Source organism: Cyprinus carpio, chromosome A7, assembly GCF_018340385.1.
Source record: "Cyprinus carpio isolate SPL01 chromosome A7, ASM1834038v1, whole genome shotgun sequence".
NCBI classification, from domain to species: domain Eukaryota; kingdom Metazoa; phylum Chordata; class Actinopteri; order Cypriniformes; family Cyprinidae; genus Cyprinus; species Cyprinus carpio.
Window position 1 is genome coordinate 41,108,503 of NC_056578.1, and position 60,971 is coordinate 41,169,473.

General features: G+C 37.0%; 2 protein-coding genes across 2 annotated transcripts; one reads left to right on the plus strand and one right to left on the minus strand.

The window, feature by feature from the left end:
• The first annotated feature begins 8,873 nt into the window (after positions 1–8,873).
• On the plus strand, positions 8,874–12,185 carry LOC109073504 (mucin-2-like). The gene is made up of 5 exons (XM_042761201.1): positions 8,874–9,502; positions 10,034–10,247; positions 10,695–10,819; positions 11,775–11,892; positions 12,064–12,185. The coding sequence occupies exons 1-5, from the start codon at positions 9,437–9,439 to the stop codon at positions 12,123–12,125; spliced, it is 585 nt and encodes a 194-aa protein (XP_042617135.1). The 5' UTR covers positions 8,874–9,436; the 3' UTR covers positions 12,126–12,185.
• A 31,277-nt stretch (positions 12,186–43,462) lies between these two features.
• On the minus strand, positions 43,463–60,585 carry LOC109073510 (mucin-5AC-like). Its single transcript, XM_042761397.1, has 31 exons — positions 60,308–60,585; positions 60,102–60,216; positions 59,939–60,029; positions 59,583–59,683; positions 58,104–58,320; positions 57,890–58,018; positions 57,684–57,801; positions 57,369–57,507; positions 56,682–56,792; positions 56,494–56,563; positions 56,242–56,379; positions 55,812–55,976; positions 55,608–55,702; positions 55,406–55,532; positions 54,064–54,319; positions 52,846–52,898; positions 50,487–50,587; positions 50,234–50,385; positions 49,679–49,817; positions 49,309–49,425; positions 49,060–49,230; positions 48,678–48,916; positions 48,439–48,596; positions 48,212–48,340; positions 47,251–47,401; positions 47,125–47,168; positions 46,816–47,016; positions 46,385–46,430; positions 44,304–44,707; positions 43,686–43,995; positions 43,463–43,592 (listed from the first exon to the last, which is right to left on the minus strand). Exons 1-31 carry the CDS (start codon positions 60,583–60,585, stop codon positions 43,463–43,465), a joined length of 4,695 nt encoding a protein of 1,564 aa, XP_042617331.1.
• Between the last annotated feature and the right edge of the window lie 386 nt (positions 60,586–60,971).

The window sequence follows — 60,971 nt, forward strand, 5'->3', positions numbered from 1 at the left end:
GTCACTTCCTTCTTGGCTGTTGTTATTTCTTGACAGCACGAGCATGAGTGCACAAGAGCGTTCGCTTCTGCAGAGTATCTGTTTCAACACACAATGAAGAGAAAGTTTGGTACAATTTGCGGCTACATATATTTAGAAATGAAGGTCTCTAAATTGTGATTTTGGTACTCACATTGATGAGGTCTCACACAAGCCTGAGCAAGAGGTTATTTCCACAGGTGTGCTGCTTATACAGCCATTGCTGACCAAGAAGGTGCTGTTCTTCTGGACATTACATTTGTTGTCTAGTGTACCTACGGGAAATGAAAAACATTACGTAGGTGTTAGAAAATATACTTCCTTTTTTTTTTTGGCAAGTTCAGGAGCAGTGCTGGGTCGTAACCCATTACCTGTAATCTGAATTACATAAATTAAGTACTTGTAATTAGATTATATTACATTTAAAAAAAAATTTAATTTAATTTTTTTATTGATTACATGATTAGATTACATGCAGGTAAACAGGTATAATATTTATTTTCTATTTTATTGTAATTTTATAATATATAAATTGTACATTTTATAATTTCATTTATTATTAGCTTTTCATTTAACTCACAAACCCCTTGCAGTTTCTTCACAAACCCCAGTTTGGGAAACTTTGACGTAATGTAATGTTTAATGCACTTCATGGTGTTAATAACAACAAATGGAATATATTTTCTTTGTTTTTGTGTATATATATATATATATATATATATATATATATATATTTTTTTTTTTTTTTTTTTTTTTTTTTTTTTTCCTTCAATGTGGTACATGATTATCCTATTTAAATCAATGAGATAAAAAAGTTAGGTCAAAAGTAATCTAAAAGTAGTCTGATTATATTACCTGAAAAGTGTAATGTAGTGGATTATGTTACAACTACAATTTATTATTATTATTTTGCTTCAAGAAATGGTGTTCAGATAGTGGCGTCGGATGTAAATCTGAGTGGCACCACCCATCATTTTCACAAAACACAAATCATTTTCTAAGAATAACATTTAACTCTCATTAACATATTTTGCAATTTTTGACTAAAGTTTTTTTTTTTTTTTTTTCAGACTCACAGGTTTGACAGCAGCCATCTGCATCTATTGTCTCTGTTCCCTGTAGAAAATTAAAAAAAGCATTAACCATTGATTTAAATTTAACATTAAGTTGTCCAAAATAATATCTCTTTTAAGCCACTTACTGTCAGACACAGACGAGGACACAGAGGATTCAGTGCAATAGTGTTTATTGTGAATCAGAGGTTTCAGACACAGGTGAATCTTGACACGCAGATGACACAGTGATAACACAACTTTCCTTTGGGTGATGGTGATACAGATGGCGACTCAGACGAAGACGATGGGAACAGGAATACAGATGAGGATGAAGAGGGTTTAGCAGATCAGGTAGGTTAGACGAAAGGCGTTCAGGTAAGTGAGGAGATCGGTGCAAGACCAGACAATGGGTGATGGTGACGGAGGGCTTTATATGTGGCACTGGTGATGATGCACAGGTGTTCAGAATTCTAGTGATTGGGAACGAGTGGGCGTGGCGTAAGTGTCCGATTCAGGGAGTGTAGATGGTGTGGCTGTGACACTTACAGGGATACAGTTCTCAGGACTGAAGGCAGGGCAAGTGGTCTTAATCTCAACTGTCATTGAGTTACCATCGACTCTCTCACTTGTATTTCACACATTTGTCATTAGATGGTTGCCATATCTGGTCAACCTGTTAGTTGCAAACATTAAAAATTTCATTAATTTGATGATATGAAATGCACTTTGCAATGCAATTGTTAAAATGCTAAAATAAATGTTATGTCAGAACTGAAACGGTAACTGATGTTGTCATGCATAACCACACAATCAGTGCCAACACACTTATAGTGAGAGGAATAAGTATAGATTTTGATATCTTGTAAGCCTGATATACTGTGGTATTATGGACACAGACTTCCATGGGTGCTGTAAAGAATAGGGAATGAATGAGTGCACACCTGTGAAGGATGGTAAAAGCCCAGTGGACATTGTATTGTGGGAATAGGGCACAGGTTCACATCGCAACCTATAGAATAATATTAAACATTTTTGTTCAGCATTTTATTGTAAATGTACAGACATTTCTACAATAAATTTTTAGACCACGAATGTGCGTTGTTATGGTAAAATATGGAATCATAATTTCCTTAGTACCTCCTCATTTTTGAAAGCCATCCGTTGAAAACCACAATTAAATATGACTGAATAACTAAAAAATAGTAAATATATGAAATAAATAGTATTTTAATCTGCCATCCATTTTAAAATGTTTGGTTGTGTCCCCAATGTTCTCTTCTTTTCAGATGACTTTGTAAGGGAAACAGATCAATTTAGCTCAAAGGGAATCATTTAAGATTTTAAAGGGAATTTGAACAGAATCACTGTTTCACGGCTGATCACTGAAACGGCCAGCGATTCACTGAACGAGCCGTTTTTAACATCAAATCTGCGCTGGATATTAATATCAAAAGTATAGTGAAAACACTATTAATTAGCACAGTAACAAGATCGGCAGTTTAAGACATTAACTTGTAAGCACAAAAAACAAGATACTTCTCTTTTCAATATAAATAAGGCTTTTATTAGATAAATGTAAGACATATAAACTAATCTAACACATAAGCACACACGCAATTTACACATTCACACAAGTTGCAAGAGGATAGAAAGTTAGGAAAGAATGAGTTTAAGAGAATGAAAATGTGAAATCCCAAGTTTACAGCAATACGTGAAACTGCATAGACATGAACAACCATCAGTCACTTAATTAACCCTCGTTAGTTCCTCAATGAGGTTAAAATTATATTAGATAACACCAGTACAGATGTGAGTCTGGAGGTTACTTGCGTTGCCTGTTTAACGGGGTTCCCTTTGTTGTCGCTGAAAAGGGGGTTTCCCAAGGTTGCTGATTGGCTGGAAGTTCAGTAGTCGTTGAAGTGATGTCTTGGGAAGCCCGTGATTGGGCGTTGGCTGACGATGCGGAGTTGTGGTCTGGTTGAAGTTTAGACGGGCACGCGAGGTCAGACTCGGAGACACGGCGTTACAAAACTTAACTCAGAACATGAAACTCTCAAACGGAAAAAAAAAGAAACTAAAGTAAAAGAATAGAATTAAAGTTTGACGAGACTAGGTGGTGTTTCTTCTCATCGTGGCTAAGTAGCAGCAGGCGTGCAGGCCGAAGCACGCTGGAACCGCGCTCAAAGAACGCTAAAAGTGATGACAAAGCATGACTAAAAGCAGGCTAAAAGCCGGCATGACTGATAGCAAAAGCTAAACGAAAGCTAAAAGCAAAGCAAAGGCTAAAAGCGAAATTTGATGGTGTCCTGAGTATTTAAACTGGCCTTTTGGCCACACCTCAAATGTTGTCTTGACCAGTTAGATATTGTCTTTTCTCGGGGTGTTGCATTGTTTGTCCCACCCATTCATAAATCATATGTTATCTTATCAAGCACGTGGTCCGAGTTTTCCCGCTCTTGCAGGGTATAATTTGGACATGATTCCTATAACAAGACAAATAACTGATGGTCAGAAACGTTTCAAGCAAGAAGATTCGAACACACACATACTAAACATGAATATGATCCCTTAAGCTATTCAAGGAGTTATTTAAAAAGACATACACAATAAGTGATTAGAAACATTATAATCAAATGTGTGGGTTACATATATGATATGGAGTTAAGCAATGGACTGATATCCATTTAGAAGTCTTTTTTGAGTTCATTTTGGTGCATATATGCATGGGAAGGCATTCTCTGTGCCATTCTGGGGAGTGGGTATGTGTCCTGTGAAGACCAGAGGGGTTAACAGGTCTCCTTAGGAATTTCAGTCTGGTTCTGCTAGGTGGGGGGAAGTCAATCCAACGATCTTGTTTACTCTCATGGCTTTACATGTGAGGGTCAAACTGTCCATCTCTTCGATTACTTGCCCCAAATTAGACAATCTCTTCTTCGAATTGAAATTGTCAAATAATTGTTCTAATGGTGTTAATGTTGAAAGCTTGTTCTGTGAAAGAGCTGGTTGGTTATCTAGCTTCAGACTGTGGTGCTAGGAGTTGATTTACAGCATCCTGTTGCCTTTCCGAGGAATTCGGGTTCTCTTGTTTCAACCATGCTCACGATCGAATCTTTAATTTGTCTGGTTCAGGCCTCATACGCTACAACTTACTGCAACTTACTGCATTCATAGATCTCACAGCAGTCAGTTGTTGTGTTCACAAGCACTTGTCCAGGCTTATCGCAAGTAACAGGTGGTGAAACAGGACAAGTTACCGGCTGGCAACGGACAGTCAAGTGTTTCACGCTCACACATTTGACATCCACTTTGTCAAGTATCATTGGGCTGCAAAAAAAAAAAAAATTAGAAAATCTTGTCAGGTACATCACGTTTCCATATATGGGAAGCTGAAATGGTTCACTGAATTCTGTTTACTAGATTCTGCAATTGACACATTGTTATTACAATTACCCTGCTTGATTTAAAGATCTGTTATTCCTGAATACATGAGACTCCATTCAAATCTTAATTAACTGTCCAATCATTTTTCCGTGATGTGCAAATCCACTATGCATATTCAAGAGTCTGCTTTATATCTGTTTCTGTTAGTTTACTAACTTGTTATTATTAAATGTACAAATGATCCAAAATTCAGTTTTTAAGACTGACAAGTTGGCATTTGAGAAAGTATAGCCTAAATTTGTCTATATATTACTAGTGACCAAATTGTCACTATAGTTACAATAGTTTTTTTTTTTTTTAGAAATAATTATGAATCAAAAGCAAAATCTGATAAAATCATGACCGATTATCAGTTTTCACCAAACACCATGATCAGAAGGTAAATTGAATCATTGTGAGAACAAATATTAACACCCTTAAGTAAACTGAGTGAAATGTAAGTTACTTTAAATAAAACATCTGCCAGATGCAAACATGTAACATTTAGTTTTGATATTCTTTTGTTCCCACTGACATTTAACATATGCAAAAAAGATAGGCCATGGCCCTACTGATTCCATAACCTATGAAACAAAAGACTGTATTATTTGAAGATGTACCTGTCTTGGTGGATCAAGTGCATCACACTTAGGCCCAAAGGTTGTAGCTGTTACTTCTGTGTCTGTATTAGATGTGGCAGGCTGTGTTGTTTTTTGGGAACTTGTGGTTGTTGATGAACTGGAATATGTGGTTGTTGCAGGAGGAATGGATGGTGATGGAGAGGTTTCACAAGATGTTGAAATCTTCACAATATGACAAGTTGGATTACAGTATGCAGTGAAGCGCCAACCAAAGCCATCAGTAACACTGTAAATGATATCACCTGGGGGGGGGGGGACTGTTACAAATTTCAGCTTTTCTCATGATTATTAAATAATAATAATAAAAAAAATAATAAAGTAAAATGTGAATTTGGTAACTGATGGAAAATATGTGCCATTCACAAAGCAACATACAACTGAAGTGGTTGAGAATAAAGAGGATTTTGTAGTCACTGGAAAGGAGTTAGTAAAATATGGTAATGTTTGTGTAATGGGGGCAATCGATGTCTCCATGGATGTGGATGAGTAGAAAATATTTTGAGAGGAAATGGTGAAACGGTTGGAATATATACTGTTTTAGTTGTTTCAAAAGTTGTTTCCACTTCTAAAGTTGTTGTTGTAGTTGCAGTTGTAGGTTGGCGTGATACACCAGTCGTCACCACCTTTGGTGACCTAGTGGTTGGACAAATGCGTGTGAGCTGTGGTCAATTCATTCTCAGTTACAGTCTCAGTTGTTGTTGGTTGTCCAGTTGTTTGAGTTGCTGTAGAATATTTTGTAGTTGTGGAGACAACGCTTGCAGCTGTTGATTCTGTAGATGGTTGGGCAGTGGTGCTTCCTTCCTTGACAATGACAGTAGTGGATGGGACGGCTGGTGTGGTGGTTGAAAGAGTTGTTTCAGCTTTGATTGGTTTTGTTGTTGAAGAAAGATCTTGAGTGGTAAGCTCAGACCCAGTGTAAGATTCTACACTCACTGTTGTGTACACAAGGGTAGTGACTGGTACAGTAGTTGTCGTTGTTAATGTTGTTGGCTGTGTGGCTGTAACGACTGGTAATGAAGTTTGTGTGACTGGCAGGGCTGTGCTTGTAGATTTTTGGGATACAGTTGATGTGCCTGTTACCTCTTCTAAAGTGGTTGTTGCTGTAGTCGTTGGTTGGCTTGTTAGACCAGTTGTCACCACCTTTGGTGGCCTGGTGGTGGACAAAGGAATCTGAGCTGTGGTCAATTCATTCTCAGTTACAGTCTCAGTTGTTGTTAGTTTTCCAGTTGTTTGAGTAGCTGTAGAATATTTTGAAGTTGTGGACACTACACTCGGAGCAGATGATTCTGTAGATGGTTGGGCAGTGGTGCTTCCTTTCTCGACAATGACAGTAGTGGATGAGATGGCTGGTGTGGTGGTTGAAAGAGTTGTTTCAGCTTTAATTGGTTTTGTTGTTGAGGAAATACCTTGAGTGGTAACTTCAGACCCAGTGGAAGATTCTACACTCACTGTTGTATATACATGGGTAGTGACTGCCACAGCAGTTGTCTTTGTTAGTGTTGTTGGCTGTGTGGATGTTTGTGTTACTGGTAGGGTTGTGCTTGTAGATGTTGATGTTTCAGATGATGTACCTGTTACCTCTTCAAAAATAGTTGTTGCTGTAGTAGTTGGTTGGCTTGTTAGACCAGTCGTCTCCACCTTTAATGCCTTTGTGGATGTGGACAAAGGTATTTGAGATGTGATAAATTCAAACTCAGTGGTTTGTTCACCAGTAGTTTGAAGTGTTGTCCACGCTTTACCAGTGACTGTTGCAAGGGTTTTTGTAATCGGTGTGATTGAGGTTTCTGATGTTGTTGTCAACCTGCTTGTACTTTGTGCCTCTGTAGAGATTTTAGCTTCTGTTGTGGATAAGGACAGTGTTGATGTTTCAACTGATTATGTTGAAGACACTGATGTTACTGATATCAGTTTTTCAGTTGAATATAAAATTTTTGTAGTAGAAGCAGTTAGAATAACTTCAGTTGTTTGTTGACTTAAATGTCCACTTGTCAGTTGTTCTGGCTTGCTGGATGTGGATAAAACTTTGTGAGCTGTGGTTGTTTCTTTTTCAATTTCAGTTGAAGTATTTTCTGTGGACAAGGTAAATACAAAATAAAATGTAAAGAGTTACAAAAATAAACGTATCATTCAAAGAGCAAATAAACTAATAATTTGGTTTTTAAAAATATATGTTTAGTGTTTAAATAAAAAAAAATCAACTACATTGTGCAGAGAAGTTGTGACCTAATTTTTAATTAATGAAAATAAATAATGTTTATTACAACAAGCTTACTACAATTCTTCTTGGTATAGGTAATCCATAAGCTTTTATTTGCAATGCATGATACTTAAATAATCTTTTGTAGCAGTATAAACGATCAGAAATAAGTGTGTACCCCAGAAATGAAAAGGTACCTGGGGTGCTGAAGACAAAAACTGTTGTTGGGGTTGATGTTAATGTCTGTGTTGTGGTCACGGTGGATGTGGTTGTTGGGACAGTAGTCATTTCACAAGGTATAAAAGTCCTCTCAATAGTTCCATTGACTGAACATCTGCCTGTGATACAACCTCCCAGTCCATCCGTTGTGTGATAAATAATGTCTCCAAAGTTGTACTCCATATTGTTGTATTGGCATGTACACGCTGTAAATAGAGACAGGTATATAGAAAATGTATAACGTGTAATGAAAGAATATGATGAAAGTAGATTGTGCTTGTACAATATTCAAAATAATCTGTTACTGAAATGTATAACAAAGTCACAGATAACACCAAATGATGAACAATAACTGTATGAGGAAAAAAAATAGGTTGGCTTAAATACATTTCAAAACTGTTAGTGACTTATATGAAACATGGATATGGGTAGAAAATGTATAGACATACCACAACTGACAGTTCTCTGTGGTCGGCAACTGCTGGCCAACCTGATAATGTAACATTTCAACAAAACAGCCACAATCTTCCTGTCACACACTTCATGTTATCCTCATCAAAAATAGGCTGCTCGGGAGGGCATTTAGGATAGCAACCTAAAAAGGTTAAATATATAAATTTGATTATTTATTATTTTTTTAATCCACCTTGATGAGGATGTGTGAAGTTCAAATTAAGTTTGTTTGATTTTAGTGTTTTGATTTTTGTGGTTAATTTATTTTTTTAATCCACCTTGATGAGGATGTGTGAAGTTCAAATTAAGTTCAATAGATTTTAGTGTTAATGATTCAAAGCCAATGTGATATAAGTTTGAGTGATATTATGATCAATATACATTTCCATGAATACTTGACCAAAATCCTTTTGAATCACTTTGAAGCTAAAATGTTAAAAAGCCTGAAGCAAAAATCTCCTCTTCTAGTTATCTGATATGTGGTCTACATTACTGATACCAATAAAATTGTTATTGTAATCATTTTGTCACATGTATTATTCATGTAGATGATAACTGGATTTAATTATGAGTTCTCACCTTCAAGTGCTGGTATCTGACTAGAGCAGTTTCCAGAGGGGTTTCTGCATGTCTACATGCAAGGTGCTCCACAAGGGTTTGTAATGCCACTCACATTCACCGAGGGGTGTATTAACTGTTGTGACAAATCACAATAATATTAACTGTTGTGACAAATGGTTTTAATCAATAATCACAAAACAGTGCTGCAATGATATAGACAACTTTTAGAAGCACATGCATCTCTCACACAAGCATCATAGAAAGGAGATGGGTCCACCTTTAAAGCAATATTCCAATGTTGCAGTTACCAAAAATGCATTTGATGTTTTACACAAAATAATAAATATACTTACTGTATATGGCTATTTAAGCTGCCTCAAGAGCAGTTTGTTGTACTGTAAGTACCTGTGAATGACAGTTTGAGAAGACACTGTTGGTAATGATGCTGCACTGCCTCTGGGCCCATGCCTCCCTATAAGGATTATGGACACAAGGATCTTGGATGAGGGTTGCATCTAGAGAACATCCAGCTGTTTACAAAATCCAGGGATTCGACAGCAATTGCTTGACTGCGCGTAGTGAAGTCATTGTGTGCGTTTCCATCATAGTTTCCACACAGACCACAAACGCAGCCCTGTCAAAATAAATGGAAAACTGTTAATATATCAAATAAATCTGTAATTTGCAATTAATAAATTGAGTTGACAAGGGTGGAGTTTATGAAAGCTCAATGCTCAATGCTCTGAAATATAATGGCATAATTGTAATGTTTAATCCTCACTAATTTAGGGTTTGATATGACAATAAAGAATCATTAATCTCCTGTTCTAAGGGTTACGCAGTCCCTGTCTGATTATGGGAACCTCTGGAAGATGGACGGTCCAGTGGAAGTCTGTAAGGAAGACACAGTACCTCTTGAAGAAAACTGTGGAGATGAGGTAAGAAATGAAATTGTTCTTATTCTCTGTCTACACAAGCAATTAAGTCACTTCATGTGAAAAAACTAGGGTAATAATAATTAAGCATTTAAGGTAAAAATACAATGGTTTCAGTTAAAATGTCAATTATGGGTGACCAAGGAAATTGGGAGTGGGTGGCGAATTTAGGTTTGGCACATTTATTGTGGTAATGTGGTAAATAAATAAAGCATTTTAGTATAAGGTGGCAACATAACAAAATGTAAAAACTATGCTATGTTATTGTGCTTGTTTTGGGGCCCCATACAGCTTGAGTTAATATTATGAATCACATATTATATGTAGGATATCCAGGGTTCAAGTCACTGGTAGATATACTTTGTGTTTAGTAAAGCAATTTACATAAAAATGAATGGGTTTATATCAGAAGCAGGGAGCCTTTGGAATTGTCATTATTAGTTGCTTCATCATTTGTAGCTGTTTTAGTAATTATTTTACTCATTTGTTGGTTATAATTTTATGTGACTCCATATGACTTCTCATTCCCCACAGAATGTCTGCCGTGATATCTTCTCCAGTTCAGTGTTCAGTGATTGCAGAGGTCGGGTGTCCATTGATTCATGTGTCCAAGTTTGCATGAAAGACCTGTGCCATTGCAACAGCACCTCTGGATCCTTCTGCCTATGCAAATCCATCGCCGAATATTCAAGGCAGTGTGCACATGCAGGGGGAAAGCCTGAAGAATGGAGATCAGAGTATTTTTGCCGTAAGTATGCAAACTTCTCTAAGTGCATAATTTTTTAGTCCTTTGCAAATGTTTGTCTTGCCATTAGACTATATCTAGGTCAAGGACTATGTTTGGTTGCTATAGTCTCTTCTTAGGGAAGTTGTGGCCTAATGGTTAGAGAGTTTAAGATCTAACCCTAAGGTTGTGGGTTTGAGTCTTGGGCCGGCAATACCATGACTGAGGTGCCATTGAGCAATGCACCAAACCCCCAACTGCTCCCCTTGTTGGAGTTGTGTGTTCACTGCTGTGTGTGTGCACTTTGGATGGGTTATATGCAGAGCACGAATTCTGAATATGGGTTACCATACTTGGCTGTATGTCACTTCACTTTCACTTTTTTACTTTCACTTTTTTCTTGTAGATTTGAATTCTTTTTCTTAATTGATGTTCTCTGAATAGTATGTCCTCTTCTCTTGTATGTTGCAGCACATCCGTGCCCAGAAAGTATGGTCCACCAAGAGTGTGGAAATCCCTGTACGGAAACCTGCACAAATCCTGAAATAGGACAAGTGTGTGAGCACCACTGCATTGATGGATGCTTCTGCCCCCCGGTACAGTACATTTATCTGATCTTTAATCTGATACTATTTTCTTTTACCCCTTTTAGCCGTCTTCAGTCATTTTAGAATGCAAATTGTAACATTTAAACATCGCTTTTGCAATGTTACGCAACTTGATTTTTGTGGCGCTTGCTTCATGAACACACACACACACACACACACACACACACACACACACACACACACACACAAGTTATATGAATATGATTAGAAAACAATAATTGGTGGTTTTTAAATATTGTCACTTTTGTGATTTTTGGAGAAAAAAAGAGTGTGATATAGAATTTAGAGGCAGTACAAAAAAAATGAAAATACAGAGCATTTTTATGAGTACTACAGTATCTACAACTCAACTACAGTGAAGTAATCTTTGACGATGTCTAAATATATATCCAAATACAAAAACTAATAAAATAAATTATTATGGCTGAACATACTCTTATAAACAAGTAGGGAATAGACAACATTTAGCTATTACATTGCATTACATATAATTTTCTTATTTCTTCCTCCAGATGTCGTCAATCTGCCTTAACTGCACTGGATATTAATTCATTTGCTATATTCAACTTAAACCTTACTTAAATTTATATGACACATGACATGACAAATTAGCACCATAGGTGCTGTAGCCCCTATTGTATCTGTTGGTTTTCTTTTTTTTTATAGACATAAATGCTGCAGAATTTAGAGGTGTATGTTGTCTAGTGCCATGAAACCTCAAAATACAAAATATTAAAGAATACATATTGTGGGGAAAAAAAAAATATATTAATTTTGGCCTGTTTTGACCATTAGGGATCATAAGTCTGACCCCTAAGCAAGGAATACCAAATGGTTAAACAACAATAATTGGTAGATTTCTTAGTAAACTTCTTATTGGTGTTCTAAACACGTCCATTCTGTCCTGAGCAATAACCCATTTTCCTTTTTCTCTTTCTTCCAGGCACTGTTTTTGTTGATATACACATTACTGGCTGTATCCCGCACAGTGAATGCTCCTGTGTCCTTGGAGGTAAAATATCTGCCTCTGGGGAGAATTACACAAGCAGCTGCAGAGACTGGTAAGCCTCCATCATTTGGCATTCACATTAACTGAATTTGCTTTTATAGTTGGCATAAAAATTATTCATATATTAGACAACATTTTGTTTTATGTTTTAATATTAAATTCTATTCTATACTGAGTGTTTTGAAAATATATGTTTAAAATTACATTATTATTTCCTATTTAGCACCTGTGAACAGGAACAGTGGAACTGTATCCAGAAGGACTGCCCACATTCATGCTCAGTAGAGGGTGGATCCCATATTACCACTTATGATGGAAAAGCCTACACCTTTCATGGAGACTGCACTTACGTCCTATCCATAGTATGTACTTCCTTGTTCTTAAAGGCAGTTTATAGGACAACTTTACAGGATATTACTTATAAGCTGTTGCTGCACTAATTAAAAGTATAAAATAGTGACTGGTTTTTAAAGCATTGTGGTAAACAATGTCATGACTTCTATCACATAAAACAAACTGACAATCTAACCATGTCCATTTTTCTTTCTTTTTCAAAACCAATGCTCAGGCACAGAATTCACAGTTCAAGGAGACCTGGTGAAATGTGGTGTGACTGAAACTGAAACCTGTTTGAAGTCAGTAACTCAGGCATTGTTAGATGGAACTGTACTAAAAAGGACTGAAAAAAAATTAAACAGTTAATGCTTTCAAAAACAGCCTTTTATCATAACTTGATGGAACCGCTCCTCACTCTTAATGTCACCGCCATTTATATTAAATCAAATTCAAATTCAAATTCAAATTTCTGAATGATTCATTGATTTTTACCTGAAACCATTTCTATTGTGGCAGTTGGAATCATGTTCGTTGTAGTAAAAACTGGAGGATTTAGAGAAAAAGTCAGAATTAATATATAAAATGGTTGTTTGAAACGAACTACATTTTTCAGTTCCACTAACTAAATTGGATCTAATAGATATCTGATAGTTATCTTCCTCTTTTAATTACTGAAATATTTTCTGACATTAATTATGATTATATACATTCTTAACTAATTCCACAATAAAAAATTATTAACATCCTATCATTACATGTAATTATATAATTGTTGTATTAGTAAATTCCACTATATAAAGATAAATTATTTCATTGTTAGTTCAGTGTTAACACAGTAAACTGTAAAGTGTTACTGAGATTAAATACATTTTACAATCAATGTAAATGAAATAAAAGGCTTAAAGCCAGTATTTAGAAGCACTTATTGTAGAATAGTTTTACTGGTTTGTGTTGCAGCAAGTCCAATAGTCAGTGTCACCCATATCAGCGCTCCTATAGACATGATCTTTATCCTCCCCAAGGTGTGTGTGGAGCGTCAAGCTCTCCACAGGTTCAATGATAAAAACACAATCCTAGACACAGAGTTTTATAGCACTTGTCCCTCAGAAGGGACGTAAGATTGAACTAAAGGTGGGGCCATGTGTTTATTTTGCATGACAGCATAATGTAACATTTAGCTGATAGATTTCCATACCTGTATTTAGATTCCATGAATAACACAGGCTCATATTAGAAACTAAATATATTAAATGGGGAAATCCCACAATACAAAAATTGAATATTATAATATTTTATAGTGTAATTTTGATTAAAATAAAATAAAATAAAATAAAATAAAATAAAATAAAATAAAATAAAATAATTCAGTGGAAGTATGAAGCCACTTCAATAAATTTTCAATCAATGATATCAATGTTACTTTTAAATTCTTTCAACCGCACATCCCTTTGTTCATGACATCTTTATTAATCTTTATAGTTATACACTGAAAAAAGAAAAAAAAAAATACATAGAAAAGGCAAGTAACAGACTTTTCAAAGATAAAATTCTGAAGTAGAAAAACTGAAAGAGCCTTTTCTTGTAAAATGTACTCCAATAAACTTATATACGTACTTCAATAAAATCATTTCTTTATAGTATCTTTTTCACAGTTTTTTAGGTTTTGGAAAATACATTTAAATAAAAAGTCTGTTATTATGATACTTAGTTTTATTTAGCAATTATGACTATAATTAGAAACTACATTTCAGCTATACCATCTACTGTATATGAAACAACACCATGATAGCCCATGGAAAAGTAAACTTGATTCAGTTTGAGCTCATTTTAGTTTATTTGTTAACATGTTTCTGGTACTTTCTGGTATTTAGCATCTTGTACTCCAACATGCTGAAAACCGGCTAGAATAAAATAGCAGACATATTTGAAATAAAGCAACAGCTGGAAATATCATTATATGTGTAATTGTTTGTGGTTTTGGTGTGCCTTTTCTGTAATGCAAGTGAAAGGCTTTCAACAATGCATGGGGTGGGGAACTATATAAATATTGAGTCTTTAATTCTTAAAAGTGACGCAGCACTGTGAACACCTTAACAAAACTTTAGGCCCTGTGTTACTTTTAGCGCAAGGACATGTTTTAGCATAATATCAATTATTGCTTGTAACCAATAGGGTGAATCATAAGATTTGTCCAGGATCTGCATCCTGATTAGAGAAAGCATAAAAAGTATATATAAACAGCAGAATGTAAATAATAAATCATTTGTATTTTAAAAACCAATTATGTTTCATTAAAAAAATTATATATAAAAATATATATTATATTAATTAAGCATATTCAGGATTTATCAGCTGAATCCAAAGCTGAAACTTTTGAATTTGTTTTATTTGATTATTGTTATTGTAGTTTTCATTAAAAATGAGGTGATCCTCTCCCCGAAACCTTCCATGCCATCACAACCTCTGGTTTATGTCTTGTCAAACGATGTGTCCATGGCCACCAAGCCTATGACAACTGTTTGTTGAAACTGGGATCTGGCATGTTTTCACATGCTCTTCGTCATACTTTGCTATGCTGTATTATCTCACAAGAACAAAGCAAACAGATTGGAGCTTAATATGATTTTTTTGCGTAAACTGTATTCAGGATTCAGAAATTAACTCAATGGCTCAACAGCGTAATTCAAACACACATTATCATGAATGGTGTTCTGCTGTGGCATGGTATATGCAACTGAAGATTAAACTGAGGTAATTTAAAGCCTTTATGTAAAGGTTCCTTTCACTATGACTGAATAAACATACTTGAGGGGAACCAGAAAAACTTAAAGTTATATGATTTAGATATGGCTTGTTAGTTGTAACAACAGAGAAGCAAAGGGGTGTGATTTATGCTACAAATGCCATAAAACACAAATCCAAAAATAGTTGGTTCTTGTGAAAAATTGCTTGTGATGTTCTTTATTTCTAAGCCCTTTCAGAAACCAGTATCTGCTAAATGAATAATATGTGACTTATAAATCTGTCACATAATATTGCAAAGCAATTCATACACTAAAAAAGTAAAAATGACCGTGACATTTATTTAAAGTCAATTTTTCTAAGGTTTCTGGTTTAAACCTGTTTCAGTCAGTTTGGCTAAAAGCAAATTACACTCCCCAATGAAAAAAAAGAAAAGAAACAATTTTGTTTAAATAGTATTGCTTGAAACCAGAGTTTTGATGTGCAAAACAAATACTGGTTGCTGGTTGAAATTGTTATAAAATGCCCCAAAATATTTTGATAAATAGATTTTTATATTGTATTATTATACTCATTTAGATTAACATTTGACCTGTCTAAAGAAAATATATTGGTCTTTATAAGAATCTTTTTACTTTGTGTCAATGTTTGTATAAGTATTAATGAACCAAACCATTTACATTTAATCATTTAGCAGACACTTTTATCCAAAGCAACTTACAAATGAGAACAATAGAAACAATCAGATCAACAAGAGAAGAACAACGGTATAAAAGTGCTATGACAAGTCTCATTTAATCTAGTACAGAACACGTAGCCAGGTTTTTTTTTTATTTTAAGAATATGATCGACAAGAAAAGAAAAGTAAGTACTAGTATTAGTTGGTTAAGTGCTGGCGAAAAAGATGAGTCTTAAGATGTTTTTTGAAATTGAGTAAAGACTCGGCTGTTTGAGTTGAGATCGGGAGGTCATTCCACCAGCTGGGCGCAGTCCAGGAAAAGGTCAGTGAGAGTGATTTTGAACCTCTTTGGGATGGCACCACAAGGCGTCGTTCACTTGCAGAACGCAAATTTCTGGAGGGCGCATAAGATTGAACTAATGAGCTTAGGTATGTTGGTGCCGTGCTAGTGGTCGTCTTGTAGGCAAGCATCAGTACCTTGAATTTGACCATATATGTAATCTAAAAAAAAAACTTTTTTTTTAAATTGTTCAACTATATATATATATATATATATATATATATATATATATATATATATATATATATATATATATATATATATATATATACATAGTTTATTCATCCCTTTTAATATACTTAATATATAAATATATTTATTATATTATTTTTGCTGTTTATTTGTATGTTGTGTGCTGTTTTGTCTTTACAGTAAAGCTACAGATACAAGAATGTCCCTATCTAGGTTTTTAATGTTACAGAACAATGTTGTGAATCAGTTATTTTCCATTGTCTTTGACTGGTAACAATTCTACTTAAAATTTGGGTTGCTCAGATGAAGTCCTACTAAACTTTGAGAAAGATTATTCAGTTCAAACAGTTCACCATGACTTCAGAAACCACCAGGTGGATCTAAAAGTAGAAACAGACATCTGTAACATTTGCTGTAGTTTTTGATCAGTTTAAGGATAAAGTTATCAACTTCATACAAAAGATAATTTTATAGTTACCTGACTGATACTTTGTAGAGTAATGTATATAAATATATAATAATTCTCTCTTTTACACTGTTTGTGTTCTAGCTACATCATCTGCATGAGTATTTAATTTGTGAAATTGAATTAGACTTGATCAGGTTAATAGATCTAGAGATTAATATGCAAATATATTTAAAAATCTGTGATATATATACTACTGAATAAGATTTATTTTTATGATGCTTTTATGAAACAAGCAAAACTGAACTAAACCACTTTTATATGGCTGTTTTTGCACTAATCAAGCTTTCAAATAGTTAGGATGTCACAGTCAAAATGACTAGCAAGCAAACTGCATATATTTATTGAAACAATTACAACAAGATATAAAGAGAATGCATTCAGACATAATTTGTGTAATTAATTTAATACGCATTAATAAATACAATTTATTATATAGAGACTTTTCTTATCTTTGGACTGAAAGTAACCCATGTTGTGTTGCTTTGCAGCCCCAGATGGGTCAGATTACCTACATTTAAACTCATTTAACATACATTTTCAGAAAAAAAAGATAAAAGAAAACAATATATATATTTAAAAGTAACATTCAATGTAATCCCTGTTATCCCTTTTCCATTGAAATAGTGTTGGTTCTTGTGCTGGAATGTGGCTGAAATCTGAGGCAGTGCTGTGCTGATGTTCACCAGAGGAACTATGAACTTCAGAACGCTGCCCCGTGTTCCTGAGAGCCGAGGATTTCTGAGAACAAAGTAAAGAAATTATAGATTAAATAAAACCTATACAAATATAAACCAATTTGGCATCGCTGAGATGAGGTGAATGCAACGTTACTTGACATGAGACATAACATTAGCTTTATTTAACTGATTTAAAATGATGAATAGTGTTTTTTGTTTGTTTGTTTGTTTTTTAAAAATAAACAGTAATAGAAAAGGACCCTCTCCAACATATTACAACAAAGTTGTAAACAGAATTCTATAGAATGTCATTGTTGTCACAGGAGACATTATCAGCTACGACACTGATATTATACTTAGGATCAATTTCTTGCACAAGCTCATAAGTGAGGTTTCCTTTAAAAGGCTAATATATTGCATCAAATGTAATGTAATATTGGTTGTGAAAGCCATTGCAGATACCTGAAACAACATTTACAGGTCATTTTCAGTGCAACAATACATTATGAGACAGTAACTGATTAATTAAATAGAACAACAGATATGCATCTTAACTCACCTAGGCACTCATATTTAAAACAGCATCCAGATTTGTCAGCAACTTTCAGCGGTGGAAAATTGTTCTTACAAACAGGATACTGGACAGGATCACAGTGTACTGCTTTACGCTCCATTGTACCATTTATGCATGTGTCTATAGAGCAATTTCCCACATTAATAGATTCACCATTCTAAAAAAAAAATTAAATAAAAAAATTATTCAGCAGTGTTGTAGTACATTTTATGTTATTCAAGTAGCATGTTGCCTTTCTAAAATTATTATTATTATTATTATTATTATTATTATTATTATTATTATTATTATTATTATTATTATATGTTTTCTGGCTCCTTTGTTAACATTTATGATTTTATGAGGACTTTTACTACAATTAAAAGGGTGTCCAATAATAAAAATAATGATAATAATAATATATTTGACAAAGATATTCCCAATAGGAATTTACTCAAAGAAAACAAAATCTAGATGAAGACACCGAAAATCTATAATATGATCCTCAATTATGAAAGTTCTTACTTTAAGAGGAGGCATATGTTTATCACAGTTGCCTGTCAATGGCATGGAGGCTGTGGGCAACACTGTTGTTAAACAGGGTACTGATAATGTTATCACGTCACACTTCTTATCTTTTATTTTGACACATTTTGCAGTGTAACACCATCCATCACCATCAGTTTTATTGTAAATTTCCGATTCTGTGGAATGAAAAATGCCATCATTTACAAGAGGTTAAGAGAAAATAAAGAGATGTTTAATTCATTATGACAAAAACAGAATAATTAATGCATGTATACATAAAAAGTAACAATAAATATATTCAAAATCTTTAGAAAGGTAGAGAAATAGAGAAGACATAATTACCTGGCTTAAATGTATTGCCATTAATTTCACAGACACAATCGTGATTTGCAGTGATGTGACCTCCTGTTGAACCTGTGATAATTCTAGTGGTGATAATTGTGCTGTTTGAAAAATTTGATTGTGTGATTCTGGACGATTTTACACACAATCCATGACATTGTAATATTTTAATCTCATAATCAAAACACTGTTTTGTAACACCTTGGTTCTTGTTTAAACAAACTAGCCCATCCACAGAATTGCATGTAACTACCTGGCCCAGTTGTGAAAGAGGTAGTCCAGGGTAAAGTTTTGCATGGCATTCAACCTCAGTTGGAGCAGAGCTAATCTGAAAATAGGTGTTCGTTATTGAGTTTATAGGTATAATTTCACCACCTTCAGGCCCTGTTGTTGGGCTGCCAAAGTCCATCCAGTCTGACCACAGGCAAATACATTCAGAAGATTTTTTTGAAATGGTTGTAGTCTTTGCTCTTGTTGGGGGTACAGTGGTTGTGCTCACACTTGTGGAGGAATTTAATAAAGCTATAGTCAATGCTGCTGGTAAAGTTGCGCTAACACAATCTCGATGACAACACAACAATCTGATCTCATAGTCAAAGCATTGCTGGGTAATACTTTGTTTTTTATTTAGGCAAACAAGTCCATCTTTAAGATTGCACTTCACTACCTGGCCAAGCTGTGATACAGGAAGTCTGGGATAAAGTTTTGCACGGCATTCAATTCCCTGTGGTATTGAGCAGGTGGTTGGATAGGTGTCAGTGATGAATTTGACTGGTATATGTTTACCTCCTTCAGGTCCTGTTGTTGGGCTGCCAAAGTCTATCCAGTCTGACCATTGGCAAATACATTTAGAAGGAGATGTTTTTAAAATGGTTGTAGTCATAGCTCTTGTTGGGGTTATAGTGGATGTGCTGACACTTGTGGAGGAATTGTACAAAGCTAGAGTCAATGCTGCTGGTAAAGTTGCGCTAACACAATCCCGATGACAACACAGCAATCTCATCTCATAGTCAAAGCATTGCTGGGTAATATTTTGTTTTTTATTTAGGCAAACAAGTCCATCTTTAAGATTACACTTCACTACCTGGCCAAGCCGTGATACAGGAAGTCGGGGATAAAGTTTTGCACGGCATTCAATTCCCTGTGGTATTGAGCAGGTGGTTGGATAGGTGTCAGTGATGAATTTGACTGGTATATGTTTACCGCCTTCAGGTCCGTTTGTTGGGCTGCCAAAGTCCATCCAGTCTGACCACTGGCAAATACATTTAGAAGATGTTTTTGAAATGGTTGTAGTCATAGCTCTTGTTGGGGTTATAGTGGATGTGCTTACACTGGTGGAGGAATTGTACAAAGCTAGAGTCAATGCTGCTGGTAAAGTTGCGCTAACACAATCCCGATGACAACACAGCAATCTCATCTCATAGTCAAAGCATTGCTGGGTAATATTTTGTTTTTTATTTAGGCAAACAAGTCCATCTTTAAGATTACACTTCACTACCTGGCCAAGCTGTGATACAGGAAGTCGGGGAAAAAGTTTTGCACGGCATTCAATTCCCTGCGGTATTGAGCAGGTGGTTGGATAGGTGTCAGTGATGAATTTGGCTGGTATATGTTTACCTCCTTCAGGTCCTGTTGTTGGGCTGCCAAAGTCCATCCAGTCTGACCACTTGCAAATACATTTAGAAGATGTTTTTGAAATGGTGGTAGTCATAGCTCTTGTTGGGGTTGTAGTGGATGTGCTTGCACTTGTGGAGGAATTGAACAAAGCTAGAGTCAATGCTGCTGTTAAAGTTGCGCTAACACAATCCCGATGACAACACAGCAATCTCATCTCATAGTCAAAGCATTGCTGGGTAATATTTTGTTTTTTATTTAGGCAAACAAGTCCATCTTTAAGATCACACTTCACTACCTGGCCAAGGTGTGATACAGGAAGTCGGGGATAAAGTTTTGCACGGCATTCAATTCCCTGTGGTATTGAGCAGGTGGTTGGATAGGTGTCAGTGATGAATTTGGCTGGTATATGTTTACCTCCTTCAGGTCCTGTTGTTGGGCTGCCAAAGTCCATCCAGTCTGACCACTGGCAAATACATTTAGAAGGAGATGTTTTTGAAATGGATGTAGTCATATCTCTTTTTGGGGGTATAGTGGTTGTGCTTGCACTTGTGGAGGAATTGTACAAAGCTAGAGTCAATGCTGCTGGTAAAGTTGCGCTAACACAATCCCGATGACAACACAGCAATCTCATCTCATAGTCAAAGCATTGCTGGGTAATATTTTGTTTTTTATTTAGGCAAACAAGTCCATCTTTAAGATTACACTTCACTATCTGGCCAAGCTGTGATACAGGAAGTCGGGGATAAAGTTTTGCACGGCATTCAATTCCCTGTGGTATTGAGCAGGTGGTTGGATAGGTGTCAGTGATGAATTTGACTGGTATATGTTTACCACCTTCAGGACCTGTTGTTGGTCTACCAAAATTCAACCATTTTGACCACTGACAAATGCATAGCGGGTTAGGAGTAAGTGGGGATGGTTTTGATGTCTTGGAAGGTGTAGAAGTTGGTGAAGGTATACTTGAAAGTGTGGTTGTTGTTAAACCTGACAACCTAGAAGGGGTTGTTGGTGTCTGGGTGGAGTTGTCACATTTTCCATAGCAGCATAATACCCTGATATTATAATCAAAGCATTGTTGTGTGATATCTTGATTTTTGTTCAAACACAGGAGCCCGTCTTTTGCATTACAAATAACAACCTGTCCAAGCTGCAAAAGAGAATGCTGAGGATAATGTTTTGCATGGCATTCCACCTTCTTTGGGGCTGAACATAGGGACGGATAGGTATCTGTTATTTTTTTGATTGTTACTTTTTCACCGCCTTCAGGTCCTACAGTCGGGCCACCAAAGTCCAACAATTCTGACCAATGACAAATACATTCAGGGGTAGAAGTAACTGGTTTTGATGTTTTGAAAGGTGGTATCTGTTGTATAGTAGTTGCACCTGAAGAAGCTGTTGATGGTGTGGTTGTTCTTGAAAGTGACAACATTGCAGAGGTTGTTGCTGCCTGTGTGGAGCTGCTACATTGTCCATGACAACATAATACTCTGATTTCATAATCAAAGCATTGGTGGGTAATATCTTGATTTTTGTTCAAACACATGAGACCATCTTTTGAATTACATATAACAACCTGGCCAAGCTGTGAAAGAGAAAGTTCAGGGTAAAGTTTTGCACGGCATTCTAATTCTTTCGGTGCTGAGCAGATGGTAGGATAGGTGCCAGTTATTCTTTTGATGGAAATTATTTCACCGCCTTTAAGTCCAATTGTTGGGCTACCAAAGTCCATCCAGTCTGACCTCTGGCAAATACATCCTAGGGTCGGAGTAAGCAAAGGGATTCTTTGTGTTGGTGCTGTGCTACTACCACAATTTCCATCACAGCAGGATACTCTGATCTCATAGTCAAAGCACTGATGTGTAATGTCTTGGTATTTGTTCAAGCACACAAGGCCATCTTTGGCATTACATTTCACAACCTGGTTAAGCTGGGAAAGAGACAATCTGGGATAATTTTTTGCACGACATTCAACTTTCTTTGGTGCAGAGCAGACTGCAGGATATTTGTCCAAAATTCTTTTGATTGATATCCTTTCACCACCTTCAGGACCTGTTGTTGGACCCCCAAGGTCCAACCATTCTGACCAATGACAAATGCAGGTAGGGTTAGGAGTATGTGTGGCTGATTTGGACAATGGAGAAGTTGTTGAAGCAGTTGACAGAAATAATGAAGTTACTGGAGTTGTGTACATGCTAGTACCACTGGAGGAACTTTGGACTGTTGACATCGTAGTTGATCGTATAGCCAAACTTGTTGATGACATTCTAGAAGCAGCTGGAATCGGTTTTGTTGAGAAATTGCCACAGTTTCTGTCACAACAGAATACTCTAATTTCATAGTCAAAGCATTGCTGTGCATGGTCTTGGTTTTTGTTCGAGCAGACCAGTCCATGTTTTACATTACATTCTACAACCTGACCAAGCTGTGAAAGAGGAACATCAGGGTATAGTTTTGCACGGCATTCCACTTCTTTTATTGCTGAGCAGATGGTAGAAAAGGTAGAAATAGGTATTAGTTCACCATCTTTAACACCTTTTGTTGGGCCACTCCAGTCTGACCAACGGCAAATACATAGAGGTGTATGAGTATAGGTCGTTGTTTTTAATGTTGTGAAAGTTGGAGAAGTTATTGAAGGAGTTGTAGATGATGTTGATGTAATTGGAGATGGAGACATACTTGTTACATTGTAGGAGATGCCAGCCAAAAAGGTTGTTGAAGGTAAAGCAGTAGAAATTGCTGGTAGAGTTGTGGATACTCTTTTAGTAGTGGGGGAATTCTGGACTGTTGCTTTCGTTACCTGTTGTGTGAAAGTGTTTATGGAAGTTGAAGGTGTAGCAGTCCACTTTGTTATATTGGAACTCAATATGCTTTTACTGGTGGAGTAAATAAGCTTTCTTGATGTTGAAGTCAGTGGTGTAGTTATGTCAGGTGAAAATGATAGTGAAGGTGTACCAGTAGAGAATGTTGGAGTTATGGATATGCTTTTACCAGTGGGGGATGTCTGAACTGTTGGTGTTGTAATTTGTTGTGTAAACCTGCTTGTAGAAGAAACTGAAGGTGTAACAGAAACCTTTGTTGAAGTTTTTGCTGCAATTGTTGATTTGCTCACACTAGTAGAGGAACTATGGACTGTTGTATGCGTTGTTAATGCTGTAGGCATTCTGGTTAAATAAGTTAGTGAAGGTGTAGTAGTAGAAGTCATTTTAGATGGATTTGTGTATATGCTTGTAACAGTGTATGAATTTTGGACTATCGTTGTTAAAGATGGTAGTAAAGTGCTGCTTATTGATGACATCCTTGTTGCTGCCGTAGTTAAGGATTGTGTTGTTATGCATGTAGTATTGGAGGAATTCTGGAATGTTGTTGATTCAGTTGTTGATATATTCATGCCAGTTGAAAACAATGGTGAAGGTGTACCAGTAGAGATTGTTGTTGAAGTTGTGGATATGCTTTTATCAGTGGGGGAAGTCTGGACTGTTGGTGTTGTAACTTGTGTAAACCTGCTTATTGAAGAAACTGAAGTTATAGAAGAAAAAAGTGTGGAAGTTTTTGCTGTAGTTCCCAATATGTTTTTACTTGTGGAGGAAATAAGGATTGATGCCGTAGTTGGTGGTGTAGTAGTTATGCCAGGTGAAATTGATGATGATGGTGTACCTGTAAAGATTTTTGTTGGAGTTGTGGATATGTTTTTACCAGTGGGGAAACTCTGGACACTTGGGCTTGTAACTTTTTGTGTAAACCTTCTTGTTGAATAAATTGATGGTGTAGCAGAAAACTTTGTTGAAGTTGTAGCTGTAGTTGATTTGCTTATTCTAGTGGAGGAACTAAAGCCTGTTGAATGTGTTGTTGGTGCTGAAGGCACAGTGATTGAATATGCTGGTGAAGGTGTACCAGTAGAAGTTATGTTTGATGAATTTGTGTATATGTTTGTAATGATGGAAGAATTTTGAACTTTTATTGTTGAAGTTGGTAGTATAGTGCTGCTTGTTGATGACATCCTTGTAGCTGCTGTAGTTAAGGATTGTGTTGTTAAGTTAGTATTACTGGAGGAATTATGGACTGTAGGTGTTTTAGTCAGTGGTGCATTCATACCAGTTGAAAACAATAGTGTTGGAGTTGTAGGTATGCTTTTACCAGTTGAGGAACTCTGGACTGTTCGTTTTGTAATTTCCTGTGAAAAGGCGCTTGTTGAAGAAACTGAAGGTGTAGCATTCATCTTTGTTGAAGCTGTTGTTGTAGATGTCGATAAGCTTTTCCTTGTAGAGGAAGCAATGCTTGTTGATGAGGTAGTTGATGCTGTTGACATGTTGGTTGAAATAGTTGGCAAAGCCATACCAGTAGAAAATTTTGCTGATGGACCTGTAGTTAGGCTTGCAATGGAGGAAGAACTATGTTGTAGTGTCGTAGTTAGTGGTATACGCACACTTGTTGACGACATCCTGGTAGCTGTTGTAGTTAAAGATTGTGTTGTCATGCTTGTAGTATTGAAGGAATTCTGGACTGAAGTTGATTTTCTGTGTGGTGTAATCATGCCAGGTGAAAATGATGGTGAAGATGTACCAGTAGAAATTGTTGTTGATGTACCTGAAGATATGCTTGTAATGGTGGAGAAACTATGTACTCTTAAAGTTGAAGTTAGTGGTATATGCACGCTTGTTGAGGACATCCTTGTAGCTGTCGTAGTTAAAGATTCCGTTGTCATACTTGTAGTATTGGATGAATTCTGGACTGTTGGTGTTTTAGTCGATTGCATATTCATGCCAGTTGAAAACAATGGTGAACGTGTACCAATAGACATTTTTGTTGGGGTTCTGGATATGCTTTTACCAGGGGTGGAATTCTGGACTGCTGGTGTTGTAACTTGTCGTGTGAACCTAATGGTTGAGGAAATTGAAGGTGTAACAGAAAACTTTGCTAAAGTTGTTGCTGTAGTTCTCAATATACTTGAGGAGGAAATGAGGCTTGTTGATGTCATAGTTGATGCTGTAGGCATGCTGGTTGAAATATTTGGCAAAGCAGTACCAGTAGAAATTGTTGCTGAGGTACCTGTAGATATGCTTGTAATATTGGAGAAACTATGTACTCTTGAGGTTGAAGTTAGTGGTATATGCACGCTTGTTGAGGACATCCTTGTAGCTGTTGTAGGCAAATATTGTGTTGTCCAACTTGTAGTATTTGAGGAATTCTGGACCATTGGTATTTTAGTCGATAAGGTATTCATGCCAGTTGTAAACAATGGTGAACGTGTACCAATAGACATTTTTGTTGGGGTTGTGGATATGCTTTTACCAGGGGTGGAATTCTGGACTGTTGGTGTTGTAACTTGTCGTGTGAACCTGATGGTTGAGGAAACTGAAGGTGTGACAGAAAACGTTGATGAAGTTGTTGCTGTAGTTCTCAATATGCTTGAGGAGGAAATAAGGCTTGTTGATATCAAAGTTGATGGTGTAGGCAATCTGATTGAAATATTTGGCAAAGCCGTGCCAGTGGAAATTGTTGTTAATGGACCTGTACTTAGGCTTGTCATGGTGGAGGAACTATTTATTTTTGATGTTGTAGTTGGTGGTATATGCACACTTGTTGTTGACATCCTTGTAGATGTTGTAAGTAAGGATTGTGTTTTCATGCTTGTAGTATTGGAGGAATTGTGGACTGTAGTAGTTTTTGTCTGTGGCGTAGTCATGCCATTTGAAAATGATAGTGAAGGTGTAGCCTTAGAGATTGTTGTTAACGTTGTGGATATGCTTTTACCAGTGGGGGGACTTTTGACCATTGATGTAGTACTTGGTGGTGTATGCACACTTCCTGATGACATTGTTGTAACAGATGTAATTGAAGACTGTGTTGTGATGTTACCACAGTTTTCATCACAACAGAATACTCTAATCTCATAGTCATAGCAATGCTGTGCAAGACCTTGGTGTTTATTTAAGCAAACTAGTCCATCTTTCATATTACATTTCACAACCTGACCCAGCTGTGAAAGAGGAACTCCAGGATAATGTTTTGCACGACATTGTACTTCCTTTGGCACTGAGCAAATGTTGTGATAGGTGTCAATTATTCTTTCAATAGATACTATTTCTCCACCCTTACGACCTGTTGTTGGACCACCAAAGTCGTTCCAGTCTGACCAATGGCAATTGCATCCAGGGGTAGGATTAAGTGTGCTTTTTCTTAATGTTGTGGATGTTAAAGAAGTCATTGATGGAGTTGTAGAAGACGTTTTTGTTGGTGGAGTTGTATATATGTTAGTAATAATGGAGGAATTCTGGACTGTTGATGTTTTAGTCAGTGGTGAAGTAATGCCAGTTGAAAAAGTTGGCGAAGGCATACCTGTAGGCAATGTTGTTGTAGTTGTAGGTATGCTTTTACCAGCTGGGGAACTCTGAACTGTTACTGTTGTAATTTTCTGTAAAATGGCACTTGTTGGAGAAACTGAAGTTGTAGCGTTCAACTTTGTTGAAGCTGTTGCTGTAGTTGTTGGTAAGCTTTTACTTGTGGAGGAGGTAATGCTTGTTGATGAGTTAGTCATTGCTGTAGGCATGCTGGTTGAAATAGTTGGCAAAACCATACCAGTAGAAATTGTTGCTGATGGACCTGTAATTAGGCTTGTAATGATGGAGGAACTATTTGTTTTTGATGTTGTAGTTAGTGGTATATGCCCGCTTGTTAATGACATCCATGTAGCTGTTGTAGTCAAAGATTGTGTTGTCATACTTGTAGTATTGAAGGAATTCTGGACTGTAGTTGATTTTCTCTGTGGTATACTCATGCCAGGTGAAAATGATGGTGAAGATGTACCAGTAGAAACTGTTGTTGATGTACCTGTAGATATGCTTGTAATGATGGAGGAACTATGTACTCTTGAAGTTGAAGTTAGTGGTATATGCACGCTTGTTGAGGACATCCTTGTTGCTGTTGTAGTTAAAGATTCCGTTGTCATACTTGTAGTATTGGAGGAATTCTGGACTGTTGGTATTTTAGTCGATAGCGTATTCATGCCAGTTGAAAACAATGGTGAACGTGTATCAGTAGACATTTTTGTTGGGGTTGTGGATATGCTTTTACCAGTGGGAGAATTCTGGACTGCTGGTTTTGTCTTAATTGTTGTGTGAACCTATGGTTGAGGAAATTGAAGGTGGTACAGTTGTAACAGAAAACTTGGCTGAAGTTGTTGCTGTAGTTCTCAATATGCTTGAGGAGGAAATGAGGCTTGTTGATGTCATAGTTGATGCTGTAGGCATGCTGGTTGAAATATTTGGCAAAGCAGTACCAGTAGAAATTGTTGTTGAGGTACCTTTATGTATGCTTGTGATGGTGGAGGAACTATATACTCTTGAGGTCAATGCTTTAGTGGTATATGCACGCTTGTTGAGGACATACTTGTAGCTGTTGTAGTCAAAGATTGTGTTATCATACTTGTAGTATTGGCGGAGTTCTGGATTGTTGGTATTTTAGTTGATAGCATATTCATGCCAGTTGAAAACAATGGTGAACGTGTATCAGTAGACATTTTTGTTGGGGTTGTGGATATGCTTTTACCAGTGGGAGAATTCTGGACTGCTGGTTTTGTAACTTGTTGTGTGAACCTAATGGTTGAGGAAATTGAAGGTGTAACAGAAAACTTGGCTGAAGTTGTTGCTGTAGTTCTCAATATGCTTGAGGAGGAAATGAGGCTTGTTGATGTCATAGTTGATGCTGTAGGCATGCTGGTTGAAATATTTGGCAAAGCAGTACCAGTAGAAATTGTTGTTGAGGTACCTTTATGTATGCTTGTGATGGTGGAGGAACTATATACTCTTGAGGTCAAAGTTAGTGGTATATGCACGCTTGTTGAGGACATACTTGTAGCTGTTGTAGTCAAAGATTGTGTTATCATACTTGTAGTATTGGCGGAGTTCTGGATTGTTGGTATTTTAGTTGATAGCATATTCATGCCAGTTGAAAACAATGGTGAACGTGTATCAGTAGACATTTTTGTTGGGGTTGTGGATATGCTTTTACCAGTGGGAGAATTCTGGACTGCTGGTGTTGTAACTTGTTGTGTGAACCTAATGGTTGAGGAAACTGAAGGTGTAACAGAAAACTTTGATGAAGTTGTTGCTGTAGTTCTCAATATGCTTGAAGAGGAAATAAGGCTTGTTGATGTCAAAGTTGATGCTGTAGGCATACTGATTGAAATATTTGGCAATGCCATACCAGTAGAATTTGTTGTTGATGGACCTGTACTTTGGCTTGTGATAGTGGAGGAACTATCTGATGATTTGATGTTGTAGGTTGTGGTATATGCCTTGTAGTTGTTGATGACATCCTTGTAGCTGTTGTAGTCAAAGATTGTGTTGTCGTACTTGTAGTATTGGAGGAATTCTGGACTGTAGTTGATTTTCTCTGTGGTGTACTCATGCTTGTAATGGTGGAGGAAGAATGTACTGTTGACATTGAAATAAAAGGGATATGGATGCTTGTTGATGACATCCTTGTAGCTGTTGTAAGTAAGGATTGTGTTTTCATGCTTGTAGTATTGGAGGAATTCTGGACTGTAGTAGTTTTTGTCTGTGGCATAGTCCTGCCATTTGAAAATGATAGTGAAGGTGTAGCAGTAGAGATTGTCGTTAAAGTTGTGGATATGCTTTTACCAGTGTGGGAACTTTTGACCATTGATGTTGTACTTGGTGGTGTATGCACACTTGTTGATGACATTGTTGTAACAGATGTAATTGAAGACTGTGTTGTGACATTGCCACAGTTTTCATCACAACAGAATACTCTAATCTCATAATCATAGCATTGCTGTGCAAGGCCTTGGTGTTTATTTAAGCAAACTAGTCCAACATTCATATTACATTTCACAACCTGGCCCAGCTGTGATAGAGGAACTCCAGGATAATGTTTTGCACGACATTCTACTTCCTTTGGCACTGAGCAAATGGTGTGATAGATGTCAATTATTTTTTCGATAGGTACTATTTTTCCACCCTTACGACCTGTTGTTGGTCCACCAAAGTCGTTCCAGTCTGACCAATGACAATTGCATCCAGGGGTAGGAGTAAGAGTGCTTGTTCTTAATGTTGTGGATGTTAGAGAAGTCGTAGATGGAGTTGTAGAAGAATTTTTTGTTGGTGGAGCTGTAGATATGTTTGTAATAATGGAGGAATTCTGGACTGTTGATGTTTTAGTCAGTGGTACAGTAATGCCAGTAGAAAATGTTGGTGAAGGTGTACCTGTAGACAGTTTTGTTGGGGATGTATGTTTGCTTTTACCAGTTGGGGAACTCTGGACTGTAAGTGTTGTAATTTTTAGTAAAAAGGCACTTGTAGGAGAAACTGAAGTTATAGATTTCATCTTTGTTGAAGCTGTTGCTGTAGTTGTTGATAAGCTTTTACTTGTGGAGGAGGTAATGCTTGTTGATGAGGTAGTCAATGTTGTAGGCATGCTGGTTGAAATAGTTGGCAAAACCGTACCAATAGAAATTGTTGCTGATGGACCTGTAATTAGGCTTGTAATGATGGAGGAACTATTTGTTTTTGATGTTGTAGTTAGTGGTATATGCCGGCTTGTTGATGACATCCTTGTAGCTGTTGTAGTCAAAGATTGTGTTGTCATACTTGTAGCATTGATGGATTTCTGGACTGTAGTTGATTTTCTCTGTGGTGTACTCATGCCAGGTGAAAATGATGGTGAAGATGTACCAGTAGCAATTGTTGTTGATGTACCTGTAGATATGCTTGTAATGGTGGAGGAAGAATGTACTGTTGACATTGAAGTAAAAGGGATATGCATGCTTGTTGAGGACATCCTTGTAGCTGTTGTAGTTAAGGATTCCGTTGTCATACTTGTAGTATTGGAGGAATTCTGGACTGTTGGTATTTTAGTCGATAGCGTATTCATGCCAGTTGAAAACAATGGTGAACGTGTACCAGTAGACATTTTTGTTGGGGTTGTGGATATGCTTTTACCAGTGGGAGAATTCTGGACTGCTGGTGTTGAAACTTGTCGTGTGGACTTTATGGTTGAGGAAACTGAAAGTGTAACAGAAAAGTTTGATGAAGTTGTTGCTGTAGTTCTCAGTATGCTTGAGGAGGAAATAAGGCTTGTTGATGTCAAAGTTGATGCTGTAGGCATACTGATTGAAATATTTGGCAATGCCATACCAGTAGAAATTGTTGTTGATGGACCTGTACTTTGGCTTGTGATAATGGAGGAACTATTTATATTTGATGTTGTAGGTTGTGGTATATGCACGCTTGTTGATGACATCCTTGTAGCTGTTGTAGTCAAAGATTGTGTTGTCGTACTTGTAGTATTGTAGGAATTCTGGACTGTAGTTGATTTTCTCTGTGGTGTAGTCATGCCAGGTGAAAATGATGGTGAAGATGTACCAGTAGAAATTGTTGTTGATGTACCTGTAGATATGCTTGTAATGATGGAGGAAGAATGTACTGTTGACATTGAAGTAAGAGGTATATGCATGCTTGTTGATGACATCCTTGTAGCTGTTGTAAGTAAGGATTGTGTTGTCGTACTTGTAGTATTGGAGGAATTCTGAACTGTAGTAGTTTTTGTCTGTGCTGTAGTCATGCTATGTGAAAATGATAGTGAAGGTGTAGCTGTAGAGATTTTCATTAAAGTTGTGTATAAGCTTTTAGCAGTGTGGGAACTTTTTACTGTTGATGTTGTACTTGGTGGTGTATGCACACTTGCTGATGACGTTGTTGTAACAGATGTAAATGAAGACTGTGTTGTGACATTGCCACAGTTTTCATCACAACAGAATACTCTAATCTCATAATCATAGCATTGCTGTGCAAGGCCTTGGTGTTTATTTAAGCAAACTAGTCCATCTTTCACATTACATTTCACAACCTGCCCCAGCTGTGAAAGAGGAACTCCAGGATAATGTTTTGCATGACATTCTACTTCCTTTGGCACTGAGCAAATGGTGTGATAGATGTCAGTTATTCTTTCAATAGGTACTATTTCTCCACCCTCAGGACCTGTTGTTGGTCCACCAAAGTCGTACCAGTCTGACCAATGACAATTACATCCAGGGATAGGAGAAAGTGTGCTTGTTCTCAATGTTGTGGATGTTAGAGAAGTCGTAAATGGAGTTGTAGAAGATGTTTTTGTTGTTGGAGTTATAGATATGCTTGTAACAATGGAGGAATTTTGGATTGTTGATGTTTTAGTCAGTGATGCAGTAATGCCAGTTGAAAATGTTGGTGAAGGTATACCCGTAGACAGTTTTGTTGGGGTTGTAGGTATGCTTTTACTAGTCGGGGAACTCTGGACTGTTAATGTTGTAATTTTCTGTAAAAAGGCACTTGTTGGAGAAACTGAAGTTATAGAATTCCTCTTTGTTGAAGCTGTGACTGTAATTGTTGATAAGCTTTTACTTGTGGAGGAAGTAATTCTTGTTGATGTGGTAGTTGACGCTGTAGAAATGCTGGTTGAAATAGTGGACAAAGCCATACCAGTAGATATTGTTGCTGATGGACCTGTAGTTAGGTTTGTAATGATAGAGGAACTATTTGTTTTTGATGTTGTAGTTAGTGGTATATGCCCGCTTGTTGATGACATCCTTGTAGCTGTTGTAGTCAAAGATTGTGTTGTCATACTTGTAGCATTGAAGGAATTCTGGACTGTAGTTGATTTTCTCTGTGGTGTACTCATGCCAGGTGAAAATGATGGTGAAGATGTACCAGTAGTACCTTGGTGTTGTACATGCACAACTGTTGTTGATGTACCTGTAGATATGCTTGTAATGATGGAGGAACTATGTACTCTTGAAGTTGAAGTTAGTGGTATATGCACGCTGGTTGAGGACATCCTTGTAGCTGTTGTAGTTAAGGATTCTGTTGTCATACTTGTAGTATCGGAGGAATTCTGGACTGTTGGTGTTTTAGTCAATAGTGTATTCATGCCAGTTGAAAACAATGGTGAAAGTGTACCAGTAGACATTTTTGTGGGGGTTGTGGATATGCTCTTACCAGTGGGGGAATTCTGGACTATTGGTGTTGTAACTTGTCGTGTGAACCTTTTGGTTGAGGAAACTGAAGGTGTAACAGAAAACTTTGATGAAGTTGTTGCTGTAGTTCTCAATATGCTTGAGGAGGAAATAAGGCTTGATGATGTCAAAGCTGATGCTGTAGGCATACTGATTGAAATATTTGGCAATGCCATACCAGTATTTGTTGTTGATGGACCTGTACTTTGGCTTGTGATAGTGGAGGAACTATTTATTTTTGATGTTGTAGTTGGTGGTATATGCCCACTTGTTGATGACATCCTTGTAGCTGTTGTAGTCAAAGATTGTGTTGTCATACTTGTAGTATTGGAGGAATTCTGGACTGTAATAGTTTTTGTCTGTGGTGTAGTCATGCTATGTGAAAATGATAGTGAAGGTGTAGCTGTAGAGATTGTCGTTAAAGTTGTGGATATGCTTTTACCAGTGTGGGAACTTTCGACCATTGATGTTGTACTTGGTGGTGTATGCACACTTGCTGATGACATTGTTGTAACAGCTGTAGTTGAGGACTGTGTTGTGACATTGCCACAGTTTTCATCACAACAGAGTACTCTAATCTCATAATCATAGCATTGCTGTGCAAGGCCTTGGTGTTTATTTAAGCAAACTAGTCCATCTTTCACATTACATTTCACAACCTGGCCCAGCTGTGAAAGAGGAACTCCGGGATAATGTTTTGCCTGACATTCTACTTCCTTTGGCACTGAGCAAATAGTGTGATAGATGTCAGTAATTCTTTTAATAGGTACTATTTCTCCACCCGCAGGACCTGTTGTTGGTCCACCAAAGTTGTACCAGTCTGACCAATGACAATTACATCCAGGGGTAGGAGAAAGTGTGCTTGTTCTCAATGTTGTGGATGTTAGAGAAGTCGTAGATGGAGTTGTAGAAGATGTTTTTGTTGTTGGAGTTATAGATATGCTTGTAACAATGGAGGAGTTTTGGATTGTTGATGTTTTAGTCAGTGGTGTAGTAATGCCAGTTGAAGATGTTTGTGAAGGTGTACCTGTAGACAGTTTTGTTGGGGTTGTAGGTATGCTTTTACCAGTTGGGGAACTCTGGACTGTTAATGTTGTAATTTTTTGTAAAAAGGCACTTGTTGGAGAAACTGAAGTTAGAAAATTCATCTTTGTTAAAGCTGTTGCTGTAGTTGTTGATAAGCTTTTACTTGTGGAGGAAGTAATGCTTGATGATGAGGTAGTTGATGCTGTAGGCATGCTGGTTGAAATAGTTGGCAAAGCCTTACCAGTAGAAATTGTTGCTGATGGACCTGTAGTTAGGCTTGTAATGATGGAGGAACTATTTATTTTTGATGTTGTAGTTAGTGGTATATGCAGGCTTGTTGATGGCATCCTTACAGCTGTTGTAGTCAAAGATTGTGTTGTCATACTTGTAGCATTGGAATAATTCTGCATTGTAGTTGTGTTTTTCTGTGGTGTATTCATTCCATGTGAAAATGTTAGTGAAGGTGTAGCAGTAGAGATTGTTGTCAAAGTTGTGGGTGTGCTTTTACCAGTAGGGGAACTTTCGACCATTGATGTTGTACTTGGTGGTGTATGCACAATTGTTGATGACATTGTTGTAACAGATGTAATAGAGGACTGTGTTGTGACATTGCCACAGTTTTCATCACAACAGAATACTCTAATTTCATAATCATAGCATTGCTGTGCAAGGCCTTGGTGTTTATTTAAGCAGACTAGTCCATCTTTCACATTACATTTCACAACCTGGCCCAGCTGTGAAAGAGGAACTCCGGGATAATGTTTTGCACGACATTCTACTTCCTTTGGCACTGAGCAAATGGTGTGATAGATGTCAGTTATTATTTTAATAGGTACTATTTCTCCACCCGCAGGACCTGTTGTTGGTCCACCAAAGTTGTACCAGTCTGACCAATGACAATTACATCCAGGGGTAGGAGAAAGTGTGCTTGCTCTCAATGTTGTGGATGCTAGAGAAGTTGTAGATGGAGTTGTAGAAGATGTTTTTGTTGTTGGAGTTATAGATATGCTTGTAACAATGGAGGAGTTTTGGATTGTTGATGTTTTAGTCAGTGATGCAGTAATGCCAGTTGAAAATGTTTGTGAAGGTGTACCTGTAGACAGTTTTGTTGGGGTTGTACGTATGCTTTTACTAGTTGGGGAACTCTGGACTGTTAATGTTGTAATTTTTTGTAAAAAGGCACTTGTTGGAGAAACTGAAGTTATAGAATTCCTCTTTGTTGAAGCTGTGACTGTAATTGTTGATAAGCGTTCACTTGTGGAGGACGTAATGCTTGTTGACGTGGTAGTTGACACTGTAGAAATGCTGGTTGAAATAGTGGGCAAAGCCGTACCAGTAGAAATTGTTGCTGATGGACCTGTAGTTAGGCTTGTAATGATAGAGGAACTATTTATTTTTGATGCTGTAGTTAGTGGTATATGCACGCTTGTTGATGGCATCGTTGTAGCTGTTGTAGTCAAAGATTGTGTTGGCATATTTGTAGTATTGGAATAATTCTGGGTTGTAGTTGTGTTTTTCTGTGGTGTATTCATTCCATGTGAAAATGATAGTGAAGGTGTAGCAGTAGAGATTGTTGTCAAAGTTGTGGGTGTGCTTTTACCAGTAGGAGAACTCTGGACTGCTGGTCTTGTAACATGTGTAAACCTGCTTGTTGAAAACATTGAAGGTGTAGCAGAAAACTTTGTTGAAGTTGTTGCTTTTGTTGTTGTTATACTCTCACTTGGTGTAGGTTTGGTGGCAGAAAAAGTTGGTGAAGGTGTAACAGTAGAAATTGTTGATAGAACTGTGAATATATTTGTAACAGTGGAAGAACTTTGGACGATTGATGTTGTACTTGGTGGTGTATGCACACTTGCTGATGACATTGTTGTAACAGCTGTAGTTGAGGACTGTGTTGTGACATTGCCACAGCTTTCATCACAACAGAATATTCTAATCTCATAATCATAGCATTGCTGTGCAAGGCCTTGGTGTTTATTTAAGCAAACTAGTCCATCTTTCATATTACATTTCACAACCTGGCCCAGCTGGCCCAGCTGTGGAAGAGGAATTCCAGGATAATGTTTTGCACGACATTCTACTTCCTTTGGCACTGAGCAAATGGTGTGATAGATGTCAGTTATTCTTTCAATAGGTACAATTTCTCCACCCTCAGGACCTGTTGTTGGTCCACCAAAGTCGTACCAGTCTGACCAATGACAATTACATCCAGGGATAGGAGTAAATGTGCTTGTTCTCAATGTTGTAGATGTTAGAGAAGTCGTAAATGGAATTGTAGAAGATATTTTTGTTGTTGGAGATGTAGATATGCTTGTAACAATGGAGGAATTTTGGGCTGTTGATGTTTTAGTTAGTGGTGCAGTAATGCCAGTTGAAAATGTTGGTGATGGTGTACCTGAAGACAATGTTGTTGGAGTTGTAGGTATGCTTTTACCAGTTGGGAAACTCTGGTCTGTTAGCGTTGTAATTTTTTGTGAAAAGGCACTTGTTGAAAAAACGGAAGGTGTAGCATTCATCTTTGTTGAAGCTGTTGTTGTAGTTGTTGATAAGCTTTTACTTGTGGAGGAAGTAATGCTTGTTGATGAGGTAGTTGATGCTGTAGGCATGCTGGTTGAAATAGTTGGCAAAACCGTACCAGTAGAAATTGTTGCTGATTGACCTGTAGTTAGTCTTGTAATGATGGAGGAACTATTTATTTTTGATGTTGTAGTTAGTGGTATATGCACGCTTGTTGATGGCATCATTGTATCTGTTGTAGTCAAATATTGTGTTGTCATATTTGTAGTATTGGAATAATTCTGGATTGTAGTTGTGTTTTTCTGTGGTGTATTCATTCCATGTGAAAATGTTAGTGAAGGTGTAGCAGTAGAGATTGTTGTCAAGTTGTGGGTGTGCTTTTGTCAGTAAGAACTCTGGACTGCTGGTCTTGTAACATGTGTAAACCTGCTTTTGAAAACACTGAAGGTGTAGCAGAAAACTTTGTTGAAGTTGTTGCTTTTGTTGTTGTTATTCTCTCACTTGGTGTAGGTTTGGTGGCAGAAAAAGTTGGTGAAGGTGTAACAGTAGAAATTGTTGATAGAACTGTGAATATATTTATAACAGTGGAAGAACTTTGGACGATTGATGTTGTACTTGGTGGTGTATGCACACTTGTTGATGACATTGTTGTAACAGCTGTAGTTGAGGAATGACATTGCCACAGTTTTCATCACAACAGAATACTCTATTTCATAATCATAGCATTGCTGTGCAAGGCCTTGGTGGTTTATTTAAGCAGACTAGTCCATCTTTCACATTACATTTCACAACCTGGCCCAGCTGTGGAAGAGGAACTCCAGGATAATGTTTTGCATGACATTCTACTTCCTTTGGCACTGAGCAAATGGTGTGATAGATGTCAGTTATTCTTTCAATAGGTACAATTTCTCCACCCTCAGGACCTTTTGTTGGTCCACCAAAGTTGTACCAGTCTGACCAATGACAATTAAATCCAGGGGGTAGGAGTAAATGTGCTTGTTCTCAATGTTGTGGATGTTAGAGAAGTTTTAGATGGAGTTGTAGAAGATGTTTTTGGTGTTGGAGTTATATATATGCTTGTGACAATGGAGGAATTTTGGATTGTGGATGTTTTAGTCAGTGGTGCAGTAATGCCAGTTGAAAATGTTGGTGAAGGTGTACCTGTAGAAAGTTTTGTTGCAGTTGTAGGTATGCTTTTACTAGTCGGGGAACTCTGGACTGTTAATGTTGTAATTTTTTGTAAAACGGCACTTGTTGGAGAAACTGAAGTTAAAATGTTGGTGAAGGTTGAAGCTGTTGCTGTAGTTGTTGATAAGCTTTCATTTGTGGACGAAGTAATGCTTGTTGATGAGGTAGTTGATGCTGTAGGCATGCTGGTTGAAATAGTTGGCAAAGCCTTACCAGTAGAAATTGTTGCTGATGGACCTGTAGTTAGGCTTGTAATGATGGAGGAACTATTTATTTTTGATGTTGTAGTTAGTGGTATATGCAGGCTTGTTGATGGCATGTTGTTGTAGCTGTTGTAGTCAAAGATTGCGTTGTCATATTTGTAGTATTGGAATAATTCTGGGATTGTAGTTGTGGTTTTTCTGTGGTGTATTCATTCCATGTGAAAATGATAGTGAAGGTGTAGCAGTAGAGATTGTTGTCAAAGTTGTGGGTGTGCTTTTACCAGTAGGAGAACTCTGGACTGCTGGTCTTGTAACATGTGTAAACCTGCTTGTTGAAAACATTGAAGGTGTAGCAGAAAACTTTGTTGAAGTTGTTGCTTTTGTTGTTGTTATTCTCTCACTTGGTGTAGGTTTGGTGGCAGAAAAAGTTGGTGAAGGTGTAAACAGTAGAAATTGTTGATAGAACTGTGAATATATTTGTAACAGTGGAAGAACTTTGGACGATTAATGTTGTACTTGGTGGTGTATGCACACTTGCTGATGACATTGTTGTAACAGCTGTAGTTGAGGACTGTGTTGTGACATTGCCACAGTTTTCTTCACAACAGAATACTCTAATCTCATAATCATAGCATTGCTGTGCAAGGCCTTGATGTTTATTTAAGCAAACTAGTCCATCTTTCATATTACATTTCACAACCTGGCCCAGCTGTGGAAGAGGAATTCCAGGATAATGTTTTGCACGACATTCTACTTCCTTTGGCACTGAGCAAATGGTGTGATAGATGTCAGTTATTCTTTCAATAGGTACAATTTCTCCACCCTCAGGACCTTTTGTTGGTCCACCAAAGTTGTACCAGTCTGACCAATGACAATTACATCCAGGGGTAGGAGTAAATGTGCTTGTTCTCAATGTTGTGGATGTTAGAGAAGTTGTAGATGGAGTTGTAAGATATTTTTGTGGTGTTGGAGATGTAGATATGCTTGTAACAATGGAGGAATTTTGGGCTGTGGATGTTTTAGTCAGTGGTGCAGTAATGCCAGTTGAAAATGTTGGTGATGGTGTACCTGTAGACAATTTTGTTGGCAGTTGTAGGTATGCTTTTACCAGTTGGGAAACTCTGGACTGTTAATGTTGTAATTTTTTTGTAAAAAGGCACTTGTTGGAGAAACTGGAAGGTTATAGAATTCCTCTTTGTTGAAGCTGTTGTTGTAGTTGTTGATAAGCTTTTACCTTGTGGAGGAAGTAATGCTTGTTGATGAGGTAGTTGATGCTGTAGGCATGCTGGTTGAAATAGTGGGCAAAGCCGTACCAGTAGAAATTGTTGCTGATGGACCTGTAGTTAGGCTTGTAATGATAGAGGAACTATTTATTTTTGATGCTGTAGTTAGTGGTATATGCACGCTTGTTGATGGCATCGTTGTAGCTGTTGTAGTCAAAGATTGTGTTGGCATATTTGTAGTATTGGAATAATTCTGGATTGTAGTTGTGTTTTTTTCTGTGGTGTATTCATTCCATGTGAAAATGTTAGTGAAGGTGTAGCAGTAGAGATTGTTGTCAAAGTTGTGGGTGTGCTTTTACCAGTAGGGGAACTCTGGACTGCTGGTCTTGTAACATGTGTAAACCTGCTTGTTGAAAAACATTGAAGGTGTAGCAGAAAACTTTGTTGAAGTTGTTGCTTTTGTTGTTGTTATTCTCTCACTTGGTGTAGGTTTGGTGGCAGAAAAAGTTGGTGAAGGTGTAACAGTAGAAATTGTTGATAGAACTGTGAATATATTTATAACAGTGGAAGAACTTTGGACGATTGATGTTGTACTTGGTGGTGTATGCACACTTGCTGATGACATTGTTGTAACAGCTGTAGTTGAGGACTGTGTTGTGACATTGCCACAGTTTTCATCACAACAGAATATTCTAATCTCATAATCATAGCATTGCTGTGCAAGGCCTTGGTGTTTATTTAAGCAAACTAGTCCATCTTTCATATTACATTTCACAACCTGGCCCAGCTGTGGAAGAGGAATTCCAGGATAATGTTTTGCACGACATTCTACTTCCTTTGGCACTGAGCAAATGGTGTGATAGATGTCAGTTATTCTTTCAATAGGTACAATTTCTCCACCCTCAGGACCTTTTGTTGGTCCACCAAAGTTGTACCAGTCTGACCAATGACAATTACATCCAGGGATAGGAGTAAATGTGCTTGTTCTCAATGTTGTGGATGTTAGAGAAGTTTTAGATGGAGTTGTAGAAGATGTTTTTGGTGTTGGAGTTATATATATGCTTGTTGGAGGAATTTTGGATTGTGGTGTTTTAGAGTGGTGCAGTAATGCCAGTTGAAAATGTTGGTGAAGGTGTACCTGTAGAAAGTTTTGTTGCAGTTGTAGGTATGCTTTTACTAGTCGGGGAACTCTGGACTGTTAATGTTGTAATTTTTTGTAAAACGGCACTTGTTGGAGAAACTGAAGTTGTAACAATGGAGGAATTTTGGGCTGTTGATGTCTTAGTCAGTGGTGCAGTAATGCCAGTTGAAAATGTTGGTGAAGGTGTACCTGAAGACAATGTTGTAGGAGTTGTAGGGATGCTTTTACCAGTTGGGGAACTCTGGTCTGTTAGTGTTGTAATTTTTTGTGAAAAGGCACTTGTTGATAAAACGGAAGGTGTAGCTATCATCTTTGTTGAAGCTGTTGTTGTAGTTGTTGATAAGCTTTTACTTGTGGAGGAAGTAATGCTTGTTGATGCGGTAGTTGATGCTGTAGGCATGCTGGTTGAAATAGTTGGCAAATCTTTACCTGTATAAATTGTTGCTGATGGACCTGTAGTTAGTCTTGTAATGATAGAGGAACTATTAATTTTTGATGTTGTAGTAAGTGGTATATGCATGCTTGTTGATGGCAGCCTTGTAGCTGTTGTAGTCAAAGATTTTGTTGTCATACTTGTAGTATTGGCTGAATTCTGGATTGCAGCTGTTTTTTTCTGTGGTGTAGTCATTCCATATGAAAATGATAATGAAGGTGTAGCAGTAGAGATTGTTGTCAAAGTTGTGGGTCTGCTTTTACCAGTAGGGGAACTCTGGACTGCTGGTCTTGTAACATTTATAAACCTGCTTGTTAAAAACATTGAAGGTGTAGCAGAAAACTTTGTTGAAGTTGTTGCTTTTGTTGTTGTTATACTCTCACTTGGTGTAGGTATGGTGGCAGAAAAAGTTGGTGAAGGTGTAACAGTAGAAATTGTTGATAGATCTGTGAATATATTTGCAACAGTGGAAGAACTTTGGACGATTGATGTTGTACTTGGTGGTGTATGCACACTTGCTGATGACATTGTTGCAACACTTGTAGCTGAGGACTGTGTTGTAACGTTGCCACAGTTTTCATTACAACAAAATACTCTGATCTCATAATCATAGCATTGCTGTGCAAGGCCTTGGTATTTATTTAAGCAAACTAGTCCATCTTTCACATTACATTTCACAACCTGGCCCAGCTGTGAAAGAGGAACTCCAGGATAATATTTTGCACGACATTCTACTTCCTTTGGCACTGAGCAAATTGTGTGATAGATTTCAGTTATTCTTTTAATAGGTACTATTTTTCCACCCTCAGGACCTTTTGTTGGTCCACCAAAGTCGTTCCAGTCTGACCAATGACAATTACATCCAGGGGTAGGAGTAAGTGTGGTGGTTCTCAATGTTGTGGAATTTATAGAAGTCATTGATGGATTTGTAGATGCTTTTGTTGTTGGAGTTGTAGATATGTTTGTCATACTGGAGGAAGTTTGGACTGAAGTTGTTTTAGTCAGTGTTGTAGTCATGCCAGTTGAAAACACTAGTGATGTTGTTTTCATTGTTGATGGAGTTGTGGGTATGCTTTTATCTGTGGTGTAACTCTGGACTGTTGGTTTGGTAACTTCTTGTGTAAATCTTCTTGTTGAATAATTTGAAGTTGTGGCAGAATAAATTGTGGAAGATGTTGCTGTAGTAGCTGATAGGCTTATACTTGTGGAGGAAATCAGGCTTGTTGATGCCATAATTGGCGTTGTAGGTATGTTGATTGAAAAAGTTGGTGAAGATGTACCAGTAGAAATTATTGTTGATTTGTCTGTGGATATTCCTGTAACAGTGGAGGAACTTTGGACCACTGATGTTGTACTTGGTGGTATGTACATTTTTGTTGATGGCACTGTTGTAGTAGCTGTACTTAGTAAAGGTTCTGTGATGTTTCTACAGATTTCATCACAACAGAATGTTCTAATCTCATAGTCGTAGCATTGCTGTGCAAGGCCTTGGTGTTTGTTCAAGCAAATTAGACCATCTTTCGTACTGCATTTCACAATCTGTCCAAGTTGTGAAAGAGGAACTTCAGGGTAACGTCTTGCACGACACTGTACTTCCATAAGTGCTGAGCATAAGGTAGGATGGGTGTCAGTTATTTTTTCAATAGGTACTATTTCACCACCATCAGGGCCTGCTGTTGGGCTCCCAAAGTCGTTCCAATCTGACCAATGACAATTACATCCAGGGGTAGGAGTAAGGGTGCTTGTTTTCAATGTTGTGGATGTTGGTGACGTTGTTGATGGAGCTGTAGATGTTTTTGTTGTTGGAGTTGTAGTTATGCCTGTCATACTGGAGGAATTTTGGACTGAAGTTGTTTTAGTCAGTGGTGTAGTCATGCCATTTGAAAATGATGGTGAAGGTGTTGTCACTGATGATGGAGCTGTGGATATACTTTTACCAGTGGGGGAACTCTGGACTGGTGGTGTAACTTTTTGTGTAAATCTGCTTGTTGAAGAAAGTGAAGGTATAGCAGAAAAAATTGTAGAAGTTTTTGCTGATATGCTTTTTTTTGTGGAAGAAATTAGGCTAGTTGATGTCTTCATTGGTGTTGTAGGCATTGTGGTTAGAAAAATTGGTGAATGTGTACCAGTAGAAATTGTTGTTGATATCACTGTGGATATACTTGTAACGGTGGAGGAACTTTGGACCATTGATGTTGTACTTGGTGGTATGTGCATGCTTGTTGATGACACTGTTGTAGCTACTGTATTTAACGACTGTGTTGTGATGTTGCCGCAGTTTTCATCACAGCAGAATGCTCTAATTTCATATTCGTAACACTGCTGTGCAAGGCCTTGGTGTTTATTTAAGCAAATTAGTCCATCTTTCACATTGCATTTCACAACCTGTCCAAGCTGTGAAAGAGGAACTCCAGGATAATGTTTTGCACGACATTCTACTTCCTTTGGAACTGAGCAAATTGTGTGATAGATTTCAGTTATTCTTTTAATAGGTACTATTTCTCCACCCTCAGGACCTTTTGTTGGGCCCCCAAAGTCATTCCAGTCTGACCAATGACAATTACATCCTGGGGTAGGAGTAAGTGTGGTGGTTCTCAATGTTGTGGAAGTTAGAGAAGTCATTGATGGAGATGTAGATGTTTTTGATGTTGTAGATATGTTTGTCATGCTGGAAGAAGTTTGGACAGAAGTTGTTTTAGTCAGTGTTGTAGTCATGCCAGTTGAAAACACTGGTGATGTTGTTTTCATTGTTGATGGAGTTGTGGGTATGCTTTTATCGGTGATGTAACTCTGGACTGTTGGTGTGGTAACTTCTTGTGTAAATCTTCTTGTTGAATAATTTGGAGTTGTGGCAGAATAAATTTTGGAAGTTGTTGCTTTATTTGCTGCTATGCTTGTACTTGTGGAGGAAATCAAAGTTGATGCCTTATTTGGTGTTGTAGGTATGCTGACTGAAAAAGTTGGTGAAGATGTACCAGTAGAAATTGTTGTTGATGTGTCTGTGGATATTCCTGTAACAGTGGAGGAACTTTGGACCACTGATGTTGTACTTGGTGGTATGTGCATGCTTGTTGATGACACCATTGCAGTAGCTGTACTTACTAAAGGTGTTGTGATGTTTCTACAGTTTTCATCACAACAGAATGTTCTAATCTCATAGTCATAGCATTGCTGTGCAAGGCCTTGGTGTTTGTTCAAGCAAATTAGACCATCTTTCGTACTGCATTTCACAATCTGTCCAAGTTGTGAAAGAGGAATTTCAGGGTAACGTTTTGCACGACACTGTACTTCCATTAGTGCTGAGCATAAGGTAGGATGGGTGTCAGTTATTTTTTCAATAGGTACTATTTCACCACCATCAGGGCCTGCTGTTGGGCTCTCAAAGTTGTTCCAATCTGACCAATGACAATTACATCCAGGGGTAGGAGTAAGGGTGCTTATTTTCAATGTTGTAGATGTTGGAGATGTTGTTGATGGAGCTGTAGATGTTTTTGTTGTTGGAGTTGTAGTTATGCCTGTCATACTGGAGGAATTTTGGACTGAAGTTGTTTTAGTCAGTGGTGTAGTCATGCCATTTGAAAATGATGGTGAAGGTGTTGTCACTGATGATGGAGCTGTGGATATACTTTTACCAGTGGGGGAACTCTGGACTGGTGGTGTAACTTTTTGTGTAAATCTGCTTGTTGAAGTTGTAGCAGAAAAAAATGTGGAAGTTTTTGCTGATATGCTTGTGTTTGTGGAAGAAATTAGGCTTGTTGATGTCTTCATTGGTGTTGTAGCCATTGTGGTTAGAAAAGTTGGTGAATGTGTAACAGTAGAAATTGTTGTTGATATGTCTGTGGATATACTTGTAACAGTGGAGGAACTTTGGACCATTGATGTTGTACTTGGTGGTATGTGCATGCTTGTTGATGACACTGTTGTAGCTACTGTATTTAACGACTGTGTTGTGATGTTGCCACAGTTTTCATCACAACAGAATGCTCTAATTTCATATTCGTAACACTGCTGTGCAAGGCCTTGGTGTTTATTTAAGCAAACTAGTCCATCTTTCATATTACATTTCACAACCTGTCCAAGCTGTGAAAGAGGAACTCCAGGATAATGTTTTGCACGACATTGTACTTCCTTTAGTGCTGAGCATATGGTAGGATAGGTGTCAATTAATCTTTTAATAGGTACTACTGCACCACCATCAGGACCTGTTGTTGGGCCCCCAGAGTCATTCCAATCAGACCAATTGCAAATACATCCAGGGGTAGGAGTAAGGGTGGTTGTTTTCATTGTTGTGGATTTTGGAGAAAATGCTGAGGCAGTTGTAGTAAATGCTATTGTTGACAGAGATGTTGATTTACCTGAAACAGTGGAGGAGGTTTGGACAGTTGGTGGTATAGGCATGCTAGTTGATAAACTTGGAGAAGGAGTTGAAGTGGATGTTTTAGTTGGATTTGGAGTTGTGGTTATGCTTGTAGTAGTGGTGGATGTAGTGAATGACGATACCGTCTTTGTTGGCAAAGTTTCTGTAGTGTATTTGGCTGTCATTCCTGACAAAGTTGTCTCTGCAATAAAATATAAAAAATTGTAATTCTTATTGTGAATACATTTTTCATAAAACATAGACATTTGATTAAACAAACATAATAAAATAATGACACTTTACAGTACATTAACAATTATTGAGCCATTTGCGGCAACAAGTTGCACCACCCAATTATAGACAACAATTTAATATGTGTGAAATGGAATTATAAGGCTCTATCTGCATTCTGAGCAGTTTTGTGATATTGAGTTTCAAAGCATATAGCAAAAAATTATATGATTGGAACAAGTCTCTTTTGTGCATGAAAATGACAGAGACCCTGAATGTATTCTAAATGTACAAAATCAAAATCCTCTCAGATATGTAAATGGAGATTTTTGGAATAGGTCAAATGCAGAAAGAACCTTCTAATTCTAAAAAGTCATTTTCCACTTGGAATTATAAGGTTCTGTCTTGCAAAACATTAACTGAAGCAACAATTTTCAAGAAATACAGACAGTTTACTTATAATTTGTTTTAAAACATAAAATTACTGTTGTAACAATGTTGCGACATGTATGAGAAAGGTAAATTTAATAATTTCCATGACATTAATTTCATATTTCAGGACTAATAATTTTTTTTCCTGTTCAAGTTAAGCATAAAAGGCAGTGCTAAATATTTTGTCTAGTGCAGATATTAATGTTAGGTAGGAATACGGTGGGTAATTAAACACATTATTGCAGGAACAGTTTAAGCAGCTCCTGTAATACATCTGACCAGGGCTTTATTCCTCAGAAAGTGGGACATGTAAAATACTTTCTCTCTAGAGGTCAGTATGGCTGAGATAACATGCTAACATTTAGTGTTGAAATTAAGACCCTGTCAATTAAATAGTTGACTATTTGACCATAAGGCTTAATGTGAGACTTTTTAAGACTTTAAACTGCAAGAAAACAGACAATACTTTAGCAAAGTTGATTCACAAAGTTTAACCCTTAAATGCATGAATGTTTCGCCATTCATTAATTTATACATTAATGGTGCAATGATATTTTACATTTGATTATTCTGTTTCTGTACTTAAACACCTTGAAAAAATGTAAACATTGTTTAATTTGTATCTTTGATCTATCTATTATTATCTATTTGTGCTATTTCGAACAAACCCCAGCTATGGCTGAAAACAAATATATATATATATATATATATATATATATGTTGTTGTTGTTATACTGTGTATAATGAATAGATTGAGGAATATTAAGAAGGCTGATGTCTGACTTTAAGAAATGAATGAGGGGGAGGGTTGTCATTGACATCCCGGGTCGCTAAAGTCCCAAGGTATGCATTTAAGGGATAAAAAACATTGAAAAATGTTTCACTGACTATTTATTTTTTACAAATAAAATATTTCACGATTAATCTTTCCTGCTGTTACAGAGCAGTCTGGCGACATGACTAAGAAAGCTGATCCTGATTGGTTCTCTTGTGTGCATTCGGAGTGCTGATTGGTTCACAGATAGAACCTTATAAAACCAAGTTACAGTGCGACTTTGTAGACAGAACCTTTTGGTTTTCTAAATAAAAAGTACTAAAATGTACACAAATTAAAAAACATCTCATAATGTAAATAAGTTGTCACAGAATAAGAATATGTGAATAACTCACTTTAGACAAAAATTTCAGATAGAACTTATAATTCCAAGTCAACGATTTATGGGAATATATAGAAAAAATCTGATCTTTTATTTTTTTCTATATAAGATATCTGTTATATATTGTTATTATTGTGAGTTAAACATCACAAACTTTTTTTCAGAAACCAGGAAGTTACAGGTTCTATACAATCCTAAAACTAAAATGGTTCCAGTGACAAAATTGTTCTATAATTTGTATATCCTCTTTTAAATAACTTTTTTCAATATGACCCTTTTAATTCCCCATTAAATCATCATTTCATTCAAAGCATATGATTGGCTTCAAAAGTATCAACACATTAAATACTTGTTTCATCTCAGAGAAAAAAGAAATATATACAGTATATAAACATAAAGTGAAAGTGAGTGAAGTGACATATAGCCAAGTATGGTGACCCATACTCAGAATTCATGCTCTGCATTTAACCCATCCAAAGCGCACACACACAGCAGTGAACACACACTGACTTCCCCAAACTAAAAAACTAAAAACTTCCCTAAACTAAAAACTTGTACATGAGAAGATAGTAGTAAAACTATTACCTGCTATTTTACGGGAAAAGTCAAAGATAGTTGGTGAAGTATAGGTTGTTGTTGAATGTGATGTTTGACAAGGGTATGAAGTCTTTTTAATTATTCCATGTTCCTCACAGACAGCTGTCATGCAGCTGCCAAGCCCATCTGTAGTATTATATATTGTGTCTCCATGCATATATTTATTCCCTTTGAATGTGCAGGTGCAAGCTGCAAATTTAGAAATAAAGACATTTACTTAATTAATTAAGTGCCAATGAAGGAAAGATGAAGTTCTGATAAAGTATAGATGAAGGAATATGTAAACATTTTTCTTACCAGTTGCATTGTATTTGCAGTTGATCTCCATGGACTTGCAATAGCTTTAAAAAAAAAACAGTTTTAAAATGAAAACTACATTTTATGACTGTAGACTGTATTTGTTTACATGAAATGATAGCATACCATATCTGGCAATTTTCTATTGAAGGAACTATCTCCTGATTGCCGTAATGTTTCCCCTCTTTGTCATAACAGCCACACTGCTCCTTTTTAACACATTTCATTGTATCCTCATCAAAGTAAGGATGCCCAGGGGGACATGTGGGGTAACAACCTTATAAAATGAAAATAAAATACAAAATACAGAATTAACTATGTGACATACATTGTGACATAGATTGCATCTCAAGGGTCGAAATATCTTAAATGGTTATCTCACCCAAAAATGAAAATTCCGTCATTATTTACTCACCCTCATGTCGTTCCAAATCCGTAACACCTCCGTTCATCTTTGGAACACAAATTAAGATATTTTTGATGCATTCTAAGAGCTCTCTGTCCCTCTCATAGATAGCAAGGGTCCTTACATGATCAATGTCCAGAAACGTAGCAAGGAGTATTCAACAATTCATCTCATCCGTGTCACCCTAGCGCCATTTTGGAGAGTATCCACTGATCACAAACAGCGTAAGGACTCTTGCTGTCTATAGGAGGGTCAGAGAGCTCTCAGAATGCATCAAATTATCTTAATTTGTGTTCCGAAGATAAATAAACGAAGGTCTTACAGGATTGGAACGACATGAGGGTAAGTAATTAATGACAAAATGTTTATTTTTGGTTGAACTATCTCTTTAAGGTTCTTTAGCCAAAAAAAGACTATAATTTAACTCTGCCAATAATTATAATCCATAAATGCAGTCAAAGGCATCAATTATCGATTTCCATAAATTTTCCATAAAGGTATATTGGAGATAAATATCAACACACAGGGCAAAATTTTTACATTTTTCTTTAATTATAGCACCATCCAGAAACATAAAATGATCAAATTTGGCAGATTTACTCATAATGTTCTGTTGTCATTGCACTCATGAGATAAAAAGCCAGTTTTTTGTTTGTTTGTTTGTTTGTTTGTTTGTTTTACCTTCAAGTGCTAGTATCTGACTTGAGCACTGCCCAGTTGGATTTCTGCAGGTCTGCAGACAAGGAGCTCCGCAAGGTTTGTACTGCCAATCACAGTTTCCAGGAGCATTGTAATAATCACAGAACAACGCTGTAAGAGAGAAAAAAAGGTTTTGTTTAATGTCTTTTTTTCTCTGATGGTCTCTTTCAGTGATTCAAATTAAACTAAGAAAATTAGCAGTGTCTCACGGCATATTTTAGGTGTTCTCCAGGCAACACAGGCTCCAGCCTCATTACAGGCTTGTGCATAGGCTGCTATAGCAGTGCATAAACAGTCATGATCCCCACCGCTATCACAAGCACATGAGTCTCTCACACAAGCATCATAAAAATGATTGGGATCCACCAATTAGAAAAATGCAATTCGATTATACATACACGAACAACGGGGTATTGTACAAGCTCACCATGCTGCATGTTAACTTACTTGATAATGGCATGTTGTAAAAACTCCACTCTTAATGATACTACATTCTTTCTGAGCCCATGATTGCCTGTAAGGATTATTTGAGCAGGGATTTCTAATTTCCGTAGTAACAGGACAGCTATTAGACTCTTTCCAATCGTTTCCAAAGTCCAAGGGTTTAATTACAACCTCGTGACTTCTCAACATAAAGTCATTGTTTGCATTCCCATCAAAGTTCCCGCAAAGACCACAAACAGCACCCTGTGACAGAACAAGATGCAAGTTAACTAACATATCAAACAAAAAGATCCAAACAAGCCTTTCAAGACAACTCAGTCTAAACAATAAACTGTAGTCTCTGAGGCAGTTATTCAGTGATACAACACTGTAGATTTATTTCTCACCTTAAAGTTTGGACTGAGTTTGATGAACATATTTGCCCTCTGGTCCCACATGACAATTAGTCCATTATTTGCCTCAATGACCATGTAAATTCCTCTTATCAAAATTTGGTAAGGAATGTCCACTCCCTCATCTCTGTGAAGAATCTGATAACCTCCATCTGTCAATTTGAGCTCCGTTCTAAAAGAAGAAAACACAGTTATTTATCAGGCACCTGTGATATATATACACCTGTTTAGCAATCCAAGCACTCTCACCCCAAGGAAGAGTCTGACAGTCTTAGAGCAAGTGGTGCCAGTAGATCCACATGGTATGTTTTCAGTGAGAACTCGCAAAGTACCACTGGCATTGGCATGTCCGCAATAATCCTGTATAAATCACACAGATTTGTCTTTGTATTTATATTTAATCTTTTCTTATCTTTTGTCTTACTGATATTTTTATTGATAGTATTGAGAAGTTCTGAAAAGTCCCTAGACTTAGCCTGCGGTGTGTCATTTAATCTCTATAGCAGCACCCAAAATTCAGTTACAGCTAGGTTATTATTATTATTATTATAATTATTATTATTATATAAGCAAATTAAATCAAAGTGTATTGTATAATTTATTCTGTACTTACTGTGATTAATGTGTATTCACATTCTCCATCAAAAGTGTATCTCTTTCCATCAAATGTAACGTAATGGCCATCTCCATGGACTAAGCAGGTTCCATGGCACGGGTTTGTGGTACATTCCCATTTCCTATCCTTACAAGTACTGCATACACACAGATGTAAATATTCATACTCTATGTGTTATACAAATAGGTTTTGTATGAATTTGTGCTCCCCGACTTATCATTTCTGATCTTAAACTAATGATTTGTAAGTAAAATGTTCCTATGAAGGTCCACCTCTAAACTTAACCCTCAGGTGGGCATGAACAGATCATACAAATAGAAAGTAGACAAGCTTGAAACAAAAATAAACCTCTTGAGAAAAGAGCATTTAGAAAATATATAATAGGTTTAAAATGCTATTTCATACCACAGGATGCTATCAAACACAATACATCATTTGAGACGTGTTAGAGCAAAAAATGGTTCAGAAAAAAAAAACAAAAAAAAAAACAACAACAACTGACAATTCCTCTGTGCTAGCAAAAATAGAATAATTGTTTAAATGAGATTTTACCAGCTATTGCAATCCACTTTGATTGTATCTCCAGGTTGATGTACAATGCCATTGTGAATGCAAGGACAAAGATCTTCTTTGATGCAGCCACCCATACCATCTGATACCAGTCCAGGTGGACACATACAGCCCGAGATGCACTCAGTGCTAATCTGTTTTGGAAAGTTACATTATATTAAAATGATAATATATCTTGTGCAACTTTTACTATTTGCTTTAGGATAGTGTTTAGAAACTAACTTTAAACACTCACACAAGCCATATCTAAAGTGCTGCAGCTCTTTTGGCACTCTGATCCTGTAGATTCAGGAGCAGCACTAGTGCAGTCAAAGAACACCATAGGTTGGGGACAAGCTGATGGCATAGACAAGACATTTATTAGTGATATCAAGAAAAGCAAAGGAACTGATTGAACTTGATGCAATATTCCTCACATAAAGCCATAAATGGTTCATGAATATAGCACTGAAATCATACGGACTATTTTAAATGGTTACTATCACCATCCAATGTGTGGAAAAAAGCTGACTGGACATTTTATGTAACTCCTTTTATGTTTCACAAGGACATCTTACAGGTATAAAGAAAATGAGGGAGAGCAGATGATGACAATTTTATTATTTTGGGTTTTACTAAAAACCGCAGTATCAGTTCGTTTGGGCCAGCTCCAATCAGGGTTTATGCTAAATTAGATTTATGAAATGTGCTAGTAATGCATGTCATCAGCTTTTTTGTCTTCAGGAGCTGTTTGTTTGTTCAGCACTATAGAGAGTAAGAAGTCAAGCGAGCATTTTAGGAAATATTTGCCTCCGTGTCTTAGATTTCTGAAACCTGAGGACACACATGACCTTTGCTTTATGTGTCTCGGCGAGGAGCACACATGTTCAGTGCTTGAGGGCACTAAATGCACTCATTGTGATAAATTTACAATGAGGAAGCTCCATTCCCTGTTCTCACGGGATGTGGGACAGGCATCTACATCTCACGACTCCTGTCCCACTGCTGCCGAGGCACGGTGGAAACTCGCGTCGTGGGGTTCGCAGGTTGAGTTTGTGGAGAAGCTCAATAAGGGACTGGAACTCTCTAGATCTTCGAACGCAAGCTTAAGAGATCGGCAGGATCTAGACATTATCTCTCTCTCTCGGATAGCACATTGCTGGCATGATCCAGTCATGAAAGTGAGGAAATGGATGTGAATGGTGATGACGAGGAGAGTGTGAGTAATGAATTGTTTCAATCTGCCAGCACTGCATATGGGGAAATGTTGGAAGTAATGGCTCACGCTGCAAAGATGCTCAATCTGGTCTGGGAGCGAGAAAAGCAGAAAGCTGCTCGCAGCAGACTGGATGAGTGTTATTTGTCCGGCCATCATCCTTCCCTCAAGAGCCTTCCCTTTCTCCCGGATCTCCATGCCGAGCTTGAGAGATTATGGGTAAATCCATATTCAGCTCGTCTACATCCATTCCAGCTGGTGGATTATGCTAATGTGGAGGGATTAATTGAGCATGGATATGTGAGGATGCCCCCTGTGAAAAAGATGCTCAAGAGCCATCTCTCATAGGGCGAGTCATCCTCATTGAAGGCTTCTTTCCTGCCATCCAGGCTGCTTCAGACCATCTTGCATCTAAATGGCAGGGCGTATGCAGCAGTAGGTCTTGCTGGGGGTCTTTGCACACTATGGCGGGGTTACAAACCTACCAGGCAGACCTGCATAGGGATTTGGATGAAGGTAAGGGTTTGCTTCCTCAGGTGGTCAATTAGCTGTGCCGCACTATGGATTTAGCTCTCTGTGGCACTAAGCAGTCTGCTGCCGCCATAGGGTGAGTGATGGCGGCAATGGTGGCTATGGAGAGACATCTGTGGCTGAACTTAGTGGACATTGGGAAGAAAGAGAACAACCTTTTCTTGATGCTCCGCTTTCACCTTCTGGGCTTTTTGGTACATCTGTTGAGTGGTTTAGAATTTCATAACAATCTGAGGATCGGAGACAGGACAAGAAACTTAGTGTTGCCACTCGTTCTCCTCCCCCTTGCCGGAGTTGAGCATAGAGGAAGCACGAAGAGGAGGGGAGACCTCAGAGAGGTGATTGACAGGATGTGTTGTGACCATCCATCTGACACCTCTTTTTGATGTCTCTCCTGAGTTTGCCATTATTTGGTGCTCTCTCACCAGGTGGTCAAGCATGCACTGAGGCAAGGCATAGTGGGTATTTCATTACCCAAAGTGTCCCCTATGGGATGCAATGTGGAGTTCCCTTGCAGGGGAACGTCTCTGGTTATGCATGTAACCATGGTCCTCCAGAGGGAACGAGACACTGCATCCCCTTGCCATGCCTAGGGCCTACCTGTTTAACGTCTCCTTCAGACAAAGATGTTGGTGACATGCATACAGGTGCCCTCTTATACTCCAGGGCACCCTGTTAATGAAGTCACGGGCCAGGGAATTTGGAAGTGTTTTCACACATGCTTTCAGACACCAGTCATGCTGATGGCATTCCCCAAAGTGTCCCCTAGATTACGCAGTATCTCGTTCCCTCTCTGGGAACTACAGTATGGTTACATGTGTAACCCAAGATGTTTTTAATAAGTACACTAATTTGTGGGAGTACTCACATTGTTGCATAATTCTCTTTCCAATACAACTGAGTTTCCCATCCTTGCAAGTGCTGAAACGGAAATCGTTAAAATAAAAATCAAATCTGCAGTCTTTATGTAGGTAAATGTAAGACTTTTTAAGACCACATAAAACAAATGAAGGAATACACTGAATGAAACACAGTACATTAGTATGGTCTCTAAATGTAACATTTGCAACACTTTATAGTTTAAAAATACAACTTTCAATAGATCTCCATTAACAAATCATTTTTACTGTTCTGATCTCACAGCAAAAAAGTGATGCTCTTCCTCAGTGTTCTTGTCTTGTTTTCCAAATGTCTACATAAATTTTCTTAAATCAAGATGCATTTACTTGAGAAGCAAAATGACATCAGAAAAGAAGTCTCGTTTTGTGAGAAATTAATCAAAATGAAGTGACATAACAAAACAAGACTATATGTATTCAGTTCAGTTTTGAATTTTGAATTTCATTTTTGAATCTCTAGTAAAAGTATCTTGATTCAAGAACATTACACTATCAGAAAGAGAAAAGTGAAAAAAAAAATACATTTTATATTTTTACATTAACAATGTTATTTATTAAAGCTTAGTATGGATCTCATCAAGTTAGTGTTTTTATGCATTTTACATTTATTCCAAAAATAATAACTCAGTGCAGTAACAATTTAAACAATACATTTTATTTGTGACCTTAGGCTATGTTAAGCTATTCTTTTTAATAGTTCACTTTTAACTATTTTAGAATTTTATGGAACATCAGTCATCAAAACTAAATATCGATAAACATCGGTCACTGACATGGAGATTTACTTTAATTTCACTAAGCTGATTAAAAGCTGACTAAAAACTCCCACAGATCATGTTTTCATGCCATTTTAAGTCTTGTTTTGATGTAACAAAGTGGATATGTCTACGTATATGAATTGTTTACTTACATTTTTAAATTAGTCTTCCTATTAACGCCATTATATTGTTCATTCAAACTGAAATTTACCATGTTGACCAACAGAAAGCTACTTGGTTTTAAAGTCACTTTTGTGTGCGCTGTGCTTCATACTTGGCTACACTGTATGACAACAGACAACAAACTTTTTTTACCCACAACGTTTAGTTGAATTTTGGCTAATTTGACCACACCTTGATCATTTTAGACTCTCATTATTTTAAAGTTATAAGTGTCAGAGCCCTACTAACAGAGATTGGGACTCATACCACATGGTGCCATCCCTGTTGATAACTTCTCCTGGGAGAATCACTGTGTCTTTGCTGTAGCAGGAACAACTAGATAAAGGGACACATTTTGCTTCTTCATCAAGGAACGTTCCCTCTGCACAGATACACCCATCTACAGGCTCAAATGTGACACCACAAGTGAAGTCTGGGTCGCTGTTGCAACGGCAGGAACGACTGTTGTTTTGAACTTTGTAAGAATAAACCATATTTTCGGGACAACTGGCTGAAAATTTGCCTGTGAACAACAAAACATTTTTTATTTAATTTGAACAACTACCAAAGCATGTGGTATCTACTGTACATGTCCAGTACACTCAACAATCATCTCTTTAATTGTCTTATGTTTAATGCTTTTTAAAGGGTTAGTCAACCCAAAAATGAAAATTAGGCTGCGTTTTGCTCACCCCTGAGGCATCCTAGGTGTATATGACTTTCTTCTTTCAGACGAATCCAGTCGGAATTATATTAAAAATTGTCTTTGATTTTTCAAGCTCTATCATTGCAGTCAGCGCTTGTTGCATTGCTTCAGTCCAAAAGACGTGAAATAAAAAGCACCCTACCATAAAATAAAAACTGTGGATCACATGGCTGCGGGGGTGAACAAAGTCCTCCTGTAGCGAATTAATGCATTTTTGTAAGAAAAATATCCATATTCAAAACATAATAATCACTTTTATCTATCTTGCGCTCACTGTGTAAATGGAAGCAGTTTATGGGTAATTTTGTTTTTGGTAATGTTTTAGTATGTTTTATTTATATTTGGCTCATTTTGTAAATCAGTGGAGAGATCAAAACAAAACAATGGTCACTAATTAGAAGTACAAAACGAGGATTTGTTAAGAAGAATTTTGGAGGATTTCGATATAAGCCAAGAGGAGACTGGGTTGCCTTTACTAAAGTAAGGAAACTGCTTCTTTTGAACCTGTAAACAAATGTTGGTTTTCACGAGACTCACCTCTACATCATGCTCCCAGAACTGCTTCTGTTTACAACTGTTGGTGCAAGCTAGATTAAAGTGATTATTACGTTTTGAATATGAATATTTTTCTTACAAAAACACATCGAGTCGCTACAGGAGGCCTTTGCTCACCCCCCGGAGCTGTGTGAGAAAGCTTTATGGAAAGGTGCTTTTTATTTCACTTCTTTTGGACTGAAGCAATGCAACACCCGCTGACTGCAATGATAGAGCTTGAAAGATATAACTCCGACTGGATTCTTCTGAAAGAAGAACCTCATATACACCTAGGATGCCTCAGGGGTAAGTAAAATGCAGCCTAATTTTCAATTTTCAATTTTTTCAAGGTTTGAATAAATCACTTACTGCATGCAGTGTTTCTCCAGCGAGGCAGATGAATCCCTTTTGTAGCACAGTTGTGTACGTATGAAGACAAAGCAGCACACATGCAGTCTTCACTTTTCTCACAATTACAGGCATCATACATGCAGATCTGTTGGGGTAAAATGTTGGCCCAATCTCAAAAGAAACTTATGCTTAGGTTTGTCAGCAGGACTCTTAAACTCACCATTTGATAGATATCAGGGCTGATCTCTTTGTGGCATGGAGCAAACACCCCATCCGGGTCTGACAGCAGAGAGCACCATTTCTTAGCATATCTCTCTACAATAAAGAAGAGCAAAGAGCTATTTCATGACAGCACAAGCACCATTATCTCATTATCGCCATTATCTCATCTATCGCCAGTGCAAAATAGTGAATCGAGACATACCATTATCTAAGCTGAAACTGCAGGGATCCTCAAAGTTGTTTTTAACATCAGGGCAGTTGGCTCGTGCTTTCCAGCCATTGGCAAAGTCTACTGCTGTAGCTTCAGGAGATCCACTAACAGTTATGAAGTCATCTGCTTGAATACTATTGAAGTTCCCACACAAACCTAGCAAAAAAATTGACAAAATTTTGCCCATTTGTTTTTAAACTTTGCAAAAAGTAATTTAACCTTCATCAAAAAACAGAAAACTAGAATCTATTTAAAATTTTTGAATGCATAGAAAGTCAATTGAAAAAGTACTGGCCATATGTAGCGGTTGTACATTACCATTAACTTATTCCATCATAATTCAAATGAGGGAACAACACTGCTACTTTTATAGCTATATAAGAATTGTAAGATAACACTGTTAACATACAATTTTCCTTACCATTTGTTTTCTGCTTGTAAGTCACATCAACTTTTATGTAAACCTGCATTACTGATATGAGCTGGATCTCCAGCTCAAGCCCAAAAGACGTCTGGACGATGATGAAAAATGTGGTGGGTTTGAAAATCATCACGTCAGCTACAGAAAAATAGTTAATTTTGTGCTTTTTAGTTATTTTATAATATTTCTCTTAAGAACAATGTGTTGTAAAATTATATATCACAAGAAAATGACACTGAATTGATAACTTACCTATGGAAAGAGGGAGCTGTGAATGCATTTTATTAACAAACACTTTTCCATCAGACTGGATCCTGAACACCTAAAATTCGCAACATTCATTTGCAAGGAAAGATTCAAATGCAAAGAGATTCGCTGAGAATGATTTAAAAAAATGCAAATAAATTAACTGTAGTGATTTTGAATTTCCAATAACTTACTGTGTTCCTCTTTGAGAAAAGAATAGTTACTGCCTTCAGACATGTTTCAGTGTCAGTGAAACCGCATTTTATCAGATCCCCCAAAACTGTAAACTCATTGTCACTGGTCTGCTGAAATACAGATGTGACACTAGCACATGATGATGTGACATTCTTTTAGAAACATTTATCAGTGCAACATGCACACATAATATAGTTGGTTTGATTTCATGGGAATTTCTAAGGTCAAATTAATAATAACAAAATACTAATTTAAAGCATCACAAGCTTTGCAGCACTGACACACTGTGTCAGTTGTATGTGCTTAAAATAACTACAGTAAATACATTGTAGTGTACTGTGAAACTAGTTGCCAAGACATATATTTATCTGATGCAAACATATGTGATTATCAAAAATTACAGGTTAACATCAGCACAAAAGTAGACATTTTATACAGTTTTTATGCAGCTCTTGCCATACAACTAGGGGTTTTCAGAGTCAGACATGATATTTAATGTTCTGGATATGAATGTTGAGTGGACACAAACTTGGTGGAGGGCAAGATTATTAGTAAGCCATTACAAGTAAATACTTCATTGCACTGCATCTTTAGTATGCTTTGGATCTATAAGTGAGAGTTGACAAATTAATCTGGATAGTAGACTATGGACTGAAGTACATGTTATACTGTCAGAAAAGACTGACCTTAGAAAGAACGTAAGTACAGTCTCCATGAAAACTGTATGTCCTCCCATCGTAAGTGGTAAAATGGGAACCACCTTCGACAGAGCAAGTCCCTGGGCAATCTCTGTCTTCACAGCTCCATAGATTATCGACACAAGTGCTTCATGGTGAATGAAGATTAAATACAGTGTTAAGTTTCTTTGTTCGAAAAAAAAAAACTTTAACAATAACACGAAACAGTATAATTTCAGAGGCAAACAATCAGAAGGTAATGAAGAGGTACAAATTATGTTGAAAAAATAATCCAACATATACAAAAAATAAATATATAATCACCATTCTTTACAGTTACTTCTGTAGGTCTGTCCAGGTTCATATATGTTTCCATTGTGGATGCAGGGACACTGATTCTTGGCAATACAACCTCTATTAGTGAGGTCATCAAACAGGTATCCTATATCACAGTATTTCATAGCCATTTGAACAATGCCATTTGCATGAAGAAAAAAAACTATAACTGTACATTTAAAATCAGATTATACCTTCAGGACAGAAACACCCATCGATGCATTGGTCCTCACAAATATGACTTCTGTCAGGGTATGAACAGGTGTTGATACAAGGGTTTCCACATTCTTGATACACCATATTGTGGTAAGGACACGATTTATCTAAAAATAGATAAATGATGTTAAAGCCATTTGGATTTAAACTTCAAACAGATTTGGAACAGGCTTCTGAAAAGTTTTAGCTCACCACAGAACTGCTCCTTCATCCACGGATCAGGCTTTCCACCCGCCTGGATGCACTGGCGAAAGTATTCTGAGATGGTTCTGCAAACACAAAAGGATCTGGTCCTGTTTGTGCAGAAGCACATGTCCAATTCACAGGCTTTGATGAAGGAGTCAAGAGGTACAAGGTCCTTACAACTGCTGAAAGATGGGCCTGAAAGCAGCTGCTCGCATACTGGTGTCTAGAAAAAGCCAGAAGACATGATGGTAATACATAATGAACATAATGGACTCAGGCAGACAGGGAATCAGAAAAAATGGTGCTCAATTTCATAGAGATTAATGAAGGAGGTCAAAAAATAAAACAAAATAAATAAGCCACTGCACATTTGCAGCACCAGTTCATGCTTTCATATTGTGTGATCTATCTATGCAAAAAGTCATATTTTATGTCCATCTATACACAAATTCACCTGTTGATTTTAACTGATTGCCTAGGCATACCATTCCAGCAGGTATCAGCATTCATTTAAAATGAAAACTGAAAAATGTTACAGTCAGTGAGCAATTGAATAAAATGCTTAGACTAGTCTTAAAAATTAGTCACCTAATTTTTTTACTGCAAGACTTTTGTAAAACAACAGCTGCTGGCTCATGAAGTGCCTTAGGAGTAAATTAGATGCAAGCTGCAAAATCATGCAAGATTTCATTAAGTGTATTTATTTATTTTTTGGAGCACAAGCCACAACCCAGAAATCAGGTAAACATCTCCTGACTTCCACTGGAGGAGAAAAACAAATCATAAAGCTTTAGAGTCGTGTGTAAAATGATCACATTGTACTTATATTTTCATATTTTATTACATTCCATTGTAAGAGTAGATGTAAATTTGACTTTAGAGGAAGAGAAGGATAAGTAAGAGAGAATGAGAGGCTCTCTCTCTCTTTATGTGTTGGTCGGCCAAGTATGAGAAATTACTGCTTTCATTTCTTGTAGGTAAACATGCGAAACAAAGAACTGCTTCACATTAGCAAGTAAACAATGATTTTAAGATTGTGAGATGCAGTACTCATTTTGGATCATTATTGTTATGCATTTTTATAATTCCATAAGTTCTGAACCAAGGCAAAAAACTAAATCCTCTTCAGTAATTTTCTGGCTTGATCTGGAAATCATTTGAGCCGGTATAGACAAGATTTGTAGGAAAAGTAGCCAAAAGAATGTTGGACAGTGTAATAGCCAGAGTTTGAATAAAATTAAAGAAATCTTAATTTTGCTTCTGGATCAAATTAATAAAAAATTATGACCAAAATAAAAGTGATTTTTTTTTAGCTGGTGGTGATGGTGCTAGGGTCACAGAACCAGTGTGCCAAATTTCATTACTTTCTTACATAATATGGTTAATATGGCTGCCATTGGGGAAGAAAAAAACAAAGACAATGATTCAAAAATCAAATAAATATAGCATAGGATACCAAATAATGAAGATCCATAGAGAACCTACCATTTCTTTGCATGGCTTTGTTGAACTCATCTGTTCTATACAACTCTCTGTTGAATCTGATTTTGCGAAGTATCCATAGTCATATGGAGATCTGTCAGCATCTAATTAAAGATGAGTTTTATATAATTATACATATAAAACATGTTCCAGGTTCGTTGTTTTATAAAAATCATATTGGCACTGAGAGATCAACAGATATCAGGTTATTTTACACATTTCACCCATTTTCTGCAGTAATTTAACTCAGCAATTTCATGATATATATATATTTTTTTCTTTTTTGAAAATACACCTCAGATGTCTATATTATATGTAACTAAAAAAAGGAGTATGTATTTATTGCATGTGTTATTTACCATCTTTGATGATCTCATTGTGTGACTGGATGCCACTGAAGTCTCCACACAAGCCGCAGGTCTTATTTAGGTGCATCATGTCCAGTTCAACCTAAAAGGAGCAATTACAGCTACACTTTCTTGCAAAAACATCAGATATTTTGCATATTGATATCACACTCACAGTGAAAGAGTCATCCTCATTCCACATGGCCACCAGTCCGTGTTTAGCAGTGACTTTGACGTAGGAGGAACTCTTATAGATAAGAATACCAGAGTGGATAAACGGCAGATTTATCCTAACAGGAAACATATGTATATATATATATTTAATCACAAACTTTCAAAAAATTGCTATAACTCTGACCACCAGAAATAACTTTTACTTACTGTCGTCCGTCCACCGTGACAGAGTTTTTGGTGAGCTCCACTACAGCGCTGTCCAACTTCATTGTGATGTTAGTGATAATCGGTTGGTCATTTATTACTTGCCGTCTCAACTGAATGTTGAAGTCTTCGTAGCTGCTTCCACACATTGCACACATGATATAATTACAAGTGGATGGTAGCTGGAAAATATCTCCATCAAATTTCTTGAAGTGGTAGTTACCCCATGTGCTACAGACTTGTTTGTTATGAGCACCTATAGGTGAGACAGAACCAGTCATAAGTGTTATTATTTTTAACCCGAAATTAAAAGCTGAATAAATAAGCTTTCCACTGATGTATGGTTTGTTAGGATAGGATAATATTTAGCCGAGATACAACTATTTGAAAATCTGGAATCTGAGGGTGCAAAAAAATCTAAATATTGAAAAAATCCAAATGAAGTTCTTAGCAATGCATATTACTAATCTAAAATGAAGGTTTGATATATTTACTGTAGGAATTTTACAAAATATCTTCATGGAACATGTTTTTTTACTTAATATCCTAATGATTTTTGGCATAAAAGAAAAATCGATCATTTTGACCCATACAATGTATTGTTGGCTATTGCTACAAATATATCCCAGAGACTTAGGACTTAAGAGGATTTGTGGTCCAGGGTCAC

Excerpts from the sequence above, each read along its gene's own strand:
- LOC109073504 (XM_042761201.1), top strand. The coding sequence starts at position 9,437 with ATGGACGGTCCAGTGGAAGTCTGTAAGGAAGACACAGTACCTCTTGAA. Across the intron at positions 10,248-10,694 it reads GAGATCAGAGTATTTTTGCC|CACATCCGTGCCCAGAAAGT; the intron begins GTAAGTATGCAA and ends TGTATGTTGCAG. Across the intron at positions 11,893-12,063 it reads ACAAGCAGCTGCAGAGACTG|CACCTGTGAACAGGAACAGT; the intron begins GTAAGCCTCCAT and ends TTTCCTATTTAG.
- LOC109073510 (XM_042761397.1), bottom strand. The coding sequence starts at position 60,585 with ATGACTGGTTCTGTCTCACCTATAGGTGCTCATAACAAACAAGTCTGT. Across the intron at positions 58,019-58,103 it reads GATGAAGGAGCAGTTCTGTG|ATAAATCGTGTCCTTACCAC; the intron begins GTGAGCTAAAAC and ends ATCTATTTTTAG. Across the intron at positions 55,703-55,811 it reads CAGTTTCAGCTTAGATAATG|AGAGATATGCTAAGAAATGG; the intron begins GTATGTCTCGAT and ends TCTTTATTGTAG.